This window comes from Rhipicephalus sanguineus, chromosome 6, assembly GCF_013339695.2.
Source record: "Rhipicephalus sanguineus isolate Rsan-2018 chromosome 6, BIME_Rsan_1.4, whole genome shotgun sequence".
NCBI classification, from domain to species: Eukaryota; Metazoa; Arthropoda; class Arachnida; order Ixodida; family Ixodidae; genus Rhipicephalus; species Rhipicephalus sanguineus.
In genome coordinates, this window is record NC_051181.1 from 83,594,339 (window position 1) to 83,655,286 (window position 60,948).

Below are 60,948 nucleotides of genomic sequence, written 5' to 3' on the forward strand. Positions count from 1 at the left end.
ACGCGAGCTCCTCGTTCTCGCGTTGCTCGGAGGTGCCCATGTCGATCTCGATGACGACCCGGTAGCTTGACGGCCGAGACAGGCGCACGAGGCAACTGACGCTGAGCGTGTGCGGCCCACCGGCGTAGCTAACGGTGCTTCCGCGGCAACAGCCAGTGTCCGCCGCGGCTGCCACTGCTCTCCACCTGTGCCGCCGCACTGTCACGTCGCTGCTGGTGCCTCGCTGCCACCGGCTCTCTTCTCAGTCGTGAAAACGTTCGTAGGTCACTCGACAGCGGACGTGTGTTGCGACAGTGGTTCAGTTTAAGTCGTAGCGCCCAGCAAGGGTATAGTTGTACACAGACCGATTTCACGCTGATTTTCGTGCGCAAGAGCACATTTACTACTGACTGGCTGCCTTCGCTAACGGTATGCACGACCACGGGTTTGGCTGCTAGAATTCGTTCTTGCGAACAACAGTGTCCTACTAACAGTGACAGTTGGGCGCGTCGTCCTATCTCCTTCGTTTCTCTGTGTTGTGGTTTTATCGCACTTTCTTGAAATATGAACTATGTCGTAAGAGGTTTTTGCGGACGCGGGGCCCTGAGCTTCTCGCCGTTGAAGATTGGACACTGGAGTACACAGTGGCCCCTGTGCGCTCAACGCGTGTATTTATATGAGTGTACTTTTCCACGCGCTGAAAGTGTTAATCGCAAGCCTTCCCGCCTCAGCTCGTGTTATGCAATGAAGCCGTATCTCCGCAATAAATGTCACAATACCTCCATGTCTATTTACTTTAAACCGGTACTATATATAGATACTTATTTTATGCGTGGTGGCTGTTCGAGATCGTCACTACTTGAGCGTGGCTTCTGTCAATTAACAAAGTTTCGATTGTGAGTCATACGTTTGATTTGGAAGAATAAGGAAGAAAACTGGGCTCTGCGCAGGCTAGTCCATGGGAACGGAATTTCTGTGACTTCAGAAGCAGTTGGTAAAAAGTAAGCTAAACTTCAGCGAGCTTGCTCTGAACGAGTGCGCTTCCGTGTCGCGTGCTCTTTTGTTGGAGTTACAAACCCCGCTCGGTACAACGCTGATGAAGCACGAGTGGGACGCTAGAGTTTGCGTGACTACAGTTCAAACTGCCTGCGACCAAACGAGCCCTTGTGAGTCCAGGACAGAAACGACTTGTAGTCTCGTCAAAAGAGCCTCAAATCGGCGAGCGCATACTCACGTTCTGACAACCTTACAAGAGCAAGGTCAGCTAACGTCTACCAGTCCCGCAATCACAAATAGAAGGAATGCCCCTTTAGTTTAAAGCTGGCAGATTGTCAAGTTGCAACACGCTGAACTTATCGTGTAAGAGGCTGTGCGTATCAGAGCGCGCTTAACTGTAACTTGCCGACACAATGGAGGTTTTTCTATAGGAACCCTAGGTAAGCTTTCCCTGATTGCGCCTATCTATCCAAGACTGCTTGAAAACGATTCCCGGGTTCCAATACTGAGATAGGACATTCGCCAGCACTAAATTCTTTGGAAAAGACAAAGCGTCAAGGGCGTCTGAAGACAACCGGGTCCGGGCAGCAGTATTTTGACAACTACACTAACACACTCGATGCAGTTGTTTTTGGGCAATGGCCGAGACGCTGTCTACAAGAGACGCATATGATCTTGCAGTGTCATGGCTAAGGACTTGAAGACCTTTTCAAAAGCCGGTGTCCTGTAGCGCAAGTTACAAGGACTTCCTGATCCCTACACCGGGAGCACTTGTACGGTGCGTTGCGGAGTCGGAAGACCTGTACACCAATGCCGAGGCCTCGTAAAAAGGCTAGAGCGCAGCACAAGCACTCCAGCACATCCTGGTGGTCATCGTAGGGCACACCGAGCAAGAGGTCCTCTGTGAAGTCCAGGACAGGCTGCCGCACAAGCGGAAGGCGCGAGCGGCGAAGGTGACAGCCGCTGGTCTGTGCCTTCGGATATGCGGCCCTACTCTCACTGTAGATGTTGGCACAAATGAACACACCTCTGTCTTGGCACTTGGCGAGATAACTGCACGGGCCGGGCAAGGTAAAGGCGCTCCCGTGCAGCGGCGCCGCGACGGATGTGGCATTCACGACTCGACTCGGACCGCGCCGTGTAAAAGCCGCTGCAGCACGAAGGAGAGTGACGAGGAGAGGGAGAGAGAGAGAGAGAGAGATTAGAGAGAGAAGACCTGGGCCGTCAGCTGCCGGCGCCCGTTGCAAGCTGCGGCCGCAAAAGGTCGCCGTCATCATAACGGCGCCATGCTTTTTTGTTTGGCGGCGCGCAACGGCGGTTTCGGTTTCGTTCGCCCCGCGCAGCCGCCATCTCAAAAGCAGAGACGCGAGCGAGGGTTCAAAGGATTGTGTGCGCGGATGTAACGAGAGAGAGAGAGATAGCAGGAAGCCGAGGCAAGCGGAAGGAGCGAAAGTGAAGGCGTTGGTCACGCCAGTTTTTCGCCGTCGTCGAGCGGGCGATCGTTTTTCTGCGTTTAAATTGCCACCGCGCGACGATGAGCCGTGCAGTCTGACCGATCGCCGGCCACGCGAACGACCTTTTAATAAAGGTCTCGCGGGCACGGAGCCGAAAGGAAGGGGAGGGGGTGGGGTGCGCGGGAAGTCACCTTTAAGCTCGTTTACGCGGCAGCTCAGTACACACACCTGCCGTTGTGTACTGAGTGGGGATGCAGTGAATGGTGTGACCTACATGTCGTTAGTGCGCAGTTGCATACACTATAGTACAGGCACGCAGCAGCTGACGTGCGTGTTAGAAAATGGGACAGGGAATATACGAGTGTGCAAAGCTTGTTTAAGCGCCAGCCTTGTCATCGCGGACTGATGTTCAGGCTTTGAATGACAGTACTGCCCTTTTTGAATACAGGACGCCCCAGCTAAGTGCAGGTGAGTTAGAAGAATAAACAAATTGTTGTGCGCTACAGGAAAACGAGAATAAAAGAATGTCGAGGGCCACTTCCCGGAGCAAATCGCAATTTCTCTCTTCATTTTTGAAGAGAGAAATTGAGTTTGAGTTTGAGTTGAGTTTGAGTTTATTCAACCACGTGACAAGTACATGGAAATACACTGTATACGTGGTTTGGTGCGAAGGGAAAAAAGCTGCATTTCACAGCTTGACTGGCCCCTTCACCCAGAAAAAATCTAAACTACAAATTTACAAAAATTACAAAAATTACAGGCAGAGGAAAGCGACAATACAAAAAGAAACACGCATGTGGCCCATGACAGCAAATAATAGACTGACAACTCTGAAATACATACAAAAATATTCATAACAAAGCAATGTATGAAAGAATAAAACTGAATAACCATCACAGAAATCACCCAACATTCATCCACAACACAATCAGCACATCCGATTAAAACATTTCAGTCTTAGACAATATACGCAGATTATCAATTGTTAGTTTCCATTTGTTCATCACACTTGGAAGGCGGTAACGTAGTGTTTCAAATCCATAGTTTGTGCGAGGACAAGGTACGTGCCAAGTCTCCGTATACCGAGTAACGCGACTGGCAGGATTTGGTTGCAACGTGGCCAAGGTGCGTAAAAAGATACTTCCTCTGCGTATTTCTGATTTAAAAGCTGACAGAAGCTGGTATTCGTAAAAGCAGGTAATTCTTAAAATTCTATATTTTGCAAATATTGAAGCAGTGTGTGCGTTATAGGATACACCTTCAATGCACCGCAAAGCATTTTTTTTTGTAACACGACCAGGTTCTTTAGAGATGCTTTAGAGCCTGTAGACCAGACCAGATGACAATAGTGTAAATGTGAAGGAAAAAGAGCATTGTACACTAATATTTTTTGTTTCACAGGTAGTATGTTCTGGCATCGACGCAACACACCTAAAACTTTACAAAGTTTGTGACTAATGTGTTCGGCATGGTAATTCCATGCCATGTGTTCGTGAAAATGGACACCGAGAGTTTTAACTGTTTGACAAAGTTTAATTTCAACGTTATTAAGTATTAGTTTGTGAGACGTTTCAAATGACCTGGCTTTCGCACGGAACAGTACAGCCTTGCTTTTAGAGCAATTAATGTGTAGAGAATTTGCCACAGTCCAGGCATATATTTTATTTAGTATTTCATTAGCAGAAACAATGAGGTCATCAGCCGTTTCCCCAGAAAAAAAATATACTGGTATCGTCCGCGTAGATTACATATTCTACAGAGCTGTCAATACGTACAATATCGTTGATAAAAATATTAAATGATAGGGGTCCCAAAAATGCTACCTTGAGGTACACCATTCTTAACGTTCATGGATGATGATAGCTCCCGATTGATTGATACACATTGTTTCCTATTAGATAAGTAGCTTCTTATTAAAGCTAAAACGGTACCGCGAACTCCATAACAGTCAAGTTTTTTTAGCATAATATCATGGTTTATTCTATTGAAAGCTTTCAAGAAATCTAGAAATATTCCTAGGGTAAGTCTTTTTGCTTCTATATTTCTTAGAATCAATTCCTTTTGGTATAGTAAGGCACTTTCGGTTGAGAGGCCTGACTGAAAACCGAACTGTGACGGCGTAATAATGTTGTGTTTATTAAAGAAATTAGATAACCGAATGAAAATAAGTTTTTCACACCCCTTAGAGAAAACTGGTAAAATCGAAATTGGCCTGTAGTTTCCTAAATTGCTTTTGTCCCCACCCTTATATATAACCGTTACTTTAGCGTTTTTCATTCTCTGAGGAAACAGCCCAGTGGTGAACACGAGATTATAAATATGTACTAAGCAGGCGCATATGAGATCTAAAATGTATGTTATAGGTTCTAATTTTAAGCCATCTATGTCCTCGCTTTTACTCAATTTGAAATGCTGAAAAACGCTGATGACCTCTTGCGCGTCTGTAGGATTAGCAAGCACAGAATTATTTAAAGCAGGAGGCAAATAACCTGATGAATCACAATTATGACTACTGTCAACTACTGAGGTAAAGTACTCGTTAAATTTGTTTGCTAGTACTGCGCCCTTGTATATTTTATTTTCGATCACCAGCTCACTAATATCATTAGTCACTTGTTTGGTAGATATAATAGCATTAAGTTTGTTCCATAATTGCTTAGAATCAGTGACACCGTCAAACATCTTAAAGTGATAATCGCGTTTAGCTTGTTTTTGTAGTTTAGTGAGTTTATTTCTGTATACCTTAAAAGCTTTAAATTTATCCGGGTCTCGCTTTATCAGAAACTCTTGATACAACCTATTTTTTTCTTTTATCATATTGAGTATTGCGGAAGAAATCCAAGGTTTGCGCGCCCGTTTTGGTCTCTTTAAAGCTTTGTAAGTAAAATGTTTTTTATACATAGAACATAGAGTATCAATAAAACAATCATAAGCAAGATCAGCAGAAGAACTAGATAGAACGTTGTTCCAATTTAGAGTTCTAATTTCCTCTCTAAAAGAAGATAGCGTTCGCGGATTAATTTGTTGAAAGTGAACGGCAGGAAGGATTTGACTCCTTACACTGGTTATGTTTTCTAGGACTAGATATATGGGCAAATGATCACTTATGGGGGCACGCAGGACGCCTGCATGTAACGTACTGTTTGTACTACTTGTGATAAACAAGTCTAATAGAGTAGAAGTGGTATCAGTAATACGTGTTGGAATGGTAATTACGTTTGTTAAGAAAAAAGAAGCAAGAAGGTCTGAAAGTCTCATCTGTTCTCAATTTTCTATTTTGGTACACAACATTATATCCGTCAATACGAAACACGTCTGTTTCACTACGGTACCAAGTTTCAGTCATCATAATAACGGAAAACAAGAAATTGAACTCATCAAGAAACAAAAGAAAGTTTTCTTCTTTCGAACGAGCTGACTGCATATTAATGTGAAGGAATGTCAGGGGCTGCCTATGACGGCCACTTACATACGAGTTCAATTCAGAAACGCTGGAATACACTGCCATTGCTCACAGCAGATATATAAGTCTACTATTAAGCGAGACTACTTTATCCAGATACGCCTCAGAAGTTACATTTAAAACAGGTGTCCTGTCTGCTTTCCGCATGAAGATCCTGCCCTGTGATACCCATACATATTTCCATTCTCTTTCACGCCTTGCTTGCCGCGCCTTACTGAGCAGAACCTTCATTTCCATGCACAGGTGTTCATTTATATATACAGGGTTACTGTTGTCAAAACCAAGACGAGTGCTATCTAGTTTAATCTTTTTTGCCGCGGACAACATCTTGTCTCGCACCGTTCTGGTGAGGCATCTGACGACCACATTTGATTTCTTTTTATCTTTCGATAGTACACGGTGCGCGACGTCAATGTCGTTATCTGTGACATCAGTTCCTAAGCACTCACTTGGCGATGTTTGCGACAGTTTTCTGCAAGTTTTCTTTTTCCATTAGCGGAAGACCTGCGACTGCCTAATTAGTCTAGATACTCATCTGATTCTCGAAATCCTAAATTGTTATAAAATATTAACCTACGTGTTATGCACGACTGAAGTGTGGAAATTATAGGCCAAGTGGGCGTGAAATTGGGCGCAAACATTGCCTGCCGCAAGTCGCCAACTCGCTTCTTTCTGATTACGCGTACGGTGGTTTCGTGTGAAGCAACAATTGGCAAATGCAAATTAACGTTAACAAAACAAAAGCTATCACGTTCGGGACAACGGCTAACCTCGTGTTATACGACTACACGTTGAACAACATGCCCATACACTCTGTATCCACAATAAAATACCTTGGTGTACATTTGTCATCAGACCTGTCATGGAACACCCATATAGACGCAATTGTCAGTAAAGCATCCAGATCACTTGGCTTCATAAGGCGAAATTTGCATCTGGCAAACTCGGAAACTAAACTTCTTGCTTATAAAACCTTAGTACGCTCAAAACTCGAATATGCCTCCTTCATCTGGAATCCGCATCAGGCCTACCTCAAACAGAAACTGGAGTCGGTACAAAATAAGGCTGCTCGCTTCATCACAAAAAACTACTTACGAACATCAAGCGTAACTGAAATCAAATCTTCACTCAATTTAGCTCCTCTAGAAAATCGCAGGTTGCTGACACTACTGTTTTTCTTTCATAAGCTTCACTTCAATCAGTCATCCCACGATATCTTCATTATCAGGCCAGCTCGTCATATATCTTTGCGACTCGATCACCAACATAAAATTGAACCTATTTTCACCCACACTAATCTCTTCTTTCACTCCCCACTTCTACTCGCCATTCGTGAATGGAATCTTCTTCCTGCTGACATTGTGTGCATTGTGAAGCATGACTCATTTGTAACTAGTCTAAAGTCATTTCTAGGACAAAATAGAAGCCAATAGAAAAATTCTATCCTCAAATCACTAGTGCTGATTTTCTATGTTCTTTTCTTTTTCTTTTTTTTTAAGTTGCGGTTTATTTATTCTGTTCCGCTTGTCTTGTTTATTTAGTGTTGTTTCTATTAGTTTCATGTGATACTGATGATGTTTATTGTTACGAAACTTTACCTTATGCTTGTTTTTGTTTTACGCAGTATAATACTGTCGCGCGTAGCTGTTTTTACACCATTCGATGTTTACTTATTCATGTACTCTGATTTCATTGTTCAGTGTGTATTTTATTTATTTGCCACATTCACTGTATCCCCCCCCCCCTATGTAATGCCTTCTGGGCCCTTAGGGTATCTGAATAAAAAAAATGAATAAAAAGTGCGCGTCGGACGCCATTGCTTCTTGTTTTGTTTTTTTTTTTTTCTTTTCGTGTTAACGTGAATAAAGCCATTTGAGGCCACTATAGGTATTTGGCAGCGTCATTCGCATGCTGGTGTGGTCTGCGGATATTTCGTCATCGGTGTGTACTGATTCACAACTACGACGTACAGCGGATTAAATAGATTACACAGCGCGACGTGACACTGGCGTAGCCGGGTTGGGGGGGGGGGGGGGGGGAGTTTAATGTTACGTGCACGATAACATACAAGCGCACGCACGAACATACAAAAAGTATGGTTGAACCCTCCACCCCACCCCCCGAAAAATAATTTCTGGCTACGCTACTATGGCGTCGGTACATTCATATAGGCACAGTGAAGCCGTAAGCCTTCGCTCCACCATTTCCTGTAGATGCCGCCATTCCTCCTTCCTACCATGCAGAGCGAGGTTTTTTCTCTTTTCTGCCGTCCACGGATTGGAGTGGCATCCACGATTACAACCTGTTTTCCCGTCTGAACGACCGATAACACAGCACGTGACATTTACGGGTACAGAGAGGTCATCGCGCAAGCTCTGTGTGAATGCTCCATTGTTCCATAATGAGCAAGAAATATCTCCCTTCAGTGCTTTTGGAAAGCTGAAATGAAAAGCGTTGCCCTTTCGGAAGGTCGGATCTTTGAATCCCGCTCTCGAACAATATCAGCGGAAGCGGTTTAAAAACAGTGTTATAGATTTTTCTTTCTTTCTTTCTTTCCTTCTTTCTTTCTTTCTTTCTTTCTTTCTTTCTTTCTTTCTTTCTTTCTTTCTTTCTTTCTTTCTTCTTTCTTCCTTCCTTTCTCTCTCTCTAGTGCCAGGACTTGTCCGCATACTTTGAAAATTGTTGCAGGACGCAAAGGCACCACGGAAAATGGGCGAATGCTTACTCTGTATGGATGAAATGCACTAAGAATAAGGAAACGCGCCTGTCTGCGAAACTGCGTTTTACACTGAATCTCAATCACTTTATTAAACTTAAGAGACGGCGAAGAGTGCATTCGCTAAATGACCTTATTTAACCACGCGCCTCTTCCTTGCAAAAGTATAATTCGGGCGTACAGAACAGATCAAAAGGGTCAACCGGCGTACGTGTCCTGCACTGCAAGCAACGGACGTCCCTCCCATCTCCCCTCCCGCTGAAACTCTATTCCCTTGTTTTGACAAGCGGCTGCTCAAAAGGCTGCGAGGCCGGCTGAAACGACAACAGGGCCACCTCATCACCAGACAGCGAGCTTCTCCCCTAGCTTCCCTCCCCCCCCCCCCCCTCTCGATATCCCGCACACGCGTGCAGTTTACAGCTTTCTTTTCTTTCATTTTCAGTATTCTTTTTTTTTTTCGTTCCTGCAGGCCCCATTTAAAGGCGGCCGCCTCAAATGCTCTCGGCAGAGAGCCTACATAGACGCACATAACGCGGGCTCCGATGACGCGACAAGGCAGGCATAACAGGGAGAGCGAGAGGAAGATCGATTTCGACAGCGCTTGGAGTACAGGCGTCCCTTCCGGTCTCAGGGGCGCTCCCTTATTTACAGGCGAACACACCAAGCGAGCGCCCGACGAGTCGTGTTTGACGAGAGAGGCCGGGGGGAGGGACGGGATTGTGTCAAGTATAGAGAGTGACGACACGCCTGAGCAAAACGTTACAACTGGCTCGGCAAGGCGCAATCACGTCGCGGCCCCTACACTTGGCGATCGGAGAGCTGTCTGCGGATGAGAGAGAGAGGGGGGGGGGGGGGGGACAGCTTTGTCGAGTGGGCGTAACCTGCGGAGACAATCGACACTGTCCGGCGCTTGGTTAGCGCAGCGGAGCTTCTTGTTAGGCTAGTTATAGGTCATCGTACACTTGAAAGGAGAATTGACAAGGAAGTTTTATTTCACGCCTGCTTCGCTTTGTTTCATAGCTGTGGACTCCATAATTGGGATCATCGTCGTGTTTATTATCATTAGCACCAACATTGCTCGCCGCAGGGCCGATGACAATGTAATGCGTTGTTTCTCGTTCACTTTATGATCTGTTTACGTTTGCGCTGTTATTTCTACACTTTAATTTAAGTCGTACGCCTTCCTTGGCCTCGTTATCGGGTGGCCTCCACTGATTGCTTGTTACCGAAGTGTTGCGGTATCAGTTACGTAAGCCAGGCTCTTTAAGCATTTCGTATGTTATACTATCTCTGATTACTAATGAGAACTAACAGACAATAGTGCCAAGGAAAGTACTTTCATTGGCATTGTTGTCTGTTCTCATTAATATTGTGTATGACAAAAAAAAAACGAGCTCATAAAAACCATCTTCCTTCCATCACTGATTACTGTCGTTTGATATGCATGTATGTGTGTGTGTGTGTGCTCGTGTGTTTATTTTCCATGTACTACTGTTTGTATGTTTAATGCGAAAGATAGGGGAATTGTCCGAGGGGCTCGTTTTCTGTGTTATACCAAACTAATGAAACCGACAGACAATCAAGCCAAGGAAGGCACATGGGAAATTAGTTGTTGTTTCTTAACTGTACTGTAATGATTTGCACTTAAATTGAAAGAAATTAAAGTGGACGAAAAAAATCCTTTCCGTTTGTGGGATCCGAACCCACAGTCTTTGAATTACGCGTCCGATGCTCTACCATTTCAGCTACAATAGAGGTTGCTCCCCCGTCCACATTTTGTTGGGTATTTATGTGTGCTGGAAGTGTTAGTCAGCGCCACTCGTAACCCAGGCGGCCAGTGGCGCTGACTGGCACTCCCAGGTTCAGGCGTTAAGCACACATAAAATACCCTACAAAATGTCTACGGCGGAGCACCCTCCGTTGTAGCTGAAATGGTAGAGCATCGGACGCGTAATGCGAAGGCTGTGGGTTCGAATCCCATCGACGGAGAAGGTGATTTTTCGTCCACCTTACTTTCTTTCAATTTAAGTGAGAAGCATTACAGTACAGTCAAGAAAGCGCAAATAATGACCCCTGTGCTTTCATTGGCTTAATTGTTTGTCGGTTTCATTAGTTGTTTGTGTGTTATTTTTTTTGTGTGTGTTGTATGCATGCTCGATCCACTCAAGAGCTAAGGCGTAGCCGGCGTCCTATATGTGCGCCAACATCTCCTTTTACATCATATCAATAATAATAATGAAGAAAATGTGGGCCAGGTGTCGTCGGTAACGTGGTTCGGATCCAAAACATAAATGACCTGTACTGACGTCACTGCAACTGCCATGTTGGAGTACCAACATGTTGGGAAGCGATGTTTGTGGTGTCGCGCTAATGTTATCAGTACCTCGCATGCCGGTTCTTTTATAACTCATGCACAGATTCCAAAGGAACCTTCCAGCGGCCTCTTTATCACATTGAAGCGCGTTAACCGCCATGTGATTATGCTGCCTTGACGTCATCAAAGTCTCCATGTTTGAATATTAGTACATTAACCTACGCCCATGAAGTCACGTGCGAACTATCGATAGGTAAAGCTTAAAGCTTGTTCTTTTGTTTTCTCTTTTAATAGTGAATCTCTGGTTTTACCAAAAACACGCGAATGCACCAAGCCAACTCTTCCCCCTTGGTACGGTATGGGTGGATACGCGGGCTTGTTGCCATGGTGGGTAATGTCTAAAGCGTCGTCGTCTTGCGAGAAAACGTTTATTTCCTTTTCCAGCAGTATTTGTATCACTCACCATCACGTAACGCGTGTGCATTTCATTGTGCCAAACAACCAAACGAGCAAACCGCGAGGCACTTTTGGAATTGACCTAATCACTGAAACAGGGAATTCGCATTGTCGATGTACGTTCCATTCTGGTGCCGATGTCATTTGCCGCGTTACAACGAAGCTTAGGAATTGTTAGAGTATATGCAGATAAAAAATTGAGTGTGGTGCCATTCCAAGCGTGTCCTTTAGTGGTGGGTGCACGCAACCACCGACACTGCCCAAAATAAACACCAGCCATTGACAGACGACCCCTTAGATACACGTGCGCCTAATGACGGCGGAAGAATTTCACGGGGCACCTGCAGCTGTCACAAGTCTGTGAATGCAAGGTAAACTATAACATTCAGCGCGGCTGTTACAGCAGGTAATTATTAGTGAAGCAGAAACAAGTTAGTACAAGTCTTCGTTCCGAGCAAGGACAATTTCTGTCTTTTTATCAGTCAGCCTGTAAATCCAGTCACAGTTCAAGTTTGTGAAGCACGAGATTCGCAAATAACCTCAATTTCCGCTTAGTCTATGAACACAGCCTCTAATAATTAACACCTGCATGTTTTAGTAGTTTTTTGCAACTTACGCCGTCATACCTTAGATTAAAAGTAGCGGGCAATCGCAGAACAGGAATTCACATTTTGCAGTGGAGCCCATGGATATCACGTAAATGTCGCCCAGTGCACACTACGCTGGAGCCATAGGCGTGCGCAGGGTTCACCATCAGGGGGGGGGGGGGGGCGAAGGCTCATCTCAGCGCCCCCCCCCCCCCCTTGTAAGTCAATGTACGAGGCAGATTTCGCGCCGCCCCCCCCCCCCTCTTAGGTGATTAGGGGGGTCATGTACGGGGCAGATTTTGCGCCCCCCCCCCCTCTTAGGTTATTAGGGGGGTGGCCACCCCCCCCTGTGCGCACGCCTATGGCTGGAGCCGTAATGGAAGTTTTCGCGGGTTATTTAGTAGTTGTCATTAACAGCGGTACCAGCAGTAAGCCTGTCATTTTAACTTTTGACACAGTAACACTTAAGTCTTTCATTGTGTTGCACGTAAATAAGGGCAAGCAAGGTTTGTGGTCATTCGTCAAGGAAACAAAGAAACAATACAATGAACTAAACCGCGAGCATGCATACAAATTCTTACGTGATACGGAACCGACAGAACCGACGAGGAGAAATGACCACTCACAGCAGCACTAAGGCCCTGCAGCTGGGACACCGTGTGCGCACATCTCCCTTACCTCGGGCCTTTATCTGACTCGTGCTGTGTATATCCAGAAGAGGCCCCGCCCTCACCGTTCCGAAAGGGCAGGGCGTGCATCATATTCAAAGGAAACGACGTTTTTTCTGCATGCGTCCAATCCATCGATACAAAGCGTGAAAAGGACACCACGGGACGTGATCAGGTTGTTGTATACGCTCGAAGTGTTCACGCAGCTTCAACGCTTCACGCTAGTGCCCTGTGTTGACGTTTGTTTTAAATGCGGAGCATTTCTTAGTCGCACCTGCGGCGTCGGCGGCGCCGTCCACACCCCCACTGCGCATGCTAGGCTCGTCTCGTGCCGGCAGCAAGCCTCTCCTCTCCCTCCCTCTCCTCCCCTCCCCCTCCGTTTTTCAATAATCCATGCTCTCTAGATTGTGGGCTTGTACGCGATCAGCCTTTTCTGATATGACAAAACGATCTTTTATCGAAGTCACTTGTCTCATTTCTCGTTGCAAGGTTTCATTGCTGCCTTGATATGAACGCATAACCGTGTTGCTGCCTGTAGCAACTGAATTGTCGAAGGAGCCCTTCCCGATATGGCAATGGCCCCTGAATTTTTCTTCTCTCGCCCCGCCACGGTGGTCTAGTGGTTATGACGCTCGACTGTTGACCCGAAGGTCGCGGGATCGAATCCCGGCCACGGCGGGTGCATTTTCGACGGAGGCGAAAATGTTTTGAGGCCCCTGTACTTAGATTTAGGTGCACGCAGAACCCCAGGTGGTCGAAATTTCCGGAGCCCCTCCACATACGGCGTCTCTTATAATCATATCGTGGTTTTGGGACGTTAAACCCCAGATATTATTCATTTTTCTTCTCTCTGTGTTCGCCCTGCGCGGTTGACCCTCAAGAAATTTTATTACAAGTTATGGAGTTTTATAGTCGCGAAACTACACAGGGGTTAATCATAGCTTGCGCGTGACGTCCCGGAGACAGTTTTTAACATACTGGTATACCTAAAGCCCCTCCATGCGTTTTCCGCCGTATACCAACATGGCGGCTTTGATGACATCAAGGCAGCAATATCACTTTGCCGTTAACCTCCTTCAATGTGATAACGACACGGAAGCGGCGGCCGCATTTTCGATGGGGGCGAAAATGCTTGAGGCCCAGTGTACTTGGATTTAGGAGCACGTCAAAGAACCCCAGGCGTCTAAATTAATCCGGAGTCGCCCTTACGGCGTGCCTCATAATCATAACGTGGCTTTGGTACATGAAATCCCAAAAATTATAATTAATATTATTCTGTAGATATTGTAAAATGATATATAAAAAGCCATCGAAATATCGAGCCTGTTATAATTACACGAACCTTCCGCAGCCATGTGGTATTATAGAATGATGACGCGATGAAGCTTCTATAGCAGGGGTCTCAAACACGCGGTCCTTTCGCTAGCGGCCCGGCCCCTACATGACTGTCTTCATCCCAATATTTTTTTCTTAATAAGTATGTTTATGAGCTACACGGACGTGACTGCTCTCAATCATATTTTCGTGAGGCACCCCATGCGGTCACTACGTGTTGGAACATGACCGCGGAACAAAAACTGTATTTCAGAATCGGCGTCCAGATTTTAGTCATTCAGGAGATATTTTACTCGAATCCTGACGCCAAATCCCCTTCAGAAATGACCGTATACATAGGGCATTTTCTCGAATGGAAACAGCAGTGTACGTTAAATTTGTTCACAATTCACAACTGATATATCCCTCTTGTATGAACCAGTCCAGAGCCTATTTCCTCATGACGTCACGTGAGTGGACTACTGACGTCACGAATAGCACCGAAAGGACGGGAAACGCCAGGAGAGAATAACACGCTCGTTCTTTGTACATTGAGAGGTTGTTTAGGAGCCCCTTAATTGGCTCCCGAGACTGACTGAATAGCGTATACGTAAATTGAGATATATAAAGACCGGTCCACTGTTAAAGGGAACGCTTGGATTAGCGCCTTTCATATTATTGGCCACCTAACGGTAAGTTGATCTGGAAATAATATTTGTACGTGGCACTAGTCTGTCAAAAGGAGTCAAAACTGTCAACCACCAGTAGTATTATGCAGATCGAAGCCACTATGCTTTTGCGAGAGAACGAAATCCGGATACCTCCGGCACGCAACTGTTCCCTTTAACAGTGGACCCTTCTGTACACTGAACACCAGCGCAGTTTTGCGGACGCCGTGGGGCAGGTGCCGGTGCCGCATTCCATAGCGCCTAGGGCCTCCTTTTGTGGAGACGATGTCACCCGGAAAGACAGGCCCCGGTGAAGCAGAGACAGAGCGTTGCACGTCGCGAGCTTCAGTCAGTCGCAGGTCACGGCCATTATGTACTATATACGCCCGACGTGCACACGTCCGAGCGCACGCGGAAGTATTTATACTCGAGTCCTTGGAGCAGAGGAAACGGGTTTTTTTCTGCGCGCAGTTTAAAGCTTAGGTCACTCGGCAATTGTTAAACCAGGAAAGGTTTTTATTTGTTACGAAAGGCGTTCTTCGCCCCTGTCATCATTATCTTACTGCACTCGATCACGTGGTAGAAAAGAAGATCAAGCAGACGAGCAATTATAACTTCCTTCTGGGTGCCAATCATAGCTAAATTAATTGATATTCTTCTTCCCCTTCCCGTTGCAGTTAGACGCGCGCGGACGTTCGCAGGGTTTTCCGTAAGGGATAGCCAAGTTACACCGCCCCCACACACATACACTTCGGTCGTGTTTCAAAGAAAGCAATCTTTGTAATGGATGCAAAAATGAAAATGGAATGATGCTTCTCACAACGGCCTGTCTTTGGTCCCCGGCTCTCTGAGGGTCAATGTGGAAAGTAAACAGCTCTTGGAATGCAACATGTGGGGTCCTCGGCCGCCGTCGACTGAGTAAAGGTATCATCATCAAGGCGGTCGAAGAACAAGACGAAGAAGACTTCTCCTTGGCGCGAGTAGTGTGTCACTCTAGCGCGAGGGCGCGCTCAATATGTTACAGATGGCTATGGTAGGTTTTAGAAAGCGGACGGTCGCCAATGAAACTACGGACAAACCCCAGCGCTAAAGCTGCTTCGCATCTAAAATGTAGAACGGAACACAGAGGCGACTAACACCAATCAATATCGTGCACGAAATGCCAAGCACATGCGGCAAGGGGACGTGCGCTGGCTTGCAACAATGGGCAACAATGGGTAGCTACATATTTGGCTTGCATGTTGTTATCTGCAAATAACTAGTCAATGGGCTAATAAACGAGATAAAATGGAAGTTCAAGGTAGGCAGAGAGTAGCCATACAGCCAACCTGAAATTTTAGTTGTCACTTTCGCGGTAACTCTGCGCCGGCTGTTCAAAAAATCAACATTTATTTCGCTTCTCCGAGTGGCGCTTTCGAAATGTTTCGATAACTTGCTTTCCGATTTCTGTTAACCTACCTCAAAAGAAATATAACGGTGCTCGCTATGCGAGGCAGGTCCGCAGGATTATTATGTCCTGCTCAATTTCCACAAACATTTGCGTATACCTGATACACCGGAACCACTATTCTCAGCAGGGCACTACAATGACAATCCAAACCAACAAACACGAGTCCTCACGTCATGTAGAGCAGTTCCGAATGCATATATACATAGTAATTGGAATGACTGGAAGTTCAAAGTTCAAACTACAAGAAAACAAAAACGCGCAGGAGCCTTATTTCGAAGTTGCGCGTGTGCAAATTCAATACTTTGTTCAGTGCGGGAAGCATAAGCAGTTTATAAAAAGGATGCTCTATTGAAACTCAAATCATCCCCTGGTTGAACTACGTCTCCTGATCGCCCTCTCCCAATCACCTCCTAATATTTTTGCGGTCCATAATGAACTGGCAAACAAACTACAAGCAGGTCGTCCCACACACGGTGCCCTTCGAAGTTCTGGTCACTGCGAACGAAACCCGTCGAGGTGCCTTTTACGCGGACCACGATGCACACGCGAATGCCACAGTCCTCGAGTGGCGGCACAGTGATGCACGGAAGATGGGGCGCACGCGCCGTCGCTTAGCCATTGGATTTGGTAATTTCGTTCCGGCCCTGATGACTCCCTGTCGTGACTTGGGGCAGCCGGACAAGACGAATGCGGAGTCGTGACTTGGCGGCCGTTGCGTGTGTGTGCATTTGCAGATGCGTTGACTGCGTGCGTGCAATTAATCCGTGTATACCTCTGCGTGCCATACATGTGTGTAAGTGCGTGCGTGTGTGCGTCTCACTACGCCCAGCGTGAGCTCTTTACTCGTTACGTCCTATCAGTGTACCTACATGATGTGCGTTCCCGTCCGCTGCACGTAACTAGAGTGCACGGTCGACTGAACAGAGCAGGACACTGACGGAGGGGATCTGGCGTGTCGTGTCGCGTAACAGCACGTCACTGCGAATATGTGCATGCAGGCGGACGAAAAACAACAAGAATACAAACCCGAATGAAGAAGAACGAACAACTCTGTAACGAATCGACATCACCGCGCGCGCCATCCCGCTCCGTCGTCGTCCCCCATGGCACCTGTGCGAAATGACATTTCCTGGTTGTAGACCTATACCGCAAAGAAGAGATCAGTCGCCAGTCGATACGCAGCAGAGTCTCTTCAAAAGGTCAAACAAACCCCACAACCACGAAATTTCCTTCGATGCTCGCGTACAGGGTTTCAAAGTGTGCCGCCCGGACGTAGGTAGGATGTGGCGTTTCTTTTTTTAAGAGCCAAATACAGAAACCGAAACTGTGCTAAATTTCACGGGAGCGTAAAGCGCGCCCAAGTACCTTTAACTTCTAAAACAGTTGGAATCGAAATGGGGCAATTCCTGATTGTCACGTGAACTCAAAAAGGCAGTTTCTAATAAAAAATTAGCCAAAGGCTGCTTCTGTTTCAATCAAACTGAGCCCCATTCATTAAACCAGCGCTGCATCAACAATCGTGGCCAAAACAACCAACATGGTCTCATCCAATCTGTTTCATTTGTGTCCTCGTTGCTTTGCTATCGTGTTTACGTTCCACAATTAGTTTTTCTATAGGGCGAGATGGCACTTACTGAAGGACATGATGTTGTAGGGCTAAACTCGAATATAAAGAGTAAGAGGCGGACTTCACTACTTCTTTTTGCCTCAGCGTTTCATTTCGAGTTTAGGTTTATATACAGTAACATGCTCTTCTCTCGCTCCAAGACTTTATGCTTGAAAAAATTCGGCAGATCCCACCTACCGTAGGAATCGATGTTATGCGAAGCATGGGCCTGAAGGGGGCTGTGTCGCAATTTTTCACATTGAGCGAGAAGTTACGGAATGACGCTAGAGAAATGTGCAAATGGTATACGCAGACACATATTTTGAAGAGTCAAACATGTGTTATATAACCAGTTGTTTACAGTTGCTTAACGATGCCAACAGAAACATAGGTGTTACCAACACCTGACGCAGTAAGCTGATATGTAGTGCTTATATCCTTCAATACTCGACATCGCTAATTCGAATAGGACAATGAAGGAACACAGATGCACAGGACAGGCGCTACTCGCAACTAAGCTTTATTCAGAAAAGTTTCCCTAGATATATACACAGCCGAGTGGTGTAACATTCGCAGTGCTCGCCCTCTTTCTACGTCGGGGCTTTCTGATCACATTGCCCCGCTTGCTGTTATCTTGCTGTTTTCTTTTCTTTCGTGCCAACCTGCGATTGGCTGCGTAGCGCTTAAAAACGCGCCGCAAGGTGAATAAACTGGGATTGTCTTCCTGGCACTGCTTGAGTCGTCTCGTTCCTGGGCCGGCTGTCGTCCAGCCGCCGAATACGTAACAGTGGCACGAGCAGACACAATGCACGTACGTTACAGTCCCAGTTGCAGTTGTTACAGTTGCGTTACAGTTATATGCTTATGCTTATCCGTTATGACGGAGAACGCACGCGCGTTTTATGAACTTGTATGTATGTGTGGAAGGGGTCCTTGGCAGTTCTTGAATGAGGTCATCATCACCCTGATCAGGGAGCACCAGCAGCTGGACAGGACTTGTTATCGGATCCGTTCGTGATCACGGCTACGAACGGTCTAAGTGTAGTGAAATGCGAGGTATAGTAGAGCTAGTTGAAACGCAGATGGCTCTTGCGAAGAAGTGATCTATGATGCCTCCTGTCCTGGACGTTGCACCGAGGTCTTGTGATGCACTGTCCACATCCAAGCCGTCTTTTACGCCATCTAAGAACCACGCGTTGTTGGGTTTCATAAATCAATGCTGAAGTCACCGGTAACCATGAGGTACATGGTCCTCTCGGCAGTGTTACTATAGGAAGCATTGACCCCGGTTTTTGCATAATCCACGTGGTCGAAGTTGCGGACCACGTGGACGAGTGGATGGTAGCCCAGCGTCTTTCAGGGGTGCTCTGCCTACAGTTCCCTAACTTTTCTTGCATCCGCCGCTGTGGTATAGCGGTTACGGTACTCGGCTGTTGACCCGAAGGTCGCGGGTTCGATCGCGGCCGCGGCGGTCGCATTTCGATGGGGGCGAAATGCTAGAAGCCCATGTACTGTGCCATGTCAGTGCACGTTAAGGAATACCAGATGGTCAAAATTTCCGAAACCCTTCACTACAGCGTCTCTCATAGTCATATCATGGTTTTGGGACGTAGAACCCCAGCAATCACTGTTATTATCACTTTCTTTCCGTGTCAGTGTGTATGTTCGCAGTTACTGCGGTTACTGAGATTATGCTATCACATGAGGCACATACCCGCATAACATGAACTGTAGTATACGGGTATGTGCCACACGTGACTGAGGGAAAGGATTTCATGACGTACGCGACAGGTATTTTGCGTTATTCACGTCATGACTAGTGAATCGTGTTCGTTATACACTCATCATATGCTGTGCGAATTTTGGTATATTACAACCTATGGAGACGACCAGGAGAGCGCCCAGACGTAGGCGGCTAGATAGATAGATAGATAGATAGATAGATACGTAGATAGAAACGCCCAAAGTGCCAGAGGTTCGCTAAGAAATGCTTCGCATTTAATAAAAGATATATGAAATGAAGATATTGGGCACCGATCTATTCCTTGAAGAAGAAGAAGTTATCCGAAACGGCACGGCATAAAACGAGCTCTGAAGAAGAAGAAGCGCTGGAGCACTTTTCAAGGCCTTCAATAGATGCCAAGAACAAGAAAACGCTGCCGACAATCCAGAATAGTGCGCCTTTTGCCAGGAAGGAACACTCGCTCTTCAAGTCTAGTCGCCGCCATTACGCGCATGCGACGGAGGACGGCACCGACAGAAGCACGAGGATGATGTTAATTTTATCGCAAAATATTTCTGTACCGTACATTTGAATCGTTTTGGACTTCTTTCACGAGCTAATTATTCAAGCCCAAATGAAATGTTCCAATCTATAAGAGCCAAATACAAAGTTTACTCATGAATACCGACGATAGTGGGCTATATAGGTTTTAGCCGCAATATAGATTTGAGGTATTTAGGGGACGGGAACACACTGGCAAAAAGTTGTTGGAGCAGGCCCGACCATATTGGCAGCAGCGAAAAATTGCGTTTTTCTGTTTCAGTTAAAGTGCATTTGGCCCTTTTAGAAAAAAAAACGCGTGTGTGTGTGTGTGTGTGTGTGTGTGTGTGTGTGTGTGTGTGTGTGTGTGTGTGTGTGTGTGTGTGTGTGTGTGTGTGTGTGTGTGTGTGTGTGTGTGTGTGTGTGTGTGTGTGTGTGTGTACAGTTTTAGTAAAAATTATGGCAGGCTCGGACTAGAGTGGTGCCAAGCCTGAAGGAAGAGCGCAGCTGGGGTGGCCTTCCTCGTTTCTCTGCATTTCAAATGCGAAGCATTTCTTAGCGAACTTCTGCAACTTTGACCGTATCTATCTATCTATCTATCTATCTATCTATCTATCTATCTATCTATCTATCTATCTATCTATCTATCTATCTATCTATCTATCTATCTATCTATCTATCTATCTATCTATCTATCTATCTATCTATCTATCTAGCCGCCTACGACTTCGTGCTCTCCTGGTCGCTTGGTTAATCGAATGTGCACGAAAATTGGTATGGCATAACATGACTGTATGACGAACATAAATGACAAGTCATAACATGAAAATCATGACACGAATGTCATGTACAGCATGATTTACATGCTACGCTCATGGTGCGCTGGCGGCCGTTTCGCTAGCTTGATATACACCAAAATTGGTATCTTGTGACGTGATTGTGTGACGAACATAAATAACACGAGTTAACATGAAAATCATGACACGCATGTCATGTACAGCATGACTTACGTGCCACGCTCATGGTGCGCTGGCGGCCGTTTCGCTAGCTTGATATACACCAAAATTGGTATCTTGTGACGTGACTGTGTGACGAACATAAATAACACGAGTTATCATGAAAATCATGACACGCATGTCATGTACAGCATGACTTACGTGCGACGCTCATGGGGCGCTGGCGGCCGTTTCGCTAGATTGATATGCACCGAAATTGGTATCTTGCGACGTGACCGTGTGACGAACATAAATAACACGAGTTGTCATGAAAATCATGACACGAATGTCATGTACAGCATGACTTACGTGCCACGCTCATGGTGCGCTAGCAGCCGTTTCGCTAGCTTGATATACACCAATATTGGTCTCTTCCGACGTGACTGTGTGACGAACATAAATAACACGAGTTATCATGAAAATCATGACACGCATGTCATGTACAGCATGACTTACGTGCCACGCTCATGGTGCGCTGGCGGCCGTTTCGCTAGCTTGATATACACCAATATTGGTCTCTTCCGACGTGACCGTGTGACGAACATAAATAACACGAGTTATCATGAAAATCATGACACGCATGTCATGTACAGCATGACTTACGTGCCACGCTCATGGGGCGCTGGCGGCCGTTTCGCTAGATTGATATACACCAAAATTGGTATCTTGCGACGTGACCGTGTGACGAACATAAATAACACGAGTTAACATGAAAATCATGACACGCATGTCATGTACAGCATGACTTACGTGCCACGCTCATGGTGCGCTGGCGGCCGTTTCGCTAGCTTGATATACACCAAAATTGGTATCTTGCGACGTGACTGTGTGACGAACATAAATAACACGAGTTAACATGAAAGTCATGACACGCATGTCATGTACAGCATGACTTACGTGCCACGCTCATGGTGCCCTGGCGGCCGTTTCTCTAGGTTGATCGACCCCCAAGTTGGTATTGCGCGACGTTACTGTGTGACGAACATAAATAATAGGAGTTAACATGAAAACCATGACACGCGTTTTCCTCAATGACATACAAGACGATGTATACAGCTCTTTGCTGGCTGCTTCGCATTACATCGATTCCCACAATGGGTGGGATCTGCCGGCTTTTTCTTTTTTTCTTTATTTCTTCTTATTTCCCTCTGTTTCTTGTATCTCTCTGGTTCATCTTTTCGCTTCTTTTTCTTTCTTTCTGTCTCCGTCTTTCTCTCTCTATTTCTTTCTCTTTCCCTCTTATTAGTTTTTCTCTTTGTTTTTTTGTGTTTTTTCTTTCGTTCTCCTATGTACTTGTCTGTCTCTTTATCTTTTTATGAAATTATTCCCTTTATTTCTCTCTTTTTTCTCTTTCCCTTTCTTTCTATCGCTTTTGTCTCTCTTTCTTTATCTCTCGCCATTTTCTCTTTCTATCTCTCTCTCTTTCGCATGTCACACGTACTCGGTAGTGGGGCTTGCTCAATTCCTTTGGCACATACCCACATGTGTAATTTTTGCAATACCAGACAAACAACGTCGAGCTACAGCAGCTTCGCTAATAAAAGTAAATCAAGTCCGCTGCGACAGGGCAGAACCAAACCGATCGCACAGGAGATCAGCGCACTCATGTCTGACCACGCGCTGTCGTTCGCTCAGCCATACAGTGCAGTAATAGCCGGCGCTTTGTTTGTGCGCCAACATCTCCTTGTGCAGCGTAAACAATTTAGCATCTCAGTTATGACGCATGCTGGTTGGATCCTCATTGTTTGTTACCCGTAGTTAATGACACATGAGAGGGTGCCTATGTTTCACTGTAAGGGGAAGGTACGTGACGTTGAATGAAGCGCAGCAATACACCAGAGCACGCCTGTCTCGCACCCAGGCTGCTGGCGAGCCGAGCGGATACTCTCGCACCCAGACGCCGGGCTGATCGGGCTGCCAAGGCGCGCGCGGGCTGCACCAAGTAAACAGGGCAAGCTGCAGTTCTGAGGCTTTATAAGTGCGAAAAAGTACCCGTTCACGCCGCTTCCGCGTATAAGAGCTCATCTGGGCACTACTGCGTCGTCTTTGGATGCCAAAACAAGCAGCGCAACAAGAAGATATTAGCGTTGTCTGCGACGATTACGACTCGCCACGGAAATAGTGCCGGTACGGTGTTTTCAGCTTCGCCGCGAGTGGATAACTGTGATTCAAGCAAAAAAAAGAAAAAAAAAGTCGGCAGATCCCACGCATGGTGGGAATCGATGTAATGCGAAGCAGCCAGCAAAGAGCTGCATACATCGTCTTGTATGTCATTGAGGAAAATGCGTGTCATGGTTTTCATGTTAACTCCTATTATTTATGTTCGTCACACAGTAACGGCGCGCAATACCAACTTCGGGGTAGATCAAGCTAGCGAAACGGCCGCCAGCGCACCGTGAGCGTGGCACGTAAGTCATGCTGTACATGACATGCGTGTCAGGATTTTCATGTTAACTCGTGTTATTTATGTTCCTCACACGGTCACGTCGCAGGTTACCAATTTTAACGCGATAGCGTTAAAGAGCTCGTATCACAGAAATTCCGCCGTCGGCGTCGGGGCCGTTGGTTGTGAGCGAAAAATCATCATCTTGTCCGTGACCGAAAAATGGAAAAAGCTGCAAATAAAATAAACAATAAAAATGTTGGGTCCGAGTGGGAGTCGAAGCCAGGCCGCCTGCGTGGCAAGCAGGTGTTCTACCACACAGCCACGCCTTTGCTTGGAGCTGCACTGAAAGTAACTTTCATGCTTCCCGAAAATACGCGTCCTGTATATAGGTGTCACAGTACGAGATGTAATATCGGAGTAATATTGCGTGGTACAAGCGTACATTGCCATCGGGCGTCACACCATGTCAATATCATAACGACTTGGTGGTTTAAAGACAGCCACCCATTACAAAAGGCACACACAATTACTACGCGTATTCCCTTAAGACCACGTAGTGAGTGCATCGCAACTTCGAAAAAGTTTCTCGCGCATAATAGCTCCTGGTTTAAAGCATGCTACCCATTACATAAGGCACACACCTTAGTGCGCGCGTTCTGTTAAACACTCGTAGTGTTGGAACTGCGCACTAGGAACAGAATATCGCTATCGCGTTCAACTCTTAACCCTTTCAGCCCTGGATTTTTTATTTTGGTCGGGGACTTTTTTTCTGCGTGTTTTCCTAGTAGTTATGACCTCAGACCACAAACGAAAAATTGCGCCAGTGGTGCAAGTAATAATGGATTTACAGACATGACATCAAATTACGTCATCAGGGCTCAGCGGTTGTCAAATGAGAAAAATAGCATCTTTTTTCGTGCTATTCACTAGAGTACACAAAATGTGAACCACGTCTCATTTTTCAGTGTGATACTCATTGAAACAGCTTTGGTATGTCGATCCGAAAATGGCGCTCACCCGCCTCAGCTGACCTGCCTCGGCGTCACCTATGACTTCGGTCAAGCTTCTTCTTCTTTGCGGCTTCCAGCTCCGCAAGCATGTCACAATTTTGGTGTCAATGGCAGTGGGGATCATTGAAGAAGTATTCCCCCAAGAATGAGCAGTTTTGGTTTCATTTCCGAGGTGCCAGGGGAAATATTTCGTGATGGTGTCAATTGACACCGCCAGGGCCGAAAGGGTTAAAGGCGAAGCTTAGGCGTCCCCCAATTTTGGTGTATATAAAGCTAGCGAAACGGCCGCCAGCGCACCATGAGCGTGGCACGTAAGTCATGCTGTACATGACATGCGTGTCATGATTTTCATGTTAATTCGTGTTTTTATGTTCGTCACACAGTCACGTCGCGCAAAACCAATTCCCGGGGAGATCAAGCTAGCGAAACGGCCGCCAGCGCGCCATGATCGTGGCACGTAAGTCATGCTGTGCATGACATGCGAGTCATGATTGTCGTGTTAACTCGTGTTTTTATGTTCGTCATACAGTCACGTCACAAGATACCAATTTTGGTGTATATAAATCTAGCGAAACCGCCGCCAGCGCCCCATGAGCGTGACACGTAAGTCATGCTGTACATGACATGCGTGTCATGATTTTCATGTTAACTCGTGTTATTTGTGTTCGTTACACAGTCACGTCACGCAATACCAATTTCGGGGTAAGTGAAGCTAGCGAAACCGCCGCCAGCGCCCCATGAGCGTGGCACGTAAGTCATGCTGTACATGACATGCGTGTCATGATTTTCATGTTAACTCGTGTTATTTGTGTTCGTTACACAGTCACGTCACGCAATACCAATTTCGGGGTAGGTCAAGCTAGCGAAACCGCCGCCAGCGCCCCATGAGCGTGGCACGTAAGTCACGCTGTACATGACATGCGTGTCATGATTTTCATGTTAACTCGTGTTATTTATGTTCGTTACACAGTCACGTCACAAGATACCAATTTCGTGGTAGATCAAGCCAGCGAAACGGCCGCCAGCGCTCCATGAGCGTGGCACGGAAGTCATGCTGTACATGACATGCGTGTCATGATTTTCATGTTAACTCGAGTTTTTATGTTCGTCACACAGTCACGTCGCGCAATACCAATTTCAGGGTAGATCAAGCTAGCGAAACTGCCGCCAGCGCTCCATGAGCGTGGCACGTAAGTCATGCTGTACATGACATGCGTGTCATGATTTTCATGTTAACTCGTGCTATTTATGTTCATTACACAGTCACGTCACAAGATACCAATTTTGGTGTATATCAAGCTAGCGAAACTGCCGCCAGCGCCCCATGAGCGTGCCACGTAAGTCATGATGTACATGACTTGCGTGTCATGATTTTCATGTTATCTCGTGTTATTTATGTTCGTTACACGGTCACGTCGCATGATACCAATTTTAGTGTATATAAAGCTAGCGAAACTGCCGCCAGCGCCCCATGAGCGTGCCACGTAAGTCATGATGTACATGACTTGCGTGTCATGATTTTCATGTTATCTCGTGTTATTTATGTTCGTTACACGGTCACGTCGCATGACACCAATTTTAGTGTATATAAAGCTAGCGAAACGGCCGCCAGCGCCCCACGAGCGTGCCACGTAAGTCATGATGTACATGACTTGCGTGTCATGACATGATTTTCATGTTATCTCGTGTTATTTATGTTCGTTACACGGTCACGTCGCATGATACCAATTTTAGTGTATATAAAGCTAGCGAAACTGCCGCCAGCGCCCCATGAGCGTGCCACGTAAGTCATGATGTACATGACTTGCGTGTCATGATTTTCATGTTATCTCGTGTTATTTATGTTCGTTACACGGTCACGTCGCATGATACCAATTTTAGTGTATATAAAGCTAGCGAAACGGCCGCCAGCGCCCCATGAGCGTGCCACGTAAGTCATGATGTACATGACTTGCGTGTCATGATTTTCATGTTATCTCGTGTTATTTATGTTCGTTACACGGTCACGTCGCATGATACCAATTTTAGTGTATATAAAGCTAGCGAAACGGCCGCCAGCGCCCCATGAGCGTGCCACGTAAGTCATGATGTACATGACTTGCGTGTCATGATTTTCATGTTATCTCGTGTTATTTATGTTCGTTACACGGTCACGTCGCATGATACCAATTTTAGTGTATATAAAGCTAGCGAAACGGCCGCCTGCGCCCCATGAGCGTGCCACGTAAGTCATGATGTACATGACTTGCGTGTCATGATTTTCATGTTATCTCATGTTATTTATGTTCGTTACACGGTCACGTCGCATGATACCAATTTTAGTGTATATAAAGCTAGCGAAACGGCCGCCAGCGCCCCATGAGCGTGCCACGTAAGTCATGATGTACATGACTTGCGTGTCATGATTTTCATGTTATCTCGTGTTATTTATGTTCGTTACACGGTCACGTCGCATGATACCAATTTTAGTGTATATAAAGCTAGCGAAACGGCCGCCAGCGCCCCATGAGCGTGCCACGTAAGTCATGATGTACATGACTTGCGTGTCATGATTTTCATGTTATCTCGTGGGATTTATGTTCGTTACACGGTCACGTCGCATGATACCAATTTTAGTGTATATAAAGCTAGCGAAACGGCCGCCAGCGCCCCATGAGCGTGCCACGTAAGTCATGATGTACATGACTTGCGTGTCATGATTTTCATGTTATCTCGTGTTATTTATGTTCGTTACACGGTCACGTCGCATGATACCAATTTTAGTGTATATAAAGCTAGCGAAACGGCCGCCAGCGCACCATGAGCGTGGCACGTATAGGGGTTACTCTGTAACGAACAGATCCGCGCGTGCGAACCTGTCCCTCGCTTGGATCACACCGCGCACTAGAGGAGTGTAGTTACTCACTACTAGTGCTACGCAGCAGCCCTAACAGTCAGAGCTGTGACCCCCTATCCCGCGGTTCGCGTTGAGTGCGACCGCGGCGGGTTTCAGGCCAGTGGGGACAGAGACAAGTCTTTCAACTGAAGGTGTTTATTCACCTCAGATGCCAATTGCAACAATAAGTATAGCACATCAAGTTAGTTAACACCTCAGAGGCGGAGTGTTCCGCACTACTGGGGGGAAACAACAACAAAATAGCAAGCACACGTCGAGGGAATGATAAAGGCTCGTCTCACCTCGCGTGGCTGCTTTTGCACTCCGGTCCGGGGCGGTGGTTCGCACTCCATGGCCGGAGCGCTGCAGGGGGTTGATGGCGGCGGTGGTGCTCACGGCTTGGGTCCGATGTGGTCAGTCACACCGCCCAAGACCGAAGACACCGAGGCCCCCCAAGAAAGCTACGCGCGTTCCCGGGGTCTGGAGAGGAGTCTCTCCAGAAAAGGGCAAGGAGGGAAAACGGGGCATCTCGACTTCGGCCAGGGATCAGGGCGCGAAAGGCTGCGGGAGCGGCACAGTGCCCTCTCCCACGCAACCCCTCTCGCCACTGCGCGTACAAACGTAGCGGGAAGCCGCGGTGCCGCCGCGTTGAAGAGAACGGGTTGCGTGTGCAACCCCACACACGTAAGTCATGCTGTGCATGACATGCGTGTCATGATTTTCATGTTAACTCGTGTTATTTATGTTCGTCACACAGTCACGTCGCATGATACCAATTTTGGTGTATATCAAACTAGCGAAACGGCCGCCAGCGCACCATGAGCGTAGCATGCAAATCATGCTGTACATGACATGCGTGTCATGATTTTCATGTTATGACTTGTCATTTATGTTCGTCATACAGTCATGTTACGCCATACCAATTTTGGTGCACATTCGATGAACCAAGCGACCAGGAGAGCACAAAGTCGTAGGCGGCTAGATAGATAGATAGATAGATAGATAGATAGATAGATAGATAGATAGATAGATAGATAGATAGATAGATAGATAGATAGATAGATAGATAGATAGATAGATAGATAGATAGATAGATAGATAGATAGATAGATAGATACGCTCAAAGTCGCAGAAGTTCGCTAAGAAATGCTTCGCATTTAATTATATTTTGCTAACACATAACACTATTATCTAGCAGAGGGGGAGGGGGGGGGAGTCTCAGATCCCTTGTCAATACAGGCGAGGGGTCAGAGGCCCCCCAGGACCCTCGTGACTTCAAACACTGCTGTCTAATAAATACATATTTTCTTACCTCACGCTTTGTTCCCGGAGAAAGCGACATTATGTCACTATATTTTATAAGCTTGCTAAACGCGTCAAACACTTTTTTACGGTTATACAATCAACGCCAATAATTACATATCAACGACAAGTAAATGTACATTACCATAACCTTCGCGCCATTACGATGAACTGCTCGCTTCGAATAAAGACTTAATTGTAACGCGTAGTGAACGGCGCCTTGACACAAACCACACGCGAATGTCCCCGAAAACCTAACTAGACTGCAGACATCGCAGTTCTTGTGAATGTCGCATGTCCGCGCCGTTCGTATGGAAAACCGATATCACTTGGCAAAGATCAGTAACAGCAATCATATGGCACAGCCGTACAAAGTAACTTCATACCGGTGCACTGCTGATTGCGATTAAGCCCAATCCTGATCAAACTGCTCAAGAGTGATTGGCTCCCTTCTGCAGCTTGCGTAAAGAAACCAATCATGATGAAGAAATTTGATCCGGGTCAGACCCAATCCCAATCGAAAGTGACAGTTTGACACATGTGCTAGAGTCCGTGCCGCTTGCAGCCCAATGGGAGCATCTCTCCTTCAATTAGCCACCTTGTCGCGTTTTACGCGGCATGATTGGCAGCACTGCGATCGCGGCGCGCATACGCGAACTTTTCATATTTCGCGGGCTTCTCAACGACCAATCTGTTTGAGTTCGATGTTTCAAAAAGCTCTCTAGTCCACATTGGGAGTGCTACACTAAAATTTGCAGGTTAGCGGTATTGAGTATATAATTCCGGACCAATGCCAATACAATTACCTGCATTCTTTGTATTTGTGAGTGGTTTGTCGCCAGGCGCACAGGGAAACGAAAGCGCAGGTGGTCTCTCTGTCATAGGCTAATCCAAGAACTCGTTCATTTTTCACACGCGCTGCCTGACAACATTAATTTAGCCGCGTACTTCTGCAGCAGGTTCAAATACCTTGACCACTCCTCGGCAAAATCAATGAGAACGCACATTGGGAAGCGAAAATGAAAACCGAAACCAAAATTATTTTGCACCTGCTTTGTACATATACATTTATACAATTAAAAGTATAAGTATACACAATATATATTTTGTTTTTAAGACGCAATACTATAATTGCGGTGTCTGTTATATCAGGTAGAAGAAGAAGAATATAAATAACCGCTCAGTGCGGCGCTGCCATTTTGTGCGGCGCTACACAAACAACCAAAATGGCGTCCAAGAGCAGCAGCTTTATGGATACGAGAGCTGAACTTGCCGAACTCGTGAAGCGCAAGGCCGAAATCGCGGTACGTAAGTCTCGCAATATCCTTATGAAATGTTACTGAGTCGTTCTGCAGTGCATACTGCAGCGGAAACCTTTCAGTGATGGAATAATCGCCTCAACCTCGACCCCTTTCAATATGGCGCGAGCACTGGTTCACATTGGGCTGCGTGTATCGGACCGCACGTGTCTTTGTTTACGTTTTGTGAGCGCACCTCTCGAGGCGATGGATCGCTCTGTGAATTCGCTCATTTGTGAGGTTAACCTTCCACCTTGCCACGCAGCGGCAGTGTTTGCTGCGCCAGTGATGTAAATAAAGTGCATTTCAAAACGCGCGCGCCGCACTTGGCGCGAGCCGCTTCATTCACACGTGCTCTTCGTATGCAGGATACACTGGCAAACCTCGAGCGGCAGATCTATGCATTCGAAGGAAGTTACCTGGAGGACACACAGCTGTATGGGAACATTATACGAGGCTGGGATCGGTACTTGGCGCCAAATAAGTGAGTAGTTTCGTTCGGCGCTCTTCTGTGTGCATTGCCGATTTGAGCCGTAAATGATCGTATGTGTTGGCGACAGTTAGCTGCGTTGTAATCGCAGTTAACTGTCGCGAGTTGACTGAGTGATAAGTGCATGCAGGCCCGTAGCCAGGGGGGGAGGGGTTGGGAGAGGGGGCCCAGCCCCCCCCCCCCCCCCGAAATTTTGATGACACATGATGTTTCATCGAAAATAAATAATGAAAATAGGCGTTTTTCTCAAACACTCAAGGCCTTCAGCAAGTCCCTCCCCCCCCCCCCCCCCCCCCCCGAAAAAAATTCCTGGCTACGGGCCTGAGTGCATGGTAAAGAACCCCAGGTGGTCGAAATTTCCGGAGCCCTCCACTACGGCGTCTCTCATAATCGTATCTTGGTTTTGGGACGTTAAACCCCAGATATTATAGAGTTGTTTGAGTGATTGCGGCTGCGACTGCCACTGTGACTGTAACGTGTTTCTTCGAGCTGTGCTTTTCACAAGCCCCAGCGAAACAGTTTGATACGCGAACTTTCCTATTTGTATGTGTTCACGTTGTCGGTTGTGCGCGTAGGGAAAAGCGATCTGCAAACCTCAACACGCGTCTGATGCAACTATTCATTGTGCCGTGTCATGTCGCGAAGAAAAAAATATCTGCAGTGTGACTCTTTTCTTATTTACTTGTGATGGTAGCTGTGCCCACTAGAACCCACGCAGTATCTAGTGAGAGCTTTGTTGCTTTTCCGCACATAGAAAATCAATTTTTAATTGTTCAGTGTGTTAGCGATGCGGTTATATTATGCAATAAGCATGCTAACGTTAACATGACCTCCCCCCCCCTCACCTCTGAGTAGCTGGCTCTGTGTCTTGAAGTGTCTGGTCAGATGCAATAACTTATCAAGCATAGAATTTTCAATGGACATTGGTGCTAGTTAGCGCGTCTGCGTTGTGCTCAGTCATACTCAAAATCAAGGTATAAAACCCGTACATAGTGTCCACTGTCACATTAGATTGTGTCAACCTTGTAACACATTATATTCAGAAGCTTCGTCGTTTTCCATAAACTTCTCATATCTGGTTGATCTTATTCCTGGGCCACTGGGTATGTGCCACTGTGGCACAAGGGCCGCAGAATGCTTAATCTGTTTGTAGTGCATTGTACTTCACTCTGCGTACGTTTCTCGATATTATTGTCCTTTCGACAGTTATCAGACAACATTTAAATGGAGTTTGATGCAAGCATTGTGTGATGTTACAGTGGTGACCACTGCATAAATATTTGATGAAATTTGACACCCAATAAAATTAAAATAATGGCAATGTTGTGCATTGCACTTAGTCGCGTTAGAGCATTTGATTGAATGCTTTGTCCTGTTGCCTCCCTTTTCTGGGTTTGGTGTGTTTACAGCTGACCTTTGCATCAAAAGAGTTACGTGTCTATAATTGCCAAATCTGACATATACACCGGAATACCTGCTACGGTAGGTTATTCACATTTTTACTTGGTTTGAGGTGCATTGATGACATGGATGCACTGATGAAAAATTGTTGGAGCAGGCTCGACTGTATTATCAGTAGAGACCGGATTTTAGGCAAATGCCTATTTTGTTCCTTGCGCTCCTATCGCGTCATTTTGATATATGAGCATGAATTAGAAGTTAAGAAGGGCTTTTATAGTGTTTTTATAGTGCCTATTTTTGGTGTTCGTGCCTAAATGTTTACAAATGCCTATAAATGCCTGTTTTCAAAATTGGCGCTTACATGAACGCTATTTAGCCTCAAGTTTCGCTCACGGGTGCTGCTTGAGTCCGTTATTCATGTTACCGCGTAAGATTGACTGTTGGGAACTATGGTGTTCAACCTAGTCTTCTAGTTCAACCTACCAACAACCGCTAGCAGCAGTGAAGCGGGACACGCTGGCGAGCATTCGCCGCCGCGCTGACATGGCCCGAGTGGTTGGCGAATGCGAAACCGCGGAGAGCCATCAGCGGAAAGGAGAGTGAAGAGCAAAAAAATAAAGAAAAATGTGATGTGCACGCAGCTTTTGTTTTGTAATTTACTTTTTAAGGTGTTCACTGCAGTAGCGTAGCCAGAAATCTTTGTCAGGGGGGGACGGGGGGACAACCATACTTTATATACGTTCGTGCATGCATTTGTATGTGCGCATGTATATACACACACGCAACACTGAAAAGTTTCGGGGGACGGGAGAAGGCTGACCCCCCCCCCCCTCCTGAAGCCAATGGTTGACTGCCAGGAGAGAAATTGGCTCTACGCAATTCGACCCGGCCAATAGGAAGAATCCCTCGCTTCTGGTCTTTTAGCAATCTGGCTGTCTGCTCGTACTCTGCACTTCTCAGTCATGCCGGAAAGACGCTCAGGAGTGTGTTCATTCGACAGTGAACACTTGACTCACTATGCAGAACACGGGAGTGCGAACCGTGCGCTACAAAGCACGCTATGTTAAAATGGCGTTTTTGTAACTCGCCGCAAACATCCGGCAAAATTTCCGGAAGGGAGCCGTGGGAGACTTTGTTCGCCAGCGAGGATCGGGTGGTGCAACTCACACTCCTCGACCAAGCGCGGCGGGCCGCTCAAGCCAGTGGAGCCCTGGAATAGGGGCCCCACCCACCCGCTCCCTGGACCCCTTTTTTTTTTCCTTCCTCAATAAACGTTTTGATATATATTGTGCCATCTTAAGCAATAACATTCTTGTTTTCCTGTCGTAGATAGAGGTCGCGCACGTCTTTGTTTGAAATTATTTGCATTTATGTGAAAATTTATTGTGGCTATATTTATGATTTTGGAAGCCTAAAACATTGTCTTGCCTGCCTATTTTTGGCGCGTAAAACGAGCTCTTTTAGTGCCTAAAAATCCGGCCTCTTATCAATAGCGAACCACTGTGCCTTTCTCGATTCTGCTTCAAGCGAATAGGGCTCTTAAAAATAAATCTCTTCATTTGTGCTTGTTCTGTGCAGGAACACAAACAGCAAGGCAGACAAAAGGAACCGCAAGTTCAAGGAAGCTGAACGTCTCTTCTCAAAGTCTTCCATCACTTCCATGGCTGTAAGTTTAGTTGTTTTGATTAATGCGTGTAAGCTTGTGGTTTCTCTGATGTTTGTTCTTCCTACTCTTCCTACTTTTTTTTTTCGTGAAGTTTTCTGACCATTGTAACAAAATTTGAAGTTCTTTCCTTTCATTGTGCTCACAGATGTACTTAAAAACACACTAAAGACCACGATTAAGTTTGTTTAGCCTAGTCATGTATCTGTCTCAAACCTTTATTTAGCATCTACTTGGTGCAAAAAGTCTGTTTTCTAGCTTAGAAGGGTGGTTGTTTGGGCTAGGTGGTGTTTCATGATAAATGGCAGTAAAGTGTGAAAAAAAGGATGCCATTGACAAGGTTGGACAAGCACCTGTCGTTTGTCATCCCTAGTCCACGTCATCCTTTTTTTCATGCTTTACCCCTGGTTTTTAGGATGTAAAATAAATAAAGAAAGAAAGCATCTGTATTGAATTTTTAGTCTTGTATGCAAGACTACAAGACTTGTATGCAAGCAATACAAGAGCCAGTAGACAACCCCACAGTCCAAAATGTGTGACGAAACGGTAACTGGGCACTTGTAGGACGTGAACATGCTGTGGCAAAAATTTTGAGAATAAGTGTTGTAATAAGGAAGTTACGGGGTATAGAACAACCCGCTTTCAGATGGTTTCGGTTTCTCGCTCGGCCTTGTCACCCTTCTTGGCAGCCAAGAGAGGTAGGCGTAGCCTGCTGTCGTGACTACGGCCACTTTGGCAACGTAACACGACATCAGCGATTATGTCATCAGCATGTAGCCAATGACTGAGTGAGGCTTCCTGCACGTGTCGCTCATGTCAGCGGTGCTAGGATCTCCCTAGTGGCGTGGTGAAGAAGCGCGGTAAATGTGAGGCCAAAACCGCATTGTTGCAAGGCCAAGGTGCCGTTTCGTAGTGCAGAGGACCAGTCGGCGAAGTCGGTGCTACGTAATGTTGCCCGTGGGCAAGATTACATCACTTCGAGTACGAGGAGGCGCTGGAGAGGGGTGCGGGAATTGTTTTTCGAAATGAAGTGTCTGTGCGGCACGCAGCGCTGTGTTATTAATGAAATGTGATCGCTGCGGCTGTCTGCACGAATTGGCGAGCTTGTTTGGGAGGCCCTTTAAGCGCTGCTGTATTAGTGTGTCGTTCACTGCTTCGTGCCAAACTCTTGTTTACAAGTGCCAGAGGCACTAAATCTTGTGTTGGGATCAATTCTTGCAGCGAACAGGAATCGTGATATCACATTTAAGATGCCCTTCGCCTACAATGTGATGCGAAACTACCTTCTACTAATTTTGCGTAACTTAAAAAAAAATTATGATGCCGCTGTTACTTTACAGGCATCCGTACTTGTGTATCTAGGTTACATGGAAGAACTACAGCTATCTTTGAGAGACAATGAGCGGATGAATGTGATTACACCGCTACGTTATTGCACTTGCTACTTTTACATCATTGCCGAGTGCTCTGGAGTTGGGGTCTGGCCAGCTTAACTTTTGTCCCCTCCTCACCAATATTCATTCCTGTAGTTCTTGTACAAGCACTAGTGGAGACAGATTGCTTTCATTTTGGTCACCTTCCTTGAAATAACGCACAGGAGCTTCTCTCTGTCGTCGCGTGGTGTGTGACGCATGATAGTGCGTGGGTTGCACTGACTAGTAACATATGTGTTACCTTTGAGCCGTTTGTTGCTGCAGTTTTTTCCAGACTGTTTGCTCGAAAGGGAGCCCACCGTAAGTCATTCCTGCAGCCACTGCAGACGACCTGTTCTTTTAGCCCTTGTTTGAATGTGTGTTCGCATTCGTTGTGATGTCTCAACAGCCATGGCAACACAGCTGGCCTGATTTATCATCCTTATGCTGTTCGAAAAGCTTTTGATTGGTTGACACGTGAAAGACAGGTGTGTCAACGTGATGACAATGTGTTGTGTGTTGTCGGGAGGAAAGGGTTGGGCTCATTGTGTGCTACTGATCCCTTTCTGAAAATCCCTGAGAGGACAATCAGATTCAAACAAATAAGAGCCCTCTTGGTTTCTATTTTTGTACGACACAACCGTTGGTTGTGAGCAGGAGAGAGCAACCGTGTGGAGGAGGGTGGAAAAAGCAAGCAAGAAACGTTGCTGCTGCGGAGTTCTTCAGACACTGGCAACTGTGCTGACCTGGTGTCATTTCAAAAAAAGTTCTTGTGACCATCTTTTCATGTACAGTGGAACCTCGTTGATACGATTCTGCATAATACATTTTTGGGCCTAACACATTTTTTCTTTTTATTCCTGGCCAATGTCCCTTAGAAATAATGTATTTCATGCGTTCAGTACGGCCACATTTTTGCCCGAAATTGGATAATACGACTGCGAAAGTGGACCTTGACCGATATATCTAGAAATCCTACGTTTATTCTTCGGTATAATTCAAGGCGCGTTCCAACAAGTCGCGATCTGCACGTTGCAGAGCCGCTGCGGCCGCAGCAGCATCGGTTTTCAATGTTGAGCGACTTCCATGTTACTCAATAAAAGTGAGTTGCTGGCAGAGTATGCACATTTTCCTCCTCTTTTAACCTATTATGTTAATACGATTTTCACTTAGTACGTTTTATTTTCTGGTTCTCGTGAAAAACGTATCAACGGGATTCCACTGTATTTGATGCACAGCTGCCCCTATATAACAAATTCTAGACATAGATTAGCTTAGGCCACATCAGATGGCCACAAGTACTAATCCAGATTTCAAGAGACTTGCTTGTTGGACAAGTTGGTACATGGTTACACTTGAAGAAAGCCACTAAAACATGGAAATATGAAAAACTGAGAGGCAGAGGTGGCTTCTTCCTATTTCCATGTTTCAGCGGATTCCTCCGAGTGTAACTAATTCGGATGTTTCTGGTAACATGTTTATGTGACAAACATCTGGTCGTGATGAAACAAGTGCAATATGCACACAGACTTAGAAGACTTAGACTCATCATGAACATTTAGTAACATGCCCAACTGGCAGTCATGCTGAACATCTGGTGCAGTGCGTCATAGATGTGCCATATATAGTTGATGCCAAGAATCTTTCTGCTTTACTGTTACGACTGAGAAATAAAAGAACAGCAACATTTAATGTATACTACCTGCAGCAAATGGGAGAGTTGGGCTAGTCGGTTGGGGTTCATATTGAACAGCGCAAAAAACGAGACAGAAAGAAGAGACTTCTTTCTTTTTCTTTTCTTTGTGCTTGAATAAATCATTTAGTTGTCAGTCAGCGCTCGTGTTGTGCAGTCTCTTCTTTGTGTCTCGTTTTTTTGCGCTGTTCAATGTGTATACTACAATACTAGCAGAATGCTGCATTGCGCAGATGCACCGGTCATTTTGTGACATAGCTGTGCACAGGAATAAACACTGAACATTACATCATAGTTTTTCTGCCATAAATTACAGCCTCAAAAGCAATGCCAAGACATGTCCATAGGTTGAGCTGTAACTGCGTCTTGTCTCCATAAATAGCACCAGTATGAGAGCTCTGCGAAATAGGCTGGTTATACAGTTACCTAAGCTAGACCTGTCGCTTGGCAGTTTCTAAAAAAGGGCCACTGACACCAAAATTTGAAAGTCAAGATGTTTAGGTCGTTTGATTCTTTCTCATACGTAGGTTCTCCTGAGCATGTCTTAGTGGCAGTTGTCGCCTTGAACATATTTTACTGCGGTTTTAAAGTATGTGGGAATGCTCGGATGAGTTAGCAGCACATTGCAACGTTGTCATCAAAATGACACATCTAGGGATGCGTAGCGATGTAGCTGATTGGGCTAGTTGGTTACTCATACTGAAGATAACGCGAAAAAGCACAGCCAACAAAAGCACACACACAGGAGAGGCGCTGACTGTCAGCACTTGTCCTGTGTGTTTGCTTTGCGTAGGCCGTGCTGTTTATCTCCTAGCAACCCCTCCGGCTCTCTCTGATGTCCTGTCGGTTCCGTGTGTATCGTTTGCGTCGTTGATAGAAATGTTTGCGCTGAAGCAGAACAGCTTAGTGAAGAGGCTCTTTCCTTCCTTGTTCACATTAGTGGCATAGCCAGGGATCTTTTCTGAAAGGGCCTGCCCTCAATTATGAAGTAGGGCTGGGCAGGTGGTTGTTGTTCGTTGTCACATTAGGCTAGAGGTGCTATGGTGAAGTAGGAGGGAGCATAGGTCGGCAAAAAAAAGAGTGGAGCTCACTCAGACTCACTCAAGAAGTATATTTCGCGCTTTTAATCTCGTACCTTCAAATACAAGTTATCAGTGGTTGCAATCCAGTATGGATGTTTTTATTCAAAAACGTGACTTGCACAAGATATTTTTATCAAGAACTTTCCGCGAAAGAGATTGTGGGGGGGGAGTTCAAGGCACCCCCCCCCCTTTTGTAACTCATGCCGCTGATCAATAGACCTTGAGCTGGCGCATGAACGCTAGTGTGTTGAACTATGTGTTAGTAGACAGTAAAAGTGGATATTGATGTGAGCGACATAAGGTGGGATAATAATGCCATAGGTGCATGGCTCGGCAAAAGAAGTGGAGCTCACTCAGGCTCACTCAGGAAATATACTTTGAGCTTAGGACTCAGTCAGACTCCACCTCACCAAAATATCACTCACCTGGATTCAGACTCAGATTCATTGCTCGATCTGAGTCTGAGTAAGTTTGCCGACCTATGGCAGGGAGGGGCATGTGCATGTCAGGCCACCCCATGGTTCACGCATGGCTTGCCGTGTCTGGCAGCTCACAAAGGAATAGGGCATTGGTGCGACCCTACTAGAGCAGCCATATTGTCTCATTTCTTCTTGCATGCAGTGCCCCGTTTCAGCAAGTGCACTCCTCAGTGTCACTAAGTTTTTAGTGTATGCGACTGTGTGTCCGGTTAGGGCTGATTACCATGACTTGGCACTAGTTTCTTGCTACCGGGGGATATATTTTGAAGCGACACAAAAGCAAACCATGAATTATGATTCTAGCATTAACTTTATCTATCTTTGAAGCATTAGTGGTTTTAATTCCATGATTGCTGGCCACAGACATACTTATTAAGGCATAAAAGTTGCAAAGGAAAATTTGACTGTCAGGTGCACGTTTAAAATCGGTGCTGTTGTAAATGACATTAGTTGACGAGTTGTCTGTACATAATCTGTAGATTTCGCGAAAGAAAGTCTCTGGGCTGTCTAAATAACTTTTTTTTTTTTCGTTGTTAAGGCATCATCAGCTGCTGTTCAAGTGAATATTTTTTACTATGCAAGCGAATAGTATGTATGCGTTTAATGTGCTGCAGCACTCCCAATACATGGAGTGCTTCTGCGTGCCCTCTTGTAGAACCGATTATTATTACTAGGTTGACCTCTACTTTTCGTTAATTTCCATGTTTTTTTTTTCCTGCAGGCTGTGAGTGGCATAATAGAGAAGGATGAGAGAGGTAAGTTCATGCTTAGTTCATCTTTCAGTCTAGTTAGTTGGTTGTGTGGTGTACTCTTGCAAACGTGAAATTATGAAGTTTAATGTTTAGTGAAACGAAAAACAGCTCGAGAAGAGGTACAAAATGTGACACCCATGTACGCTGGCTCATAGCTGGCAAAATTGACTTCCTTGGCAGCGTCATCTCATGGCAATGTATTGAGAAAAAAGAGTCGCTTTCCGTCTCTGTATTCTTGCACTGTTTTTCATTTCAGTGTGTGTAGCGCACTAGCATGGGCTGCAAGAATCCGACCAAGAAAAGACGGCGATGACGAAACAACCAGCATGAGACGGACGCGCGTGTTCTTGTTCGCATCTGTGTAAATGGTTCCAAAAAAATACATAATTTGTGGTCCTACAGCATCGACATCTGTCTGCCTGTTACCACAAATTGGTGACCCGGACTTGCTTGATCGCTCTCGCTTCCCGATTTGCGCGCGCTTCATCCGCTTCGCTTGGCCTACAGCTGCCAGGAACTTGAGCATCGCAGCCCTTCCCGAAGCCGACAGTAATGGCCTCTCAGCAGGTACCATTATCATCGCCTCAGCCCCGTGAGCTCGAGGTTTCCGTTCTCAAGCTCCCCGAGGTCTGGTCGTCGGACTCGGAACTTTGGTTCATCACTGTGGAGTCATTGTTCCGCAGTTGACCATGTATGACCATGTCGTCGGGCACAAATTATGTCGTCAGACCAAAAATGATGTATCGTTTTGGAACCATTTACGCAGACGCAAGCAAGAACACGCAAGACCGTCTCGTGCTGGTTGCTTTGTCGTCGTCGTCTTTTCTTGGTTGGATTCTTGTATCCCACGCTACATGTGCCTCAAAACCAACTAGCTCACCAACAAGTATTAGCAGGGAATGTTTCTTATTGTATAAGTACTGTAAAGCTTCATTATCTCAGTCCTTTAGTATTATTGGAAAAATTGTAATTAAGCAGGATCTAGTTATACTAAAGTGACTAGAAAACATAAAACCTACAGTACAATTTTACTGCCTGGTGCACATTGTGAAGTAGCAGCATAAAACCAAAATTTTAAAGGCGGCGTGGCGTGTTGCTAAATCTTTCGACCTGATCCAATTGTGCGATGGCGCTAACATAGCGGCCGCGAACTATGTTGCTGCCATTGAGACTGTTGTTGGCTGTGTCCGCACTTGGCTCTGTTGCGCTGGGCCATGACTTGTTTCATACATCCTTCTTGACATAAAGAGAAGTTTCTTTACTGCCTGTGGCAGCGTGTCTGGACCCAGCAATGTGTGCATCCTGCATGTATCGAGTAGTATAGCTCTAATGAACATAGCGCATACAAAGATAAGCAGATAAGTCTGCAACATGAACGAGTTACCAAAGGCTATGATTGAAACTCACTGGTAAACAGCTGTGTATGCCCAAGGCTGTCTTGCAAACATTGACTCTGTCAGAGCTTGAATCCGTGTTACAGGGATTTTTTGGACTTGTATCTTGAGTCCTTTACTAAATTCAGGTGCAGGTGCTGCATAGTTCCGAGAGGGACATTGTTTTTGGGGCACATCAACGAGGTACACCACTTGAAAGGAAGTGACCCTTGTCCTAGGGCAAGAATGGCAAACATTGGTTCTCACTGGGGTTTTACATAAGACGCGAAACTTAAACACCTGAACACCAGCTAAAAGTGCTAGATGCTCACATTTTATGTGGCAGCTTTTTCTGATGGAATAAAGCCACTTGTAGTGAAAACCAAGAATCACAAGTGAATAGCTGGCATCACTGCTAGCACAACATAATTTCAACGTTGAAATGCTTAGAGTCTTCTAATGACAAGCAAACATTTCATGTTTGTGCTACCTCATTGTGTACGGCATGCCTTTTTGTCAATGCAGGAAGGGGAAACAACCACATTTATTTTTTTTGCCACAAAACAAGTGATAAACTTCGTGCGAGCAATAAAATCTAAATTGAACGTAACAGCCGAATTCCTGGCTCATTCATGCCTGCATCTGGTATGGGTAGCAGGACCTTTTATGACTGGCAACCAAAAAGCAACTCAAGGCAACCAGTGTTCGCACCTGCGGTTGCAGCTTATACCTATTGCCACACCGAATTTACGTCTACTCACACTGCCATTGCCTCGCAACATAAGCTGGTGTCTAGTTCCTGCTCATCTGATTGGTTCAGAGGTTTGTAACTGAAAATAACTAAACAGCAAGTGACCGAGCCAAAGCAGTCACTTTTTGACCAATGCGGCTTAACAACAGGGTGAAGGAAAGAAGTGTTCATTTTTAAGGGCTCGTTTTTTCTTTGTTATACACAATATTAATGAGCACTAACAGACAATAATGCCAAGGAATGTATAGGGGATGTTTTAGTAGCAAATGTAAGTTAAATGTGAGGAAAGAAAAGTGGACGAAAAGATAGCTTGCCGTGGGCAGGGACCGAACCTGCGACCTTCGAATAATGCGTCCGATGCCCTACCAACTGAGCTACCGCGGCGGCCATCCCTCCGTCCACTTTATAGGGTATATATGTACATTTAAACGTAGGAGCGTCAGTCAGCGCCGCCAGTAGCCATGACGGCGAGTGTGGAACACTCTTTTTCTGCCTGTTGGCGTCACGTAGCACGTGAACTTATTACCAGCTGGCAGCTGACTAACAACTGGCAGCTGAACAACAGGGTGGCATATAGTATCACCAGTGGTCTGTCTTCGTAAGCATGGTAATGAAAGAGTTAATTGAATCTGACATAAATGTTGATGCATAGTTTTTTCCTATTAGGCGAACAACAATCCGCTTCGCACACTACATCATCAAGCCACTAGCTGTAATTGCAAATATCAGTTGGGTGAATGTGAACAGTATGGAGAACAAAGGTGAAAATTGTACACCATATTTTATAGATACAACATATTGTTACACCCTCAAGTAATATTAATGGTCAAACCTTATTGCCTCTCACAAACACCTTTAAAGGGATTCTGCAACACTTTTTTCAGCGTGGTCAGAAAACTCTGCCGATCAGTTGTTGAGGCTCCTGAGAACATGTGAGCCAAACATTATAGCGCAGCGTGCGGCTTGGAATTTACAGTTAATTCTCAAAGTAAGCTAGAAAATGCTCCCTTTTCTCTCGACAAATGGTGCCATAAACCCAAATGACCACGCCATAAACAACAAGTCCGTCCACCGCCATTGGCTGATCTGAGCATCGTGAGCTGCATAGTTGCTGAGACCACCACGGGATGTCCCAACGTGCTTGGGCACTCGTGATCACAGTAAAAGCAAGCTGCCCGTTTGAAGAACACAAAAAGAAAACAGAGTGCTCAAGGTCACGACGCATGCTGACGAATGGACGCATTTTCTTGCCCCCTGGTCATCCCTTTCCCCCTGCGTAGCTTTCAGCGCACTTTGCTGGTACAAAAGGAGAGAGAAAGCGCGTAAAGCATGTGACAGATCCCTGTAACTGCTCGTACTTGACGGATTCTGAAAATTTTTGCCGCAGTTGATTCGTGAGGCAATAAACTCCTTTAACGAAGCCATGCGATTATTACTTGGGAAAGGTGCTGCAGGGCCCCTTTAAGCGCCCTCACCCGATAGCCATTTCACGCAATCTCTGGCCAAGCATAATGTCATAGTAAGTTTGTCGCCTGTAAAACTCCACCCCCATCTCTAACCATACCTGTCTGGGAACATTATACAGTCAAACCCACTTAATAACCATACCGGTTTTAACAAGATATCGGTTATAACAATGAGAAGCTGCTGCACCGTCAGCTTTTGTATGTTTTCTGTGGTGAAATAACCCGCTTACAGCAATGCACGCATGCTGCATTATCGGTTATAACAGTGAATTCTGTCTGTTGGGTGTCCGTGCTGAAAGGTGATAAAACGCGAAATCCTTGAAGAAAGAAGGAGAAAACGAGAAATACAAGCTTCTGAACCCCTGTCCACAACCCCAACGTCCCTCAGCGCACCTTTGGATTCGCGGTATGCTTCACCACATAGCATTGTGGCATTACGGCAAAGCTGACTTTTGAAATCTACTATGTCATGGGAGTGGCGGTGGCTTCTGTTAATGCACTTTCAATCGTGCAACTTGAGTAAAATGTTGAGACTTGCAAGAGTTTCAGCGTCCAAAATTTCAGACGTCATGTACTTGCTCTACGGGGCTTGTGGCAGTCCCATGAAAGCGTCCGAATTTTCAAGCATGTCCGAAAAATTGGCAGCTTTGTCATCATTATCACTGATGCCTGTTGACATATCCCATCTCATATTATGCTTTTTTCACAGCAGCCTGCTATCCCCCTAGATTGCTTTTTTTTTCGTGCAACCCGTTCATAGCAATTATCGGTTATAGCAGTGCAATTTTTGTAGCACTTGAGTATTGTTATAAAATGTGGGTTGAACTGTAGTAGTGATGGCTGCTGCATCAATTGAACACTATTTTAATTAAGTGATTAATCCTCTTCTCCTTCCTCATCCCCAGAACGCACCAACAGCGAGTCCGAGTCACAGAACCAGCAGAGTGGTAGCGAGGAGAATGGGCCCGTGTCCTCCCTGCTGCCCTCACAGGGAGGCTCTACTGTGGCTGGCAGCGGTGGGGGCTCAAGCAGCAGCACGTCAAGCAGCAGTTCGGGCGGCGCGGTCAACGGGGGACCTGGCGGGCCACAGTCGCCAAACCCGAGTGCGTTGCACCTTCTGCCCTCCCCGTTTGGTGGCTCTAACTCTGTGCTAGCGAAAGGCGCAAGCCACACTCGAGTAAATGAGACAGTGGGGTTTTCGCCTCTCTTGAAGGGCCAGTAAAAGGCTTTGGCTTTTTTTTTACACCTTCGAAGCAAGCTCGCTAATTCGTGCAGACAGCCGCGACGATCACATTTTGTGAATATTGCAGTGCTGCGCGTCATGCAGACGCTCCATTTCAAAAAACGATTCCCGTCAGGGGCGTAGCCATAAATTTTTTCGGGGGGGGGGGGGGGTTTCGACCATACTTGATATATGTTCATGTGTGCATCTGTATGTGCGCGTGTATATGTACAGCTGCCCATTTTTTAAACCTGAACGCATAAGCACCGACTGCCCAGAAGTGGGAGTGGTGTCCGGTCTCCGGGAAAGGTTAGCAGACGACAGCTGCCCAGGACTGCTCATAGCGCGTATGCGCGTATCCTCGTCCATTTCACCGCTGCGCTCCGTTGTACAGCGCTTATCAACTCGGCGGTCGTCGCTCGCGTGTTCAGGTTAAAAGAAATGGGCGGCTGTACACATGTAAAACTGAAAAATTTCTGGCGGGGTATGAACCCCCCCTCCCCTCCCGGCTACACCCCTGATTCCCGTACTCCTCTCCTACGCCTGACCACTCAGTGACGTAATCTCACCCATTGGCAACATTATGTAGCACCGACTTCGTCGATTGGTCCTTTGCACTATGAAACAGCACCTTGCTCCTGCGGTGATGCAGTTTCGGCCGCGCAGTCTGCATTTTAGTTTTCCCGTGCTGCCCTCTGCCACTTTTGTAGAGTTGAGACTACCAGGACAAGCTGTATCGCCAGAACGAAAGCCTCCGAGATCAGTGGCATCTCGTGACTTTACCGTTAGGGGAAGGGCGCATGCACCGTGGCATGCTTGTGTACCTCGCTAGTGCCTTGCACTGCTCAGCTCCGACACGCGTGACACATGGAGGAAGCCTTGCTCGGTCCTTGGCTGCACGCCGATGATGTAATCGCTGACGTGCTGCATTGCCGAAGTAGGCGTACTCTTATCAAAGGGCTATGCCTACTCCTCTTTGCTGCCGAGAAGGGTGGGAAGGCCAAGCGAGAAACCGAAACCAGCCGAAGTGGGTTGTTCTGTACCCTGTAACTTCCGTATTACAGCACTTATTCGCAAAATTCTTGCAGCAGCATGTTCACATCATACAAGGGCACAGTCATCTCTCCAACACAAGTTTTCGGCCACGAGGTTGCTTACTGGCCCTTTAACACAGGTCCCTTGGTTCAGAAGAAACCAGAACCTCTTTGGGCGAGTGCGCCTTGCCATTCTTCGAATGAGTGTATGCAGTAGCAACCATGTGATTTTTGTTTTGCCTCCAAGTGATATGCCAGCATTTATATGCACCATACCCTTTGCACATTAATGCAACTACAGTAGACTCTCAATAAACGAAAATCTCTTAAATGAAATTGCTGCTTAAATGGAACAACTGCCTCTAACATGATTGGTTTTGTGCTTGAATTCTGCACCCCTTTTCATCTCTCAGTAAACGAAACTCCTGTTAAATGAAACATATTTTCCTGGTCCCTTCAGCTTTCGTTTAACAGGAGTCTACTGTATTGCCATTTGTATGGGTGGGGTGCATTATGCAAACCATGCTATTTGTCGATATCGAATCCTTCTGCGTGGTTACAGCACTTCGTTCATGCTTAAAACAAAGCTTTCAAAGCGGCAAGTGCCATTTTTTAATTTGAAAGCGGCGTGCTGCTTTCATATTTGGAAGTTGTGGAAAATTGACTCGTAGAGCGTCTTTGTGCGTGTCCTTTTTCAATTGTTTGCCTGTGTTGTATGCCGTTTTGGAATTGTAAATGTAAATCAATTTTTTCGAAGTATAGTAAAGCTTCAATGCTATAATATAACTGAGTCACACACGTGTGCACGCATGCACACGGACACACACATACACACAACTACAGTAATCGCTCGTCAACACGAATCCGTCAAATCCGGGGAAAATTTCGAGATAAGCGGTATTTTGAGTTAAGCAAAACACCGAAAATGTTTGACCAGGTCACTGTAAAATAAAAGCCACTGCTGCCAGGAAAAGCTCCACTGCACGAGACAGCTACCGTAGTAAAGGCACAAGAATTCGGAGGGAAAAAAATTTATTACCGAGGACCAAAAAACTGCGTGATGCTCGCCTGTTTCATGTTTGCGTTCGAGAAATACGTTCTCCACTTGCTCAACACATCGCATGAGCCGTTGGTCGCCACCACTGCATTCGACCTTGTTGCAAAGCAAGCGCAGCACGTTACGTGTTTGTGTCGTCGTAGGCACTTCTTGAGGCTCTTCCTCGTCTGCATGGTCATCTGCGTCGTTCACGGCCATCTCAACGATATCGGTGTTCGACAGCATTCCGGTAACGGGGAGGTGCGCCTCGTAGAGCGCATACTCCTCAAAGGCGATCTCGCCGTCTTCAGTATCGCTCACGCAGCCAGTTACTTTGTGCACTTCATTGCACAGCTCATCACAGCCACTGAATGCCGTGCCAATGTCTTCTTCGATCGATTCCGGGGCGCGAGAAAACCCTGCATGTGCGAAGCAGTTAGCAGTCAGTGCTGCTTCGACGTCCGGGAATTTGGAGGCTCGAATGCGCTTCCGCTTGCTTGAGAAGCTTTGCTCGAAGCCTTCCAAAACCTTTTGTTTGTTCTTAAGCACTGTTGACAGGGTTGACAAAGGGATGCCGAATTCTTTGGCGATGCACGACTTGCTTCGACCTGCTTTTTCGACTTCCTTGATTAGCGCGACTTTTCTCTCCAATGTCAGAGATTTGCACTGCTTTGGGCAAGACATCTTGGTCAATATTCGGAAGCGTCCGTTGCACAGACCACTCACTACTCAGCAAAACTGAACTCAAGATGCGTCGTGCACAGATCGTGGGGAAAACAAAGAATACCAGCTCGCACATGCAAGGGCTAGGTTGCGTACTGACGGGCGCACGCTGCACACGCCGCCCACCGCACATAAGTCACACGCGGGTGCGCACCAAGATCACCCCCACAGTTGCTTGACAAGGCTGATAGGAAACGGTTGCGTCCGCGGGAATTTCAAATTCGCCCTTCACGACCGCGTTCGGCACGTATAGTAAGAGCTAAGCGTCCGCACGGAGTTCTCGTTTTCTGCTGGGAGTGGACTTTGCCTTCTGCCCTCCCTGTCAAGATTTCGAGATATCCACTGTTCCCTCCAGAAAACGTTTCGAGATAAGAGGGGGCAAATACATAGCACCTATGGGAGGTTAATGCACGGCGAGAAAAAGTTTCGACTTAACCGAGATTTCGAGATATGCGAGTTCGAGTTAACGAGGGTTTACTGTATTTGGGGGTTTCATAGTTTGGAGTCACGCATCATTCCGAAAAGTCACTTGCTTACGCCACCCAAGTGTCTTAAAGGGACCGACAGCTGGTCAGAACGTGTGATTAGATCGTGGTAAAAATGAAAAGACAGTTTAATATAGTGAGAGATTCCAGCATTTTTTTCGCCTTGGTGTAGGATTTATATGTTTAAATTGTGTTTAAAAGCAACAAAAACCGGTATGTGACGCAGCCTAGTGAAAGAGCCTTGAAGCAAGATTATGAAGATGGTCACGTTGCTGTACATAGTCTGATGGTGTCATGCGCGCCATAATTGGTCCTCAAAGTTACAGTATGTATATTATTGTCTATCCCCGCGCTATTTTGTGCTGCTTACGAGGTAAAAGGAGTTGCACGGTGAGAAGTGGCGCAGCCTTCGCGGTAACCAGTGGACAATGTCGAGCCGCGGCGCATTGGCGCAGTGTGCACGCATGCGCAGCAGACCGCCGCGCTCGAACACGAACTGCTCTTGCGCTCACTGTTTGCAGCATGGGTTGTCACTTGTGTTTATGACTTCATATTCGCCGCAGATTGAAAAATTCTGATTACAAATGTTTCACGGCGTTTTCCACTTTACCGTTCCGTGATCAGGCACTTTCACCAGTAAGCTTTCCATTGCGCTAAAGAAAATGGGCACCATGAAAATTGGTTGTCGGTCCCTTTAAACAGGGTATAGCTGGCTTGAGCTACTGGGGCGCCACATACTAGAGGCTAAGGGGACTCTTGTCGTCATTAGTCTCCATAGACCTTTTCATAATCCACAAGTGCGCTTCCCTGCACTGCATTTTTGCACAACTAATGGCGGCACCTGTCGTGCTTCAAGAAGAGACAAGGTCCTAGTTGCACGTGATGTGGCTTGTCTTTTATGCGTGGTTACGTCAAGAGAGCCGAGTCTACATTTTTCACATCATAGTGGAAGCAAACTGCGCTTGAACACGCTGTTTGCAGTGAGTGACTAGCCGCCATTAGCTGGGCAAACTGCATAGCAGGAAAGCTAGCTTTACAATCACGAAAACTGTCTGTTCTAGAGAGTTGCCTACTGGTGAAGAACTAAAGTCAAGGTTTAGAAGGGGCACGTCGAAAAACCCCGGGTGGTCAAAATTTCCGGAGCCCTCCACTACAGCGTCCCTCATAATCATATCATGGTTTTGGGACGTTAAACCCCATCAATTATTACTATATTAAGGTTTGAAGGGGCTCTGCAACATTTTGTGAACATAGTCAGAAAAAGCTGCCAATCAATAGTCAAGGCTCCTGTGAGCATATAAGCCAATTATTAGGGCACAAATATTAGGGCACAATTATTAGGGCACAATTTCGTTTCGAACACTGCTGGAGATTGCTTGCTCTCCTCTTGACAAACTATGCTAGTTGAAGGGAATGATTACGTAGAAGAAGGGAAGCACTTGGCCATTGGCTGATCTCCTTATTGCGAAAGCAGCCTCTGTAATACCTTTACTAGTGTATTCGTTTTGAGTTCAGTGAACAAACAAATCAGGGGCGTAGCCAGGAATTTTTTTCCGGGGGGGGGTTCAACCATACTTTATGTATGTTCATGCGTACGTTTGTATGTGTGCATGCCTATATACGCAAGCAAAACTGAAAAATTTCGGGGGGGTTTGAACCCCCCCAACCCCCCCCTTGGCTACGCCCCTGAAACAAATACTATGTGAACCTCCTTCCCTCCAAAAACACCGAAAAGGTATCTTTTATCATGGCACACACATCGGTCATCTACTTAATGTTCCGTGTTCTCCTAAGTTCATGCGAGACGGTGCAGGGTGTACTGCACCCGTGCCATTTTTTAACACTACATGCCTGAATCCGTCATTTGGCTTGTTCTGAGACCCCTGCGACAGCACTTACAGATGCGCATTGTAGCTTCAAAAACCACTGGTTCACTTGCAATCACACGCTTGCTCTCTCCTACGCACCTCATGAGTTAGATGCCATAGCAAAGATCGCTTGGTGTTTAGTCAATTGAAACCACTTTAAGATGCACTACTATTCTTTCGGCCAAGGTGACACGGGACAAAGCCAGTGTGCACCACAGAGCCCAGCCAGACTCTGGCACGACAGTCGTGCTTCTGGTGTTGCATAGCTACTGTGGCCGCCACCATGAGGTGCTGCTCCGTGGTGGCGGGGGCGGTGGTCTGAAAAGCACAAAACCCCTTGTCATCCCTCCCTGTGTAACCTCCAGCATGCTGGTTGGAGTGAAGGAAGAGAAAAAAAAAAGACTCGCAAATCCCTGCAACTCCGCTTGTACATGACGAATTTCAAACATTTCTGCAGCAGGAGATTCGTGAGGCAACAAACTCCTAGAGTGTGGTCATTCAGTGATTACCTCAAAAGATTTTGCGTGGCCTCTTTAATGTAAAGATTAGGGAATTTATTTACATATTTACGGGATTAAGACACCAGCAGGCACAGGTCAAACCTTAGCACACAGTTGAATCACTTGGAAAGCAGTTGACGTGAGGATCACTTTCTAAATGCGTACCTAAAATAATGCAGTAAAAGCCCTCTAATATGTTCCTCAGTTTTTCTGGTTACTAAGTCGTTTTCGCTCAGTCCTGGTACAGCTCTCATAGAATATAATTCATTGGAAACCCCGCTATTACGTTGCCACTGTGGGACTGTACCTGTATGCCATTCTCGGCTGGAAGTTGGCACAAGCTTTGGCTGAGTTTGTTTGTTGCAGCGTGTGCTATCCGTAGAATGAGAGAGAGAGACTTTTTATTAGAAAAACAGAGATTTTTGCCGGCGTCTGTATACCGCTGGCATGCTACTCTGTGTAGGGATGGGGAATGGGATTGACAGACTAAAGAAGAGAGGGAATAAAACAATAATAATAAAAAGGAAGAATATAAAGAAATGTGCAAGTGAACCTCATAGAGAGATATTTATAACCAAGGTGTCATGTAAGTTGAAGCTTTTCTATGTGAAATAGTCAAATCATTAAAGCTTACCGACTAGGCCAGTTCTTAACAGGTAATTGGACAGTGACTGCAAAACCTGTCACTGTTTCGAAGGGCCGAGCAACCGGCCCTAATATGCTGTGTAATGTTAACTGATCGTGGCAAATCATGTCCATTTGTCGCTCAAACGATTGTTTCTCGTCGCGGTACATGGAGCATTCAAGTAATATGTGCTCTACTGTCTCCGTACTGCCACAGTTATCACGGCTTCTTGATGTAGAATGAGTGTTTTCACCAAGTTTGAGGGATGTCGAAGAACCCCTTTAATGGGCAGCTGAACCTGAGTACACAGCGGTCCACTGTTAAAGAACGTGGGAGTGCGTGGCGGCTGCTCAGAGCCACCACCGACCGGAGGCTGCAACAAGTTTTGCGCTGGCACAGTGAGCTATGTGCCCTGTGCTATTTCATCACATGAACAGTGCGCTTCGTGACGATTCGAAGCGTAGCAGCAGACGGTAGCCAAGAATTAATTGTAAACTTCAGGCCACATGCTGCGCTATAATGTTTGGCTCACATGTTTTCGGGAGCCTCGACTACCGATCGACAGCGTTTTCTGGCCATGCTGAAAAAGTGTTGCAGGGCCCTTTTCACAGTGGACCGCTGCGTACATAGGCTCTTCCGTATTTAACAGCCATTTTAATGTGGCTGCTGTGGCCAGGAATCGTGTCCATGCCTTTTTGCTGGAATTGAATCGATGCTGCCTCTGAGAATACTCTATGATTCCAGTCCTCCTCATATAGCCTGCCGTGTTCACGATCAGTAAATCTAGTCGGCCACTGTCAGCTTTTACTGTAGCTCATCATATAGCATGGCTTCCTGTGCACAGCTCTGTTTTGTGTAGAAGTTGTCGTGAACCTTTAAGTGGAACCACGTGAGAAACTTCTGCAACCAGTTGGACACTTGGTATTGGACGTGACATGCAGGTGCCAGGTCACACAAAGGGGGCTTGCCTGCAGCCTCCATGGCTTCCCAGCATCACCATCACCAGAGGGGTGTAGCGACACCCTCGTCGTCCTCTGGAGCCAGCGTCAAAAAGTCCGCAAAGAAGTTCCGCAGGTAAGGCTTGAGTGCTCAGTATTCTGCAAATTCTCTTTGCAAGCCACTTCCCTTTTACTTGCCGCGAAGTTGTAGTTTTATGGGATTGGATGGTTTTTGCCAGTGCAAGTGCTTCACTGACTTAAATCTCGTGAGGCACATCCGTGACACAGTATACTCCTAAAAGAGCACAGAAGTGGGAAGCACGCCATAGCATGATTCTTTCAGCTGCCGTGTCGCTTACAGCATGCATTTTGAAATGCACACTGCGAGCACTTCTGTATATCAACTGATTGGGTACAGCATAACTTAACACTTTCAGACATGACAGAAGTCACTACTGTATATATGCTGTAGCGAAGCGTTCCTACTCAGTAATGGGTCGTCCTCTGAGCGCCTTCTAGTGACTCGTCCTCTTCTCTGAGAGCACGCCCCTCGTGCAGAGAGTCGGCCCCGCTTTGACTGTCGCCGTCGCCGAGTGCCCGCTAATAAATGTCTTGACAGACATCAGAGTGCGACGACGCTTTCGCAAAGCTCCGTCGCTTGTTGAAGTCTCCACCCATTCTACGCCACTACGACCCTACGGCCCCTACAGAGGTACACACGGACGCCAGCGGTGTTGGCCTCGGTGCTGTCCTTGCGCAGCGCAAACCTGGGTTCCCGGAATATGTCGTCGCATATGCAAGTCATATGCTTACTAAAGCCGAGACCAACTACACCATCACGGAGAAAGAATGCCTGGCAATCATTTGGGCCCTTACGAAGTTCCGACCTTATTTGTATGGTCGCCCATTTGATGTCGTCACCGACCATCATGCACTGTGCTGGTTGTCGTCATTGAAGGATCCCTCAGGCCGTCCCGCCCGTTGGGCACTTCGCCTGCAAGACTACGACATCTGCGTGCTGTACTGCAACGGACGCCAGCATGCTGACGCCGACGCCCTGTCGGGCTCTTCCTTGCCTGACGACAATGCCCACAGCTCAGCGTCTCACTTTGTCGTTTCCTCCATCGACATTCACACCATCGCTACTGAATAGCGCAAGGTTCAATGGACTGCCTCAATAATAGACTTACTGACTGATCCATCGGCCACACCATCCACTCGCGCGTTGCGTCGTCAAGCCCCCCATTTTGCCGTTCGCGACGACCTGCTCCACCGACGCAATTAGAACGGCGACGGCCGCCAGTGGCTACTAGTAATATCCCGCAGTCTGCGTTCTGACATATGCGAGTCGTTCCACTCTGATCCGCAGTGTGCACACTCTGGGGTATGGAAAACCTACCACCGCATTCGCCAACAGTACTTTTGGCGAGGGATGTACCGCTACGTGCAGAAGTTCGTTCGCTCCTGCATCGATTGTCAGTGCCGCAAAACTTCAACGCACCTGTCGCCGGCAGGTCTGCAACCTATACCTTGCCCTGACAGACCGTTTGGGCACGCTGGCATCGATTTGTATGGGCCACTTCCTCTGACGTCCGCTGGTAACCGCTGGGCCATCGTCGCTGTAGACCACCTCACGCGATACGCCGAAACTGCGCCCTCCCTGCGGCTACAGCGTGCGATGTGGCCTCCTTCCTGCTCCACCCATCCATGCTGCGTCACGGTCCACCCCAGGAGCTGCTCAGCGATCGAGGCTGTGTCTTCTTGTCGGAAGTCGTTGAAGCCATTCTCAAAGAGTGCAGCGTTGTTCACCGCAAAAGTACTACTTACCACCCGCAGACGAATGGCCTCACCGAACGCTTCAACCACCCGAACGCTCAGCGACATGCTCTCGATGTACATCGCCGCCGACCACACAAATTGGGATGCCATTCTGCCCTTCGTCACGTACGCCTACAATACCGCCCCTCAGAGCACTACTGGCTTCTCACCCTTTTTCTTATTGTATGGCAGGCACCCGTCGCACGTAATCGACACAATCCTTCCGTACAAGCCGGATCCATCTGAATGTGCGCCTGTTTCTGCCACAGCCAGACTTGCTGATGAGTGTCGCGAGCTCTCCAAGGCCTTTACTACGTATAACCAAGAGCGGCAGAAAAGCATTCGCGGGGACACCACCAGTTCTGCGCCCACGTTCCTTCCTGGAGCGCTCGTATGCCTCTCGGTCCCTACCACTGCAACTGGCCTCTCTTCCAAACTACTGCCCAAATACGAAGGCCCCTACCGTGTCGTCGAACGCACATCCCCGGTCAGCTACCTGATCGAACCCGTCGACCCATCTTTGGATATGCGCCGTCGAGGGCGCGACCTTGTCAACGTGGCGTGCCTACCATGACATGCACATAGTGACGAGCTGCTAGGTCGCCAGGCGGCTCCCTTTTCGTACCCGGGGTAATTGTAGCGAAGCGTTCCTACTCAGTCCTCTGAGCGCCTTCTAGTGGGTCGTCCTCTTCTCTGAGAGCACGCCCCTCGTGCAGAGAGTCGGCCCCGCTTTGACTGTCGCCGTCGCCGAGTGCCCGCTAATAAACGTCTTGACAATGCATATACCATATAAACCAGACTATAGGTCAAATGGGAATAGAAGTCGACCCCCCAAGTTTAGGTGAAGGAAAACAAAAAATAAAGGAAAACAACCAAAACTCGTCGAAATGTAATTATTTTCGTATTGACACTGCTCACCCATCGTTTTAGTGCCCCTCATCCACCATCGGAGCTGGTCTTATTCGTTGGAAGCAGCATCACCGTCTTCTGAAGAAGGCACTTTGTCACCGACCACCTTCCGCAGTGCGTTATCTTCTGTGCCATCAAGCGAGTTGCTGATGCAACATTTCTTGAAATAATTTTGAACTGTGGCATCTGGCAAAGAATGCCAGGAAGAAAGCACCCAGCCGCAGATGGTTTCAAGCGGAGGAGGCAGCCCATCGGCGCCTTTGGGTTGTCAGACATCCACTCTTGGTACCCTAGCTGTACTCTGTCCTTGAAAGGCTTTCTCAACAGGACATCAAGCGGCTGGAGGGCGGACGCCATCTCACCTGGTATAATGACGAGGTCCGTTCTTCCATCGCCGAGCGCACGTTTCACAGCTTCGATCAGGTGACCACGAAATGCATCCACAACCAACATACTGTTAGGAAGCAACAGTGTAGCTGACCGATGGTTCCACACCACTCATATCCATTCCAGCATCATGGCCTCATCCATGTAGCCTTTTTCATTCATGCAAACAGCAGCACCAGGCGGGAACGCTTAATTTGGCATTGTTTTCCTTTTGAGGATGACGCACGGTGGCAGCTTTCTGCCGTCTGCCGTGCAAGCAAGCATGATCGTGAAGCGCAAGTTCTCATTGCCAGTGGGCAAGAGCTTGACATCCTTGGCGCTGCACTCCGTGATTGTGGTAAATGAAGGCATGTCCAAGGGGTTTCATCAGCATTGCCAATTTGTCCCATCATGTAGTCATTCTCCTCCCGAAGCCAGATCACAAAGTGCTGGAAGTTGACAAACTTCTCTTTGAACTCCTCCGGTAACTTCTGACGGATGTGCGCCGGTGGAGAGAAAATCCTTTGCGTCTCATGAAGCAATGCGCCCATGAGCTTGGTGCAGCTTCCTGCATGAGCTCCACGGCTATGCAGCGAATGGTTTACAGGGCCACTGGCAGCGAGCATGCATGAACTTCACGCACAGAGTCGGCAAGTGTATCTTCAAGCTTCGGATGAACCACACTACGGCCACGATATGATGTTTTGCGCTGGTTGCACTCCTGCAGCTTGCCTTTCTGCTCTCTTCTATAGCGCACGCTTCTTTCTGAAACGCGAAACTGGCTCTGAGCGGCCATGTTGCTCTTCGCTTTGGCGAAATCAACAACATTTAGGTTAAATACAACTGAGAACTGCCTCCTTGTGCCATCACTCATATTCAATAAACGAAAACATAAATACGAAACAAAGGCAGAGGCACGCCTTTATATAAACCCCCTTTCCCCGCCCGAAATAACACTTTTAAATACTCGTTTTTCCCTAGGACAATCACAGAATGGAATAAACTTACGAACAGTTTCACACACGAGTGAAGCTGTTTCACAACCATCCTTAAACCTTTTTGCTGCGTACCTCCAGTGGTGATTAAGTTTCATTACATGTGCTTCTGCTTGTTTATTTGAATCACTGAAGTGATTACCCTCCAGTAGTGAGTATGTAGTGAACATTGTGCTGATTTTCATTATATGACTACCAATCGACAGCGTTTTCTGGCCATGCTGAAAAAGTGTTGTAGGGCCCCTTTAATGATCACACTTTCTTAGCGGGGAGTAGGGGGAATTGACGGATACTTGGGTACGATCATTACATGGGGTAAAATATTTGGGAGAGAAATCAAGCTGCAGGTTGGAACTCTTACAGTGCCTACCGTAAACAACGGAAGAATCAGACTGAAGATGGCCTACCTTTCGTTTCTAAGGGAGACGTTTGCTTTGCTTTGTATGAATTGCTCTGCACTGCACGTACAGAGGGGATTGTGAAAATTGCAAGAAAAAAAAGGGGGGGGGGTGAGAAACTGCATTTTTGGCATCTTCAGTGCCTTCATCTACACTGCCTTTGATCAATGGTATATCAAAGTTTTTAGCTGAAACCAAAATTGCCCAATAAAGTCGTGTAATCTGCATGGATGATTTGAAGGGTGCTCGAAGTTGCGCAGAAATGAGAATTCGTGGAGGCGTCTTTCATTTTTCCCGCTGCTGAGCGCCACTTTCTTGGCAAATCCCGACCTCCCTGCTTGCAATGGCTAAACTTAAAAGCGGGATGAAAAAAATAATAAAGGTAAGTGTAACGAAATTTGCCATATATGTGGACCTCCGATTGTTTCTCGCTATGCCAATTTGTGCATGAGTGCTACTGGTGGAGGCAGAGTAGTACTTGCTTGTAGGCCTGAGAAAAGCTTAGCTGATCTACTAGTATTTTCTTGCTGGATAACTTCATGACCATAAATAGTGGCAAACTGACACTTGTTCTGACAAGTTTGAAGCGGGAATCACATAGTGGTGTATGAAGAGGGAAGCGCTGCCTTTATCCGATGATACACGCTGACAGAGAGGAAGCACCTATCGCCAGGCTCGGACGTGCCAGTGATCACACTGGACCGAAAACAAGCCAAATGCTTGTGATCTAGTACTGTGCCGGTGTTTTAGCGACCACAAATCAAAGCCCTGTGTCGTCGAGTCATGCACTATGTGTGGCAACACAAATGTGTGGGTGAGAGTGTTGGCGATGCACCTGTGCTCATTCCCGCACCCCTACACACGTCTGTGGGTTCTTGCCAACTGCTTCAAGGCACGGTGGATCTAGTGTCACTTAGAGAAACAGTGTGGGGCAGTGCGCGATGCTTGAGTGCATACTCGGTAGCCTTTAACGGCAAATGTGTAACTTGCATTACGCACTCGTGGAAAAATGGTACAAAGCAAGGTGCCACCGCACTGTTTTGTGCAGTGGCCGCCTCGCTAAACTAAGAACATGAGGCGTCATAACGGCCACACCCACCATTGCCGCGACAGCATGTTTGGGGTGTGATCATTGCAAAGAGAAAAAAAGACTTGGTGACAAGTCAAGGTTGTGACCATTATGTCAGTGCAATCATTATGGGAGCAAATACAGTACCTCATCACCACATCACAGGAAAGCATTGTTGACATCCACTCCGTTGCCAAACCTTGCATGACTGCTATTGAAACTTTCGATCAAGCTCATTTTTTTCAAATACTTGTATTTGATTCAATTAAGAATTTTTGCGATTCAGACACATGTCTACATGGTATGTAATCAGTTGGCTCATGGGAATGCATTCCACTGCAGTGCTATGATGTCATTACCGTATACAGTCGAACACGGATATATCAAACTCGAAGGGGATCGCGAATTAGTTCGATATATAAAAATACCGGCCCCGAGACCTTACCAGTGGCGGACGATCACCTACAATTGGCGCATTCAAGAATTGACAACTAATTCCGCACACACGATGCAACAGAACGTTTTATTTGCATGAAGAAAAATCGCTTATCTTGGCCTGCTTCTTCGTCTTCGAACTGAAGTTGAAGATGCTGGCCTCGATCTTATCGAGGCTGTCCAGGTGCAACAGCCCGGTTCCCTCCATGTCGCCGCAACAACGGCGAATCAAGCCGAACGCTGCCGCCACTTCAGTGGCGGAGTACGCGCGTGTCGCCGCCACCTCGTCCGGACGATCTTCCTCGTCACACGAGCTGTCGGCCTGGGCATCCTGGGTCCCTGCGACTGCAGCTACAATGTCCTCGCCAGCGAGGCTCAAATAGCCTGAACATTGCAGTCCGCTTCCACGAAATCGTCCGCAGACACCTCGGGTGGTACGGCAGCTGGGAAGAGGGAACCAAGCATAGAGTGCCTTTTCTACTTTGTCATGGGCAGGAACGCGCACACGACAGGCTACCGACGTTCGCTGCTCCGCCGCCTTTGCGTCGATATTCGCCCTGTTCTTCAGCAAGGTGCTCATAGTGCTCCGTGGTATCCCGATGTCGTCCGCCACCGTCAAACTTTTTTCTCCTGCCTCAGCGCGCTGTATGGCTTTCAACTTCGTCGCAAAGTCAAGGTTCTCGCGCTTCTTGACACTGGCCATTGCTACACGAAAAGTCGAAAATTGAAGCAGTCCATAGCGCCTCTGCACAGCACGCACAGCATGCACGCAAAAGAGGAATGCGGTGGTATGCGAAAAATCGCGGAAGTGGACTCCGCCAAGAAAGCGCTCACTATCAGTCGCGATGGCGGCGATGGCTATCCGGGCTACCCGGCTACCTGCGAGGGCAGCAGCGATGTACGAAAGGCGTGAGCTGTGGTTGGCTGAGCTATTATGAAAGGCGCGGGCTGTGGTTGGCTGATTAAAACTCGCAAAACAGCAACAAAAAAGAAAGAAAGAAAAGGCGAAAGGAGGAGGCCACCGGCTCCTTCGTTCCTGCTCTCCTTGCCGACGGTAACGCAGAGAAAGCATAAGAAAGAGAAAAAAAGAAGAAAGAGAAAAAAAGAAGAAAAAAAAAAGCTGTTCCACAAGTTGGAGAACGTGCCAACAGGAGTACAGTCCGAGCCCTATCGCCCTCACGTTTTGCGAGCGTTTCAGATGTCGCCGGAGGTGCGGTGCCGCGTGCAGCGAGTGCCGAAGCGCACCCTCCAGCTCGCACGCCGTTCAATATATCTGATGGCGGGTAAAAATACCGTTCGATATAAACGTGCGAATTTCTATACTTTTACAAAGGATTTTCAAGGGGATAATTTACGAGTTCGATATAGCCGAAAATTTGATACATGTGGGTTCGATATATCCGTGTTCGACTGTATTGCCGATTATAAGTCGACGTTTTCTTCATAAAATGACCTTCCAAAGTTCGGGGGTCGACCTATAATTGGAGTCGACCTATATGCGGAATCGTAAAGTCGACTTATCTGTGTGGTCCGACGAAAGGTCGTCGTCCTCAGATTTCCTGCTATTCAACACATCGATAACATCAGCCACAGAGGCAGCGGAGTCGCGGCAACAGCTATCTCCCAACGCGCGCGCGCCGCTTCCGTAGCCGGACATTTTTGCGATCTGCCACGACGATCGCGAGACTATAGTGAAACCACGCGAGGTGAAAGTACGGAGTGCGTTTAAAAATCACCGCCGCGTGGCATTACTGTGAACTGCTTGGGAAACACGGTCTTGCAAGCAGCATTTCAAACTTTTGATAGAGGGCGAACGATGCCCTATGAATAAAGAGGAATTTATCTTGCGATGCGCCCTGCAGTTTTGTTTTCATACAATAGAAACCGTTCGTTGACAAACCATCGGCTTTTCACAGAAAAGCTGACAGCGCCGTGTGGGCTGACAACACTTCGCTGGAAACTAAACCACATGACCAGTCGCATGCGCCCACAAGCGTCTTTGGGTCTTTTTGCACTCACGCCTGTTCGCCATTTCTGCATTTCGCTTCGCTTGCGAGCAGTGGTGAGCACGATTTGCAACGCTGCCAAACGGACGCCAAGATGCCACCGCTACGGCGGCAACAGTACAGCGCTGCTTTCAAGAGGCAAGCGATCCTCTACGCAGAGTCGGAAAGCAACGTTGAAGCAGGGCGCAAGTTTGATGTGTCGGAAAAGTGCGTGAGGGAATGGAGAAAACAAAGGACCAAGATCTTCGCGTGCACTGCTACATGCCATTCCTTTCGCGGACCAAAGTCTGGATGATACCCTGCAGTCGAGGAGACGCACTTCTTTGAATGAAGTGGCGCAATGGGTCGACGATGCCTGGTATGGACTGCCAACCGACATGGTCCGCGCGGCGTTTTCCACGTGCGGCATCTCAGTACCACTGGCGCCCGTTCCGACGGCGAGCAGCAGCAGTCGCTCACACGATGGCAATGACCATGACTGCGTCCTTCTCTCAAGCGACGACGAGTCGTAAGCAATGTTTCATGGGCAAATAAATGTTTCTTTGCATCAGTTCCTCTTCTGAAAAACTTATTGGTGAGCTGTGGCCGCAGCATGAGGCTGTGTTCGGAGTCAACTATTTTTTCCCCTAGAAGGGGTTACAAGTTGGGGGGTCGACTTATAATCGAAGTCGACTTATAATCGGCAATAGTATACGGTAATATCATATGTTCAAACAGAGCAACAGTGATTGACAAACATTGCTTGTTTTGTATGCTTCCCAATATTTGCAATGATAAATACCTTCCATTTTTCATTTTTTTCCTCACGTAATAAAGAATGGAATGCGCTTGATTCAGCTACTGTAGCACAGCCAACAGTTAAAAAATCTCTAGAAAGTGTTAAAAATCTGATCTTGGTGCTCCCAAGTTCTATGTGCTAACCTACTTGCATACGGGTACTTGCATACGGGTAACTTGCATACACTCTTTTAACGTTTTATTTTATCTTCTTCATCTTTTGGTTGTAGGCAGTGTATTCCTGTGCTTGTATGTTGTATTCATTAGTGATTCCCATGATCGCGACGCTTGCACGCGATGATGTCATTACTCTTGTGTGCGTTTTATTCTAATGTACTCTTGTATTGCCATTGCATTATCTTGTTTGCATAATGTTTGTATGTTTGTACACTCAAACCTCGTTATAACGAAAACGGATATAACGAATTATCGGTTATAACGAAGTAAATGAAGAACAGTCTTGTCATAGCTACAGTGTTACAAATAAACGTTTATAACGAATTTTCGGATATAACGAAGTTATTTTCGTGGCAGGTGCAACTTTGTTATGATGAGGTTTGAGTGTATAATGTTTGTATCTTTTCCACTCCTGTAATAACCCTCAAGGAGGGTTGACAGTATTCTGTAAATAAATAAATAAATAAATAAATAATATATAATCTTCATTGTCTTCATATTCTTTTCGAAAAGTACGTTGAATACGTCGCTCATCGGTATTTTCGTTTCTCAATTTCTTTCAGGGCTGTGGACGAGTGAAGAGCTGTGGAACTTAGTCTCGGAACATGATCACAAGGATCCATTCTTTTTACTGGCCATAAGTTGGCACCAGTCATGTCATCATCATGGAAGGAACAGCTTGGCTCACGCCTCCACGGCTGTGAATCCATCTGAAGCGAAGTCAACTAAGACCTTGTAAAAATGTGTAACATTTTCGGTGCACTGAAGAACGCAGGATGAATGTCACACGAATGCATCGCTGAGGGTAGTATAGTGCTGTGTACGTGTACCTTTCATCCTATGTACTTCGGTACGATAAAAAACGTTACGATGGATTAGCAACATGCCCAAGCGCATGCTCTTGCAAGTTGTAAATGTGATGTTGCATTGTACAGTGCAGATTGTAGCATCATGTAGTTGCTGCATTAAAGCTATCATCCCATTATAGTTATGGCTGTGAGAGCTCTGTGAACATTGATTTTTGAAGGAATGGCTCTTTGAAATAATACAAGGAATGAAAATATGTTAGTGGAAGGAACGCATTGAGGAGCAGACGTCTACAAGTAATGCACCTTGTTTCCTCGGTTGTCGGCCAATATTTTCCTTTTACAGTGAAAGCTGTTAGGAGATCACAAGAACGGCCGATCTTGATGCCATAGTTGTCC

The 60,948-nt window shown here is 46.6% G+C and overlaps 1 protein-coding gene across 1 annotated transcript; it reads left to right on the top strand.

The window, feature by feature from the left end:
* The first annotated feature begins 29,709 nt into the window (after window positions 1-29,709).
* Window positions 29,710-60,730, top strand: LOC119395952 (chromatin modification-related protein MEAF6). The gene is made up of 7 exons (XM_037662980.2): window positions 29,710-29,806; window positions 30,169-30,284; window positions 33,270-33,357; window positions 38,742-38,775; window positions 43,268-43,465; window positions 50,797-50,929; window positions 60,307-60,730. The coding sequence occupies exons 1-7, from the start codon at window positions 29,729-29,731 to the stop codon at window positions 60,320-60,322; spliced, it is 663 nt and encodes a 220-aa protein (XP_037518908.1). The 5' UTR covers window positions 29,710-29,728; the 3' UTR covers window positions 60,323-60,730.
* The last annotated feature ends 218 nt before the right edge of the window (window positions 60,731-60,948 follow it).

Excerpts from the sequence above, each read along its gene's own strand:
- LOC119395952 (XM_037662980.2), top strand. The coding sequence starts at position 29,729 with ATGGCGTCCAAGAGCAGCAGCTTTATGGATACGAGAGCTGAACTTGCC. Across the intron at positions 30,285-33,269 it reads CGGTACTTGGCGCCAAATAA|GAACACAAACAGCAAGGCAG; the intron begins GTGAGTAGTTTC and ends TGTTCTGTGCAG. Across the intron at positions 33,358-38,741 it reads CTTCCATCACTTCCATGGCT|GCTGTGAGTGGCATAATAGA; the intron begins GTAAGTTTAGTT and ends TTTTTCCTGCAG.